The following is a 72,089-nucleotide window of genomic DNA, read 5'->3' on the forward strand; positions in this document are numbered from 1 at the left end:
TCGTCTCTCTGTTGACCTTGCCACCCATTTTCGAGGAGAAATTATCAACTCGGATAAAATGCAACTTTACAAGGTACTTGAAATTGTTACAAACAAGATCACACACACTGAGAAACACGGTGTACTACACTATTTGTTAGGTATATATGTTTATTCTCATGAAAACTTATATCAAATGACTACCTAGATAATTTTATTGTAGTAATTATAGATTCTAGTGAAAAATATACTTTACTATTAAAAAATTATTTCTGTCAATTTTTAGAAAGTTAATTTGATCACATTTTCATAGGTGAAATTGAACCAGATTCAGACTTAAAATCTGAAGATTTTTGTTTGCAAGATGTCGTCTGTATAGAAAAAATATTGAAGACTCAACGTGTTCCAATTATTGTTGGAGGGTAAAATTCGTATACTGAAAAACTTGTGGAAGATCATGTGTTCATTTCCAAATATAAGTAGAAAGTTGCTTTATTTGGATTGATGTTGAGCAATCAGTCTTGAACCATAGAGTTGACATGAGGGTTGATCAACTGGTCAAAGCAGGTAATTTTTGTAATTATTTTATGTATCTATCAAGATATACTATCATGCAGCTAGCTAAAAACTTTTCTTATATAATCTTATTAATAATACTTTATGTTTTCAAATATAGGTTCTACTAAATAAAACTCTTCGTGAAGTTTGTGTTGCACACAGGGCTAGTGGATGAGGTGCGATAGATTTTCATTCCAGATGCAGATTACACCAAAGGAATCTAATGGTCCATCAGTGTCGTTTAAATGGACAAATATTTAAGGGAAGAAACAAATATAGAAAGAGATGATGAATCAAAGCAGATGATTCTTCAAGCTTCAATTTCAAGTATCAAGCGTAATACTCTTATGTAATTTGTAACCAACTTGAAAAGATTCAACGATTAATAAGCGAGAAAATGTGGTCAGTGCATCATATTAGTTCTTTGGACGTTTTCAAAGAATATAGAGAAGAAGATCTTAACGAAGCATGGGCGAATACTGTTCTGCAACCATCCTAGATATTGTGAAGAGATTTTTCAAAAACGATCATCACAATATTATAATTGAGTGTAGATAAACTTTCATTATCACCATCTTTTGTTTTGGTCTCTTTAATTTTTGAGTTATTTTGTATAGGTTTTATCGCATTATAAATGTATATGTATGATATGACCCTTATTTCTATATATGTTACACTTGTCTTTAATAAAATTCTTATCTATAGATGAAATATTTATTTTAAGTTTCGATCCTAGACCAAGCCCCAAGTCCAACTCCAAGTCTTCTATATTTAATATAAATTAATACAAATACATACGCACACAATTGCATGAGATCACTCATAATGTCAAACTAATAGAGTGATAAAATAATAAATCACCATAAATGTTCGGGAAGATTCCACCCTAAAAGGATTTTAAAGAATAGAATTCTTAACTAAATACTAAAAAATGTTACATAGATAAAGAAGATAAAATAGTAAATTTGTAATCCATCGGTAGTGAATATATTCTACCTAATTCTATCACGGTGATTCAAGCTTGATTCAATAAAGTCCTTAACTATTATTATATGATGCACAAGTTAATATAAATACTCGTAATTGAAATAGTTATCGATAATGTTCACTTCCTCTTATGCAATTAGACTTAACACTTGTGATGTGTCGTTAAATAGTGTAAGATTTGACACATTATCACTTGAATATTTTCCGTCAGAAATATTATTGAGTTCTTTGTACAATCCTTTTGTAACTACTTGTGATCTCATAACAATATACGTCTAGAAACGTCATCCTAAAATAATTTAAGCTTAATCGCCAAAATTTACAGTGACATATCTCAAATTTTTTTAATGAACTATTTTTATTCTAAATTATAAGATTTATATATATTTAATTTGGTATACAAACTAATAAGTCTACAAAAAATCACATTTTTACTATAAAAGCCCAGCTCTATGTGATCTCCTAATAACGTACACTAATAACTTTATCCTAAAATATATTTAATAATAATTACCAAAATTCAAGTTGACATATCTATAAACTTTTTAAGACATTTTTATCCTAAAATATATCAGTAATTATGAAATTGGTATGTCAATTAATAAGTCCACAAAAAGATTTTACTATAAAAGCATAATGTAATTTTTTTTTCACATCCACCATCAAGAAAATTTTATATTTTTAGATAGTTTATTCCAAGTCAAGCAAGGTTTCTATTTACTAGCTTTATATTTACAAGATTTTTTAATTTCTTACTTTATGAATTCACTATTATAAACTATTTATTATTATTTTTTTGTGTAGATAAAATGAATACTTTCATCAACAATGAAGAGTTCAACAAGAAGAAAGTGATCTTCATAATGAGGGCCACAAGAACGGGAAAATCTCGTCTCTCTGTTGACCTTGCCACCAATTTTCGAGGAGAAATAATAAACTTGGATAAAACGCAAGTTTACAAGGGACTTGAAATTGTTAGAGAACATAATAATAAAATTATAAAATTATTAGCTGAACAAGAAGAAACTCAAAATAGATAAAAACAGTTTTTTAATAAGATAGAAGACAATTTAAATCATATTAAGGAACAAGGAATTGAATTAAATAAAAAACTAAGCGAACTAAAAAACAAATAAAAACAAGAAGTTAATAATACATTAATTATAAGAATACAAGAGATAAAAAAAGAATTAGCATTATTAAAAGAAATAATTCTTTCATGATAGACTTAGTAGAAACTGAGACACACAAAGAAGCTATTACGTTAATAGAAAAAAGAATAGCTCTTCCAACAAATTACAAAGATTTTAATTTATCTTCTAAATCATATCAAGTTATCATAAAACAAAATAATATAATAATAAAATTACTATTACAACTAAATTACAAGATAGATAAAAATTTTAAAGAAAAAAGAGAAAGTAGAAATATAATAGGGGTAGAGGAATTAATAGAAAAATTAGTTAAAATAGAAATCACTCCACAAAAAGAAAAAATAATTAAAAAACAGAAGAAGTGGACATTTTTCATCTAGATCAAGAAATGAAGAAGGACAAGAAAGACCTAGACCAAGCTACTCCCGAAATAGTATAGGCAACAATTTCATATCAATAATATTAAATAAAACGACTAAAGAAGATAACAACCAACAGTTAGATGAAATAATTGATGTAGATAAGGATATACAAATCTTTCAATAAAACCAATTAAGATCATTAAACCCTAAAGTCTTATACAATACAAATTACCTTTACAAATCTCACTTATACAGGCACTATAGAGAAGAACAATTATCAGTAATAGGAAAAAATTCAGTAGCCCTAAATCTTATAAACTCAGATTCTCTAATAGAATTAAAAATGTAAGAAAAGACTTAATGTATATGGGACTAATAATAATAGGTATTAAAGGATTAACTAGAAAAAAATTAGGAACAAAGATATTAATTGTAATATATGATAACGGATGGTCAAACCTAAAAAAATTAATTATAGGATTAACTGAGGTAGAGATGACTAATAATGGAGGAATATTTTATATAAGCCCAGACTTTATGATGAATTTAAAAGAATTTGAAAAACATATTAAAATAGGAATACAAACTAAAGGATATGAAGAAATGCAAAGTGGAAAAAACCTACTAATGCGTATAGGATTTCTAGGAAAAATAACAGACAATAGTAATACTAGATTTAAATTACAGATAAGTGATGTGGTAGAAGAAATGGGTAATAAAGGAATACAACTAATAAAACCTATAAAGATAAACTCTGAAGAATACGCGGGATTAGATTGGAAATTAGATGATTTTAAGAAAAAAGAAAGTCTAACTCCTGATGCTCATCTAATGTACATAAATTCTAAAGCAGAGCCCTCGATTAGATTTACAGATTATAACTATGTAACTCAAAGAGATATAGATGAAGAAAGCGTCATGAAAGACATACCGTTAGAAGGAATGAACATGGAGGTAATATTAGAAGAAGAATTTGCAGTAGACTTAGCTATATAAAATGCAAAGGAGATAAGTTACAATACCATAAATAAATTGTTTTAAAAGTAAAGGATGTATACTAGGAAATCTAGACTTAGACAAGGTAACATCTCATTTTATAATATGTGAATTCGATCAGAACAGATAATAGAGGCTATAGATTAGAAAAAATATTACAAAAAAAAAATTAGAAAAATCTAATAACATAATAAGAGAACTACAAGAAAGTGATAGCGAGACAACTGAGTTAGAATCTATAATTAGCCAGAAAGAATTAATGGAGCATTAAGCTCAAGTAGCCCATTCCAAAGAACAACAGAACAAGGATATACTGCAGACAATAGTACTATAAATATACCACGTAGAAGAGTGTATAGACAGGGTGATGTTCCCCCGACAAATCTAAAATCAATAGGAAAAAGAATGCCTATAGAAGAACCAATAATCCTACAAGAAGGAGGAAGTAAAGGAAAAATATTAAACGTAGCAGCACATGATCCACAAAGATGGAATTCAGTAATAGACTTATGGAAAGGAATCGTAGTAGCAGATCTCATAAAAAATTATACTGAAACAGATGCAGAAACCATGTATAAGTACTTAGAAACCTTTTTAGGAGAATCTACTAAAGTATTATAGGAAGCCTATAAAATAGAGTTCTCACAAGAGTTCCAATATTTGGTATCATTAGGACCAAATCCAGACAATTTTACAAATAAAATTCATACACTAATAACAGGAGAAGACCCTAACAGTGGATTAGTAACATTACAAAGAAACGCGGTAATAAAATTAGATTAGTTAAGTAAAAGTAACCGATACCATATAAAGAAATTCTTAAATCATTATTTTTTACAATTGTACAATTAGTGGTAATGCTTTCGACCAAGATCTAGTTATTTAATAAATTGACTAGAGCTTTAGGAAGAGAAATAGAAAACAAATGGAGTAAACGAGAAGGAGTATTACAAAATCCTCAGGGTAAATGGTCAATAGGACATAGAATACAACATATAATGGAAATACTACAAGAAAAGTGTACGCACCTACAAATACAAAAATAATTAAAACAAAATGAGATGAATTTCTGCAAAGATATAATATACACTGCTCATAGCTATGATAAAGAACAATCTAAAAGAAAAAAGTATAAAAAGTATAAACCACACAATATAATAAAAGATATAGTAAGAAAGGATACTTTCTTAGAAAATCTTCGGCTAGAAAATCATATCTAAATATAGATAGACATGTTAGAAAATACAGAACAGATAGAAACTATAAAAATAAGCTAGAATATTTCACATGTGGAAGTATAGAACATTTAGCAAATACTTGTCCTAAAAGGTATAACACAAAAACTAGAAATGCTCAATTAGTAGAAGATTTTAATGAAACATTATTAAATGTAGACGAATATATGTCAGATAATGAGAGTATTTACTCTATAGTAAGTATTGATGTAGAAGAACAGACTAAAGAGGAAAGCTCCTCCAATTCAAAAGGAGAAGAACTAATTAATGAAATAGGACTAGAAGACCTGAATTTAGAAGATTTACAAGTTAACTTTATGAACATAGTAGAATGCGAACATATTTTGAAAAGGATACAGGTCTAGATAGCAATCCATGTTGCTGGTGCAAATGGTATCCTGGCAAAAATAAAAGAGCTAAATGTAATAAATGTTTTAAAGAAGGATGCATAACTTGCATAGAAAGCCAACTAGGACTAATAATCTAAAATAAAAAAGAAATATATATATATATAAATGAACCCTTAAAAAACCTTAAAGTATTAGTTTTAGAAACAAAGGTAAAAGAATTAAAGGAAAGAATAATAAGATAAGAAACATGGAAACATATTGAATCACTGCCATCAATAGACAATCAAGAATTAATGAATGAAGAATTTAATACCTTAATATGTGATAAAGATAAAAAAAATAATGTTAAAGTATTAACAAGACTTCAATGAGGAGAATACAAAATAGAAACCTTAGCATTAGTAGATTTAGGATGTACTAACAACATCCTTAACAAGAAATTAGTACCTCCAGAACTAATAAAACCCTAGCTAAGCCGCTAGCAGCCATGTAAATGAACGGAACACATAATATATACAGACACTATATAGATAAAGCACATGTTAGTTTTTTAAACACATGTTCAAAATTCTATAAACCTACTTATAAAATGGATAAAATATGGGTAAGAGACTTGAATATAAGGGTAGATTTTGTATTTAGGATTAGATTTTATATTATATAATAAAGGAGGCACTATAATAACAAGTAATGGAGTAATTTTTCTAAAAAGCATCACTCATACATCGTTTTTAACTAGTAAACCTAATACTAAAATAAGACACAAATTAAAAGAAAAATATTGCGATAATTGTGAAAATAATTCAATATGCAGTAAAATAGGTTGTAATGTAATATCTGAAAATTTATCAGAAATAGAAGAGTTAGAAGATTTAGATGATTTAGATAAAAATTATGTCTTAATAGAAATGGCGACAGAATTACATAATTTCAAAATAGAAATTTAGAAAATAGGACAAATAAAAAACCAACAAAACTTAGATAGATCAAATAGAAATAATAGCTGAAAAGCCTTTAAAATATTGAAAAAATAACAAAATTGTGTGTAAACTAGACATTATAAATCCAGAATATATAATAAAAACTGCTACGATAGAAGCAACTAATCAAGATTTAGAGGATTTTAGTATACAAATTAATGAATTGTTATAGTTAGGAGTAATAAAAAGATCAACCTCAAAACACAGATCGACAGCATTTATGGTAAGAAACTATAAGGAAATAGTTAGAGGAAAAACTAGAATGGTAATAAATTATAAAAGATTAAACAATAACATTAGAATAGACGGATATAAATTACCAGATAAAATAGAACTAATAAATATAATACAAGGCAAAAGAATATTTAGTAAGTTTGATTGTAAATCATGATACAGGTAGATAAAAATACACTCCGATAGTATTGAATGGACAACTTTTACATGTCCAAAAGGACATTTTGAATGGTTAGTTATGTCATTCGGTCTAAAAATTGCGCCTCCAATTTTTCAAAGAAAAATGGATGAAATATTTAGAGAATACAAAAGATTTGTTCTAGTATATGTAGATGATATATTAGTATCCAGTAAAGATATAAAAGAACACTTAGGACATTGACAGACGGTGTTTAGTTTATTTGTTAATAATGGAATAATAATTAGTAAAAAGAAAATGAAACTATGTAAGAATTACATAATTTTTTTAGAAACTACATTAGGAGAAGGACAAATTAAATATAACCTCATATAGCCAAAAAAGCCTTAGATATGCCAGATAAATTAAACAGTTTAAAAGACCTACAAAAACTTTTAAGAGTAATAAACAACGCTAGACCATTTATTAAAGATTTAGGAAAACTTGCAGGACCGTTATATTCTAAGACATGAAGCAAATGACGGAGAAATTTTAATAAAGAAGATATAAAATTAGTACAAAAAATAAAGGATAAAATAAAAAATATTCCTGATTTTAATATGCCTTTAGAATCGGATTATTTAATTATTGAAACAGATGGTAGTATAGAAGGATGGGGAGCAGTATTAAAAGTTAGACCTCATAAATATAGTCCTGACAAAGAAAAAGAATATGCGCTTATCAAAGCGGAAAATATAAAGAAAAAGGAAATAAAGCTAGTATAGACATTGAAATCTTAGCTGTAATATATGGCCTGAATAGTTTTAGAATATATATTTTAAACAAATCAAAAATATTAGTAAGGACAGACTGTGAGGCCATAGTAAAATTTCATCTGAAAATTAATGATAAAAATAGTAGTAGAAGATGATGGTTAAGTTTTTTAGATACTATATCTATTTATCAATCTATAGTATTTGAGCATATAAAAGGAAATAATAAATATATAGCTGATCAATTAAGTAGATTACTGATAAAAGTTAAATTTTACAGAATGAGGCCATTACTATCAGACAAGGGTAAAAAGTTCAACCTTCAACCCTAGACTATGCAGACTCTTACAAAAAGATAATGTTATCAAATTTACATTTTAGACCTCTATACAAAATTGATAATGTCAAAATAGAAATACTACAGTTTGGACAACAAAATTTAATAGCATATGAACAATTTAACTGAACATTCAGACATTTGCCTAATTGCCAACTAGACAAACAGCAAACATGCCTCATAGATAATATATGGATAGCACATAATAAAAAAGACACTAAATATGTAATTGTTGTTTTAAATGCGTTAGGATATTATTTTAATAACAAAACTAAAGAAAATAAATTTAAATATTATGTGGTAATTTATGGTAATAGAAATGATGTTTTTCAAACATGGATAGAAGTTTTAGACTCTATAAAAGGTTTTCAAAAACCTCTTTTTAAAGATTTTAATGATTTTACAAAAGCTTTAGACTATGCTAGAGGGATATTAGGACCAAATTACTATATTTCTCCAGCCCTAGAACAAAACCCAGACAAAATTTCACAATACAACATCCAAAAAGACACAGACAAAGTAATATTCTGCGACCATTGCCCATCTATGATCGAAACATTCAAAGGCTAAACCTCAAAAATGAAATTCTAATGCAAGAAAATGTCAAGCACAGGAAAAAACTCCAGAAAATGGAAAGCAAATGTCAGACTAAACAAGATGTACAAACTCAGATAGAAATACAGAGTTTTCCATCCCGAAAAAAAATGGATGAGATGGGTGTGCATTTCCCAGTAAATGTTAAGAAATTCACTATATCGGATGAAGATACAGCTAGTCCGGTTTAAACGGTAGCCACTTAAGACTTATCAAATCTGTTTATGGATGTCACTTTGCCAAAAAATGAAAATGAAGAAAGTCCATCTTCTTCCCAGAATAGACAAAGACTACCACTATCTTTTATCCAAAAGCTAAAACAGAAAACTAAAAAAGCCTAGAAAACTAAAGACATAGAATTTCTCATTACCTAGACAGTAGAAAAATTACTCAAACAAAAATAGGAACAAGATAAACATATCATTAAAGACCCAAGCCCAATTCCAAGCCAGAAAAGTAGTCAAGAAAACTCAGAAGATTACCTAGAGACAATGCAATTTTCCCAAAATCCTAATGATGACGATTCTGAGATGAGTTTTGATTCTATAGCATTGCATAATTTAGGCACTTGAAAAAAAAATAATAGTAGAAATACATAAAAGTATTTTGTAGAAAATAATGTAATCAAGAGTGAAGCCTCTTTAGTCAAACTGTGAGCCCCACTTTACTCACTACAACACATATGTGGAAAAACTGTTGGGACGTGTCTAGATAAAATAAAGGGATAAGATAGATACCGGACCACAGGACAATAATGCAAAAGAAGGAGCATCATTTCACGTGATGATGGCCCAGAAGCGTACCCGACTGAGATGATATGATTCTCTTTCCCTTTGAAATCCGAAGTTTGATGTCCGAAGATCTCTATAAAAGCAAACATTATCAGTTGAGGAAGAAGCAAGAAAGAAAAAGAGCAAAGAAAGAAGACTCAAATAAGAAAATATTCATGCGAGAAATTCCTCCTCAACAAAAATCCCTAGCATAAATAAAAAGTCCTCTGTAAAAAATAAATTTTTTACTAAGTTTGAAGAAGTTATATTTCTATGAGTTTTCAGATTTTCTGAAAGGAAACTTCGCTCTGTTAATTATGTAAGTTTTCATATTTAAGATCTAGTAACTTCTCATATATGTAAATTATGTTTAAAATTTTGTTATTAATATTTTGATATGTAAAAACTGTTTGATATTTTTCTTTACCATGAATATATGTTACTTAGTATATGTGTCACGACCCAAAATGGGACCGCGACTGGTACCCACACTTACCCTCCTATGTGAGAGAACCAACCAATCTAAACCTTAACATTTCAATGTAATATCAACATAAAGTAATGCGGAAGACTTAAAACTCATTAACAAAATCAATAATCAACTTCTATAACTAAAAACTTATCATTATCCCCAAAATCTGGAAGTCATCACCATAAGAACATCTATGATCAAATTACTAAACTAAGAGTATTCTAAGAAGCTAAAAAAAATACATAAAAGCTAGTCCATGCCGGAACTTCAAGGCATCAAGACATGAAGAGGAAGATCCAGTCCAAGCTAGAAACATTAGCTAACCCTGAAGATCCGATGTGACGAAGACTGGCTAGAGTTACTGTTGAGTCGAAGATGACGGCACGTTTGCTGCACTCCACAATAAACAAGAAGAAAACATAAAAGTAGGGGTCAGTACAAAACACGGGTACTGAGTAGATATCATCGACCAACTCAAAATAGAAAACAGTATATACCAAGTAATATCATAAAATCAACTATGATACTCAACATGTAGCAACAACAAGCACTATATCATTAACAATTACCGTCAAGTTCACACATGAGGACTCAAGCCCCAATACCATACTCATTTTGGAATCATGTTCATTAGATTGAGTATATTAACATCTTTAAAGATTCATTATCTTTATTTCTCTTGTGTCGGTACGTGACACTCCGCTCCCTCATATTCATTATTCCTCTTGTGTCGGTACGTAACACTCCGATCCCCTAAATCTACGTGTCGGTTCATGACACCCGATCCCCTAAATCTACGTGTCAGTTCGTGACACCCGATCCCTTAATTCTACGTGTCGGTTTGTGACACCCGATCCCTTAATTCTACGTGTCGGTTCGTGACACCCGATTTCCTAATTCTACGTGTCGGTTCGTGACACCCGATCCCCTAATTCTACGTGTCAGTTCATGACACCCGATCCCCTAATTCTACGTGTCGGTTCGTGACACCCGATCCCCTAATCTCATTCTATCAACTCATCAAGCCTTCTCCCTTACCAAGGCATCATCAATCTCATTACTTTAGTTCATCAAGCCTTCTCCCTTACCAAGGCATCATCATCAAAAAGAGATTAGGTTTTTATCAAGATTTGGGATTCAATAACTTCATCATGCTTAATATAATCATAATTATATAATCACGTTCATGCATGCATACAATTAAGCATATAGCAGGGTTTACAATACTATTAATACATATCATTCTCTATTAAGAGTTTACTACGAAAGCATGAAAACCATAACCTACCTCCACCGAAGACTAGTGATCAAGCAAGCAAATTCCCAAAGCTTTGTTCTTCTTTCTTCCTCGTTCGACTCTCCCTCTCTCTCTTGTTCTTTCTATTTTCTTTATTCAAACCCTCTTTCTTTTACCCTAATTAGTATATAATTAAGAATAAAAGGTGACAATAATAACCCACTAATTAACTTAAGGTTACCTCTTTTAACCCCCAAGTAATTAGACTTATTAACATTAACCCTCTAACTTTATAATTAAAGTAGAAATAGTCCAAAACGTCCCTTAAAATGTGTAAAGAAATTCGACCCAGACTGGGATTTCGCAGTCTGTGACGGCCCGTCGCGCCTGCGACGGTCCGTCCTGTTGCCCGTCACAGAGTTCAGAGACTCAATTTCTCTGAAGAGTATGTGACGGTCCGTCACACCTGTGATGGTCCGTCCTGCCATTCTGTCACGAAGTTCAGAGAGTCAATTTTTTGTACCCAATTTTAGATTTTCTAAGTGTTTTGAAACGAGACCCTGCGACGGTCTGTCGTGCCCATGACGGTCCGTCGTGGGGTCCGTCGCCTCAGCCTGTTCTTCTAGAAATAAAATCTGCTGCTCAAAACGACTAAACAGGTCGTTACAATAGATACCAATTTACCCATCGTTCGTCCCCGAACGATCACAAGAAGGAAAACAAGGGAGAAAAGGAGTACCTGAATCTGTAAATAGATGTGGGTATCTTTCTCGCATATCTGCCTCCTTCTCCCAAGTTGCTTCTTCAACCGGCCGATTCTTCCATTGCACCTTGATGGATGCAATCTCCCTTGATCTCAACTTGCGAATTTCCCTATCTAGAATTGCAACAGGTTCCTCCTCATAAGACAAATTCTCGTCAAGCAGAACTGAATCCCAACGGATAATATAGTTTCCATCCCTATGGTATCTTTTCAACATAGACACATGGAATACCGGATGCACTCCGGACAGCCCTGGAGTCAAGGCTAACTCATAAGACACCTCCCCTATGCGCTTCAGAACCTCGAAGGGACCAATATACCTTGGGCTTAGTTTACCCCTTTTTCCAAACCGCATCACCCCTTTCATTGGCGAAACCTTCAACAAGACTTGTTCACCCTCCATAAACTCCAAGTCTCTAACCTTCCGATCTGCATACTCCTTCTGTCTACTTTGCACCGCTAGAAGCTTTTCTTGAATAGATTTCACTTTCTCTATTGAATCCCGCAAAAGATTAGTACCCCAAGGTCTAACCTCGAATGCATCAAACCAACCAATGGGGGACCTACATCTCCTACCATACAATGCTTCAAATGGAGCCATATCAATGCTTGAGTGATAGCTATTATTGTATGAAAACTCCGCTAAGGGTAAGAAGCTATCTCAATGGCCACCAAACTTTATCACACATGCGCGAAGCATATCCTCCAACACTTGAATCGTTCTCTCAGACTGACCATCGGTCTGAGGATGGAACGCAGTACTAAGGTCCAACCTAGTACCCAATTCCTCATGCAATGTCTTCCAAAATTTAGAAGTAAACTGCGTACCTCTATCTGATATGATGGATAGTGGAACCCCATGCAATCGAACGATTTCTGAGATATAGATCTTGGCTAACTTCTCGGCATTGTAAGTCACCTTAACCGGAATAAAATGAGCAGACTTAGTTAACCTATCAACAATCACCCAAATGGAATCAAACTTTCCCAATGTCTTTGGAAGACCAACCACGAAGTCCATTGCAATCCTTTCCCACTTCCATTCAGGAATGGGCATTCTCTGAAGTGTTCCTCCGGGCCTCTGGTGTTCATACTTTACTTGCTGACAGTTTGGACATTTGGCAATAAAATCCACAATATCACGCTTCATTCTACTCCACCAAAAGTGTTGCTTTAGGTCACGGTACATCTTGGTTGCACCCGGATGTATCAAATACTTTGAACTATGAGCCTCTGTAAGAATGGTGTTGATCAAATCATCAACAAAGGGTACACACACCCTTCCCTTAATCCTCAAAACACCTTCCTCATCGATCGTCACTTCTTTAGCCTCTCCTTGCAACACTTTATCTCGGATCCAGATCAATTTCTCATCATTAAACTGCTTTCCCTTAATCTTGTCAAGGAAGGAAGATCTTGCCTCCACACAAGCTAAAAATCCTCCCTTCTCATTTACTTCTAATCTCATAAGGTCGTTAGCCAGAATCTGAACTTCTCTAGCCAATGGGCGTCTAGAAGCTTGCAAGTGAGCTAGACTTCCCATGCTTCCCGCCTTTCTACTTAAAGCATCCGCTACAACATTCGCCTTCCCCGGATGATACAAAATAGTGATGTCGTAGTCCTTCAGTAGTTCCATCCATCTCCTCTGTCTCAAGTTCAAGTCTTTCTGAGTAAAGACATACTATAGGCTACGATGATCTGTATAGACCTCACACTTAACCCCATATAAATAGTGTCTCCATTGCTTTAATGCAAAGACTACCGCAGCCAATTCCAAATCATGAGTTGGATAGTTACGTTCATGCACTTTTAATTGTCTTGAAGCATAAGCAATCACACTCTTCTCTTGCATTAGCACTGCACCCAAACCCGAATAGAATGCATCACAATAGACAATGAAATTCTTACCTTCCATGGCAAGGTGAGAATTGGTGCAGTAGTCAATAGAGTCTTGAGCTTCTGAAAGCTTTCCTCACACTCATCCGACCATACAAATGGAACATTTTGCTTAGTCAAGTTCGTCAGTTGGGAAGCAATAGAAGAGAATCCCTTGACAAATCTGCGGTAGTAGCTAGCTAACCCAACAAAGCTCCTTATTTCTGACACATTAGTAGGTCTTACCCAATTCTTCACTGTCTCAATCTTAGAAGGATCCACCATCACTCCATCCTTAGAAATCACGTGCCCCAAGAAGGACACTGCATCTAGCCAAAACTCACACTTAGAGAACTTGGCATAAAGCTTTTTCTCCCTCAACATTTCCAATACCATTCTCAAATGCTCCTCATGTTCCTCCTTACTTTTAGAGTATATCAGTATATCATCAATAAATACGATCACAAAGAGATCCAAATATGGCTTAAAAATCCCGTTCATCAAACACATGAACGCAGCAGGGGCATTCGTAAGACCAAAAGACATCACTACAAATTCGTAATGCCCATACCTGGTTCTAAAAGCAGTCTTTGGCACATCTGTTGCCCGTATTTTCAATTGATGATAACCGGATCTCAAGTCAATCTTAGAGAAGACACAAGCACCTTGTAACTGATCGAACAAGTCATTAATGCGAGGAAGAGGATACTTGTTCTTTATGGTTACCTTGTTCAACTGCCGGTAGTCTATGCACATCCGAAAACTCTCATCCTTCTTCTTTACAAACAAAACCGGAGCACCCCAAGGAGATGCACTTGGTCTAATGAAGCCTTTGTTCAATAACTCTTGAAGTTGTGCCTTTAACTCTCTTAACTCCGCGGGAGCCATTCTATAAGGGGGTATAGAAATGGGGCGAGTACCCGGTTCAAGATCAATACAGAAGTCAATATCCCTATCTGGTGGCATACCAGGAAGATCTGCAGGGAACACATCCAGAAACTCACGGACCACTGAAACCGACTCAATCGAAGGTACTTGGGTAGTGTCATCCTTGAGATGTGCCAAGAAAGCTAAACACCCTTTACTAACCATTTTCTTAGCACGAAGAAAGGAGATGATACGCACCGGATTGGAAGTGTAGTCACCCTCCCACACTAAAGGATCTGTCCCAGGCTTGGCTAACGTCACAGTTTTAGCATTACAATCCAAGATCGCAAATTGCGGAGAAAGCCAAGTCATACCTAGAATTACATCAAAATCAACCATTTCTAAGATAACCAAATCTACATAAGTGTTGATCCCCACAAAGTTCACCAAACAAGACCTATATACCTTTTCAACTACCACAGACTTACCCACCGAAGTAGAAACACGAATAGGCATATCAAGTAATTCACAATGTAAATTTAGACCATTAGCAAATGAGGAAGATACATAAGAAAATGTGGATCCAGGATCAAACAATACAGAAGCCATGCAATCACAAACCAGAAGATTACCTGTGATGACAGCATCTGAGGTCTCCGCTTCCGACCGCCCAGGGAAAGCATAACAATGGGCCCTTTCGTTTGTTTGTCCGTTGCCCCTACCATGTTGTGATGTAGTGGCTCCAGTTTGCCCATCACCCCGACCGCTTTGGTGACCACCATTACCTCGACCACCGCGTCCTCCAGAATAATGGTCTCTACCATGACCACCTCTACCTCTAGCTATTGGGGGTCTATAACTCTGTTTGGGACAATTCCTCCTAATATGTCCAGTCTCTCCACATCCATAACACTCTATAGAGTCAAGCATGGGTCTCTCAGAGAAGTGTTGACCGGTCTGAGGTGGACCCCCAACTACAGTCTGTAGTGAAGACTGAATAGGTCGAACTGAGTAACCTCCGGAACCCTGTCCTCTAGAGTAAGAACCATTAAATTCTCCTCCCTTTCGTAACCTCTTTGATGTCGATGCCATGGTGAATTCATCTGGCTTCACTTCTTCCACCTCTACCACGAAATCTACCACTTCTTGGAAGGATTTTTCCGTAGCCGCTACCTGTAAGGCTGAAATCCGCAACTCTGACCTCAACCCCTTCACAAAACGACGAATCCGCTCTTGTGGACTGAAACAAAGTTGGGTGGCATATCTGGATAGTGCACGAAACTTAGCCTCATATGCATTGGCTGACATCCTACCTTTCTCTAGGCTCAAGAACTCATCCCTTTTCCTATCCCTCAAAGTCCGGGGGATATACTTCTCCATAAACAAGCTAGAGAATGAGGCCCAAGTCATAGGTGGTGCCTCCGTTGGTTGACACTCAACATGTGACCGCCACCATATTTTGGCGTTCCCTTGAAACTGATAACTCACGAACTCAACACCAAACCGTTCTACTATACCCATCTTGTGTAGTAGCTCATGACAGTCAACCAGGAAACCGTAAGCATCCTTAGATTCAGCACCCTTGAAGACTGGAGGTTTCAATTTCAAGAACTTACTGAAAAGTTCATGCTGATCATTTGTCATTATAGGCCCAGTAGTCAGACGTGGAAACGTGCCTATGTCCAATGAGGCATCCATACGAGGAGTCATAGTGGCTGCATGTTGTACCTCTGAAACCGGAGGTGCTGGTGCAGAAAACACTGGAGGTGCCTGACCTTGATCAGACAACCCACTGAGATAGGCGAGAACCTGATTGATCATCTCTGGGGTAGGTTGGGGTGGCAATCCCTCATTCTGCACTTGTTCATTTTCCCCATCCTCCCCTTCTCTTATTACTTCCTCAGTCGGTGGAGGAGTCACTGCCCTAGTATCAGATGGCTAGGTGCTCGTCCTCTTCCCCTAGAGGACGTCCTCCCACGACCTCTACCACGGCCTCTTGCCGCTGCTCTTCCTCGAGCTACAGCCCCAGTGGCTGGCTCAGACGCACCCTGTCCCGCTGGTGCTGGTGTTGGTGTTGGCGTACTCGTTGCTCTAGTTCTAACCATCTGCGAAATAGAGTGAAGATGATCAGATACCAATTTGTATCACCTAGATACCAATTGGACCCAAGTAATAGCACGAAAGAAAGAAAGAAGAATGGAATTTTCCTAAAGTCTTATAGCCTCTCAAAGAAAAGTAAAGGCGTCTCCTTACCGTTCCTTAAGACTCTACCAGACTCGTTCTTGTGTGATGAGACCAACGAACCTAATGTTCTGATACCAAGTTTATCACGACCCAAAATCGGACCGCGACTAGCACCCACACTTACCCTCCTATGTGAGCGAACCAACCAATCTAAACCTTAACATTTCAATGTAATATCAACATAAAGTAATGCGGAAGACTTAAAACTCATTAACAAAATCAATAATCAACTTCTATAACTCAAAACTTATCATTATCCCCAAAATCTGGAAGTCATCACCACAAGAACATCTATGATCAAATTACTAAACTAAGAGTATTCTAAGAAGCTAAAAAAAATACATAAAAGCTAGTCCATGCCGGGACTTCAAGGCATCAAGACATGAAGAGGAAGATCCAGTCCAAGCTAGAAGCATTAGCTAACCCTGAAGATCCGATGTGACGAAGACTGACTAGAGTTACTGTTGAGTCGAAGATGACGGCACGTTTGCTGCACTCCACAATAAACAAGAAGAAAACATAAAAGTAGGGGTCAGTACAAAACAGGGGTACTGAGTAGATATCATTGGCCAACTCAAAATAGAAAACAGTATATACCAAGTAATATCATAAAATCAACTATGATACTCAACATGTAGCAACAACAAGCACTATATCATTAACAATTACCGTCAAGTTCACACATGAGGACTCAAGCCCCAATACCCTACTCATTTGGGAATCATGTTCATTAGATTGAGTATATTAACATATTTAAAGATTCATTATCTTTATTTCTCTTGTGTCGGTACGTGACACTCCGCTCCCTCATATTCATTATTCCTCTTGTGTCGGTACGTGACACTCCGATCCCCTAAATCTACGTGTCGGTTTGTGACACCCGATCCCCTAAATCTACGTGTCGATTTGTGACACCCGATCCCCTAATTCTACGTGTCGGTTCGTGACACTCGATCCCCTAATTCTACGTGTCAGTTCGTGACACCCGATCCCCTAATTCTACGTGTCGGTTCGTGACACCCGATCCCCTAATCTCATTCTATCAACTCATCAAGCCTTCTCCCTTACCAAGGCATCATCAATCTCATTACTTTAGTTCATCAAGCCTTCTCCCTTACCAAGGCATCATCATCAAAAAGAGATTAGGTTTTTATCAAGATTTGGGATTCAATAACTTCATCATGCTTAATATAATCACAATTATATAATCACGTTCATGCATGCATACAATTAAGCACATAGCAGGGTTTACAATACTATCAATACATATCATTCTCTATTAAGAGTTTACTACGAAAGCATGAAAACCATAACCTACCTCCACCGAAGACTAGTGATCAAGCAAGCAAATTCCCAAAGCTTTGTTCTTCTTTCTTCCTCGTTCGACTCTCCCTCTCTCTCTTGTTCTTTCTATTTTCTTTATTCAAACCCTCTTTATTTTACCCTAATTAGTATATAATTAAGAATAAAAGGTGACAATAATAACCCACTAATTAACTTAAGGTTACCTCTTTTAACCCCCAAGTAATTAGACTTATTAACATTAACCCTCTAACTTTAGAATTAAAGTAGAAATAGTCCAAAACGTCCCTTAAAACGTGTAAAGAAATCCGACCCAGACTGGGATTTCGCAGTCTGTGACGGCCCGTCGCGCCTGCGACGGTCCGTCCTGCTGCCCGTCACAGAGTTCAGAGACTCAATTTCTCTGAAGAGTATGTGACGGTCCGTCACACCTGTGACGGTCCGTCCTGCCATTCCGTCACGAAGTTCAGAGAGTCGATTTTCAGTACCCAATTTCAGATTTTCTAAGTGTTTTGAAACGAGACCCTGCGACGGTCCGTCGTGCCCATGACGGTCCGTCGTGGGGTCCGTCGCCTCAGCCTGTTTTTCTAGAAATAAAATCTGCTGCTCAAAACGACTAAACAGGTCGTTACAATATGGTTAGTCTCTTAGCCTCTTAAAAGCATCGATAGATTAATGTGTAAATTTCTAAGAAACTGACAGGTCATGTTGAATGTTCTTAAGATAAAACTATGAATGACCATATCCAGGGTGTGGTTAAAGAAGACTGCAATTAGAAACAAAAGCAAAGAGAAAGAGACGAACAATAATAATAGATTCATGAATGGACATAGCTCATAAAAAAATAATTAAAAATATATATAAAAAAGAAAAAGAAAAAAGGGAAGACTACTAGAAACTTATACTGATAACTACATAAAGAACAAGGGAGTGAAGAAGTAATGAGTAGGACTTCACAACAAAAAGTTTTATCGAATATTAACAAATCTGAAATAACCCCAACAACTATATTGGTGTCACTACTAGAAACTTATACTGATAACTACATAAAGAACAAGGGAGTGAAGGATTACTGAGTAGGACTTTACAACAAAAAGTTTTATCAAATATTTAACAAATCTGAAATATATATATATATATATATATATATATATATATATATATATATATATATATATATATATATATATATATATATATATATATATATAGGGAGTGCATACATAATGTGTAGTTATTAAATTAAATACGGAAAAGGATCATATTTGTCCTTGAACTCTCAGGAAATGATCATATTTATTCTTTGTTATACTTTATATATATATATATATATATATATATATATATATATATATATATATGTCTATCCTTACCATCCAACTTTAAGCATATATTTGTACAATTAAGTATCGTGTCATCATTTTTATTAATCTACGTGGCGTCTACATGACATCTACGTTGTTCCATGTGTATGTATTTTTATTATAAAATTTGATTTTCTATTTCGATTCTATCCGACCCTTTAATAAAATTCGCCTATTAACCCGATTTCAGTTCCCATCAATTCACATTAATTTAGCCATCAGAACATGATAATACAGAGACAACAACCTTCAACTTTCTTTCAGTAGCTTTACAAGATCTCAGAAAAAACAAAATTTTACCAAAGCATCCACAAAAAGATTGTTTTGACAAGATCTTGTAGGTTGTTGATTTTCATAATTTTTTCAACTGCTAACTCTTCACAACAAATATGTTGTTGTCCAAGAGCATCGGTCCTGGAATGAATTCAGAGAGTAATTCATGGGACAATTTTCTTAAATACCTCATTCATATGGATCCAAAACATTTAGATAACATAAATTAAATTAGTGCACGAAAAAAATAATAGAATGACTTTTCTCTATTATATGAAGTGTCACAAGAATGACGAGTACAGAAATTAGAATTAATGGATATTGAAATCTGGTTAATGAGTCTATATTTTAGTTGGATCGAATTTTACTAAATGGATAGTATTGAGTACTAAATATATGATAAAATTTTATAATAAAATAATAACATGAAGCCACATAGGTGCTATGTAGGCGCCACATAGACTAATGAAAATGATGGTACAATACTTAATTGTACAAGATTAAATATATGCCTAAAATTGAATGATAAGAATAAATATATTTTTAAAAAAATGACGGTACAATACTTAATTGACTCTTTTTCCGAATTAAACAGGGTAGAATTGTATTTTCGGAGCTGGATAAGTCTTATCATTAGACTGCTCCTCTCTGTTGCCAAACATTCCGATTAGATGACAATTACCGTGTACACCCCTGCGCATGTTACCACCAGCGTCTTAAATTCCCGGCTCCTCCGCTCTCCGCCACGACGGACATTGTCGACGGCGAGATATCACCGCAATTTTTGCTTAACTTGCGTGTTAATACCGGAGACAAGGCGGGAAAGCAGACGATTGGTCAACATAGCCCTTGGGGTCTTGCTTCAATGGCTAGCTCTACCTAACGGTGATTCCCTTCATTCTAGCAATGCTAACCTGCGCCACTGTTTAATGCAGTGCGCCTTACTAATTACATTTGTAATCATCTGCTCATGTCTAAAGCGACTTTTGGCTGCCATAGGTTATCATACAAGTGAGATAGTGATCGAAATTGGTATTATATATGCAAAAATGAAATTGTAGTTATATTCATTGCTCTCTGTGTGTCTAATTTTCTTGTCCTTCTGAAAATTTGTTTTGGATTAATGGAAAATTTTACAAGCGACTTAAGAAAGTTGTGTTGGAACTTTTTCATTTGCAGATGCAGTAGGAGCTAGCCCTTTTGACAAGTATGTGAAAAGGTGAGCACAAAAGTTGTGGGTATTTGTAATAGGTTACCTATATAGTTTTTATATAGTTGATGCTCTAATCCCATCTTGATGTCTATTGCTAAAAGTGAAGTGTCCAGTTCTGTATTCAGTAGCCAAAGCATTGTTAAAGTCCCTACATAGATGAGCTGCTTGGATAGAAAGAAACCTCAGGTGCCATCAGAACAAGAGCAACAATATCCAGAAGATGAAGATGAAGTGCTTAGTTCTGTTTCATTTTTGGTGTAAACAGGAGTATAGGGAAGATCTAGAATCAATTATGGATGTCTTAAGATCTTTGTAAGTTTTTGTTAAAATGGTTGAAGATCTTCTGGATACTCCTCCTCAATTGTAATTAGGAAACCTGTAACTTGTTGTGGTAGGATTCTGTTCTTTTAGAAACAGAATACAAGTTGTTACCTTCTTAAAAAAAAAAAAGGTCCTCACATACCAAGCCTTCTAGACATCACTCCCAATTTGAATTATGTCCCTCCACAACTCCTCTCTATTCTGACTTCCTTTCTTGGCATAGAAAATAGTTAGGTAGATTGAAAAAGTATCATTTGCAACAGACACTAGAATGAGTAAAGAAGAGACATTTGGTTTCTAGGTGTTTTCTCTGTATGGTGACTGAGGAGACAAACAAGCAGCTTTTTTTGCACTGCAAGTACACTGCTCAGTTGTGGAATTTGTTTCTCAACATACTGGCTATAGCTAGGCCATTCCTGAGCATACACCAGACCTTCTTAGTTGCTGGATCAGAAGAGGGGGAAGTAAGAGTCAAAGAGATGGTGGAGATTGATTCCCTCATGTATATGGTGGTCAGTATGGAGGGTGAGAAATGCCAGATGTTTCAAAGATAGGTCCAATCCCATTCATAAAGTCAAATGGAATTGTGTTGTATCTTTACTCTTTTGGTGTAAACAATTATGTATAGAGGATACTGATCAGATTATAGATCTGATAGGGAGTCTGTAATTTAACTTTTTGGTGGTGGCCAGCATATCCTTAATGCTGAAGAATACAAACTTACCTATTTCGAAAAAAGAAAAGAAAAAAGAAGAGTATATTGTTGATGAACCACCAGTACCTACACTTGTATATGAGCCCTCCATAGTAGTCATACCCTACCATGAAAAGCCATAGGGTAGTTGAGACAATGTTTGCAGTCAGTATATTCCCAGACTTTTGCATTTTAGTTCTACTTTCAATAACTCCCATAATTTCTATCTTTTATCTTTTCTTCTGCAGAAAGAGCTTCAACTCTTCTCTTTCAAAGGTTGGCTAAGCTTTCTTATGTTCCATATGGAGATAATCACTGAGGGAGATGGGTATCCCTCGGGTCTCCAGTGTGAGTGATCCTCACATCTTGAAGAGCTTCATAGCCATTTGCAACCTTCACATTTCACATGCTCCTCTATTTGTAGAACTTTAGGAGGCTACACCTTTTTTTTCCAGTTATATCTAGGTTGTTTAGGTTTTCGGTTCCTGGGCCTCTTCTTGTTGACTTCCTGGGACTTAGGCTCTTCCTGTGCTTCCACTTCAGAATCCATCATGCTTCAACTTTTTGGACAAATGTCATACACTTTGAACAAAGTTTTGGATGCCAATTATACTCAATTATGAAAAGATCCAGTTGGTATCATTACTTCAATAGACTCCAAGAGTGGCCATGATCAGCTTCAACTAGTACTCTAGCGTATGATTTTCGTGCCATTGAAGCAGTGAACCTGTCAGTGAGAGGGGTTTCCCAGTGTCACTCGCAACCTTACTCAATACTTCATCAGACCAATAGGCCACCGGAATTCATGGTAGCGTGATCCAAAGGGGGATTTTTCTTTGAACATGTAACATGTTTGTGTATTAATAACAAACTACACAAATGGTGTGTAATCACCCATATTTACATCTAGATGAGCAAAAAAATAAGCTCCCTAATCTTCTCATTAGGAATCTAGTACATCATATATTGATTCTAACTCTTCCACTAAGCTATGTTTACACCAAAAAAAGAAAAGCCCTTAACATTTTATCTTTAGTATCTGAATCCTAATGGCTGTCTTCAAAACACACTTGGTTTCTTTCTTTCCACTCAGTCCACCAAATGCAAGCTGGGAAATTTTCCATCTCTCTTTCTAGTTGGAGGGATTGGTATCACTAACTCAACATTTCAGTACCTCAGATACTCTTCCCAGCATAGTCCAGCTAATGCCTCTCAAGTTAATAAAAATCTTCCACAACTGATCAGTCCAGCTGCAATGAAGAAAGAGATATGAGAGATTGTCTCTGCTTCCTTACCGCATAGGAAACACCTTGAGCAAAAATTGGAACCTATCCTCATGAGTTTATGTTGTGTGAGTACAACTTCTCTTGCTAGTAACCAAGAGAAGCATGCAACTTTGTGGGGGATCTCAACCCTCCAGATGATCTTCCCAGTCCAAGTCCCACTCTAATTGTTTGAGGTTGTGAATACTCTGTATGCTGCTTTCACTGTAAATTTGTTCTGCTTATTTCTTAGCCATATCAAGCAATCTACCTCAGTTGATGTTCTTTTGAGCTGTTCAAAAGTTCTGAAAAAGCTTGCTAGCCTATCGATTTCCCAATCATTTAAAGTCTTCTGAAACTCAACTGCCACTCCTCTTCACCCCTATACAACACACCTTACCATCCTTAGAGCTAGGAGGAACATAGGATAGTGTCTTATCTTCCTTCACACTCCTATGCCCTAATCTTTTTTCTCCGCCAGATGAAGTACCAGCTTCAGAGAATTGTAGCTAGCAGGCTGCCAGTTGAGTACCGTTTGTTCACCCCCATATGGCTCCAGATGGATAGAGGATGAAGAGTTGGAGTCCTCTCCTTTATCCTGAACAATTAATGAAATCATACTGGGATTAAGCTTCCAAACTTTATTGATTGCATTCTACAACTCATTCCATCCTCCGATGTGACCAATTTCTCTCTGATTGTGCATCTTTACCAGAATGTAACTGTCTTTGTTCCCTTCGTCTCTTTGTCCACGTCATCGGGGTTGGTCCTTTACCTTGTCTTCAGCATGGTCCTTCTCTCTTTTCTGAGGATACCTCTCCGGCGGGTTGATCTTCACAAAACTTACTTTTTAATTGTACCCTGTCGCATAGTGTCCATTCCTCACCATGCCATGTGCGTTAGTCAGTTCCAGCCCAATAGAGTTATATGGTTTTATTTAATAATAATAAATTTGATATGGTTTTATTTAATAATAATAAATTTGATGATGTATTTAATGACTTGAGTTTGCACTTGGGTCTTTTTTTTATTGGAGTAGTTTGCACTAGGAATATTTTAGTGAAAATAATAAAAAAGAAGGTATCTTTTTAGTATGATAATGAAAGAGGCGAAGCATCGATAGTGATTTTATTTAGTTCAAGCAAGTTTTCCCTGGTTTAATTTAGCCCGCAATTTAAATGAAGTTAATTTATTTTTTTTCTTCTGTGCCCCTCTCAATTCTCAAGTCAAATTTATCTTGGGCAATCTGTTCTGTGAAGTAAACTAATTTCCCAAGTGGCGTTGACTATTTAAAATGTGCTAAGCTTTGGGTTCAAAGCATTGTTGCCTGCTAGCAAAGATGAAACTTGTATGTGGCAAAATTTTGTCCCCACATCAGAAAAAAAACAGTTTTTGTTTTTTCCTCAAGTGAATTACAGGATTGCCAACTTTTGTATTTTCACAACTATTGGTATTCATGTCAGAACATAGGCTCAAATAGCTTGTATAACTTAGTGATGTCAGGTGACTCTGTGCCATAATGTTCCGCAATCTTCATTAATTTCCATCACCCTGCCATCCTAACTTCACATCTGCCAATCTGCTTTACTTAGCTACCGTGATTGGTAAAATTATCTTTTGCTCAAGTCATTGTCATATGTGTTCTCACTTTAGTTTATAAGCCTGCGATACATTGCGATTTTGTTTAGTCTTTAAATTGAGTTGTCGTGTTCATTTTATTATTTTAATTTTTTGTTTTGATAACTAGGAAACAGCTTGATCCACTGGAGGCTTATGTACCAGCTGTGCTGCTAGCTGGGGTGCAGATTAAGGAATTAGGTGACATTCGTTTCCCACTTTCACTTTTTTCATTTCCTAGTGTGAAAAACTTTTAGAAAATATCCTCCAATCATATGTTATCGCTCCTTAGTTATCCAATAGTTACAACAGTAATTCTTTCTTTTCAGTAGTAGTTAATTTTCTGTAATAGTACTGTTATTTTCATGTAATAGTGCAGTTTTTTATTTCAGTTAAGTTAGGAAGTCATGTCCTAGTTTGTAGAGGTAGTTATTTTGTAAGTGTTGTACTTAAACTATTGTGTGTCTGAGGAAATGAAAAAACAGAAATTTACTAAGTCTTTGAGTACTTCAAACTCAAGAGATTGCAGGTTCTCTCTAACGAACCAACGCCATAGGTCGTAGGAAGAAAACATTCGGTTTCATACTACAGTGCCCCATAACCAGATCCATATCAGGGGACCATAACATCATGCTGCAATCAGTGTGTCTATTTAGATCGAGTATTTCAATGATCTTTAAAGCAATACAGAGATATACTAGATTTAAAGGAGTAACAATGGATAGACACCCGAAGTTGGCACCACGGTCAGATAGACACTTTAAATGTGCCAGTGATCATTAGACACCTTTTCTTGATAGAAATTTGTATCATGAACATCTATCTGCGAGATCACCCGCTTGAGACTCACTCTTTGCTGATATCAGATGGTCAAATGAAATAATGACATCTGTAATCTATTTTTTTTAATAAAAATAGAATTAGAATAACTTATAAAATACAAATTTTATTTATTTACCTATACCATAAGATGGTAGATTTCCTAGGATCAATGTAATTATGGTTTTAGCTTGTAACTTTTTGGAGGTAGCCAGCATACCCTTAATGCTGAAGAATACAACTTTAACTTTATCAAAAAAAAAAAAACTATACTATAAGATGGAGTTTACATGCCAAAGCAGGCAGTGGGTCAACATGTCTACTTTGGCATGTAAGGTAGTTAGGTGATTTTAAATAAAATTAAATAACATGATTGGCTTAAAAACAAGTTAGAAACTTAAATGATAATGTCACTAAAACACAGGTGGTTAGAGAATCTTGAAAAAGGTAACGTTTGGCAGCTACTGAGATGCATTTGGCGGAGCTCAAATTCATTTAGGTGATTTCAAAAAAATTCTTGAGTTATTTGTTTGTATTTTTTTTAATTTGTTATATATTTGAAAATTGTGTATTATAAGAGGGAGTTTGCATGCCAAAGCAGGCAGCAGGTCAACATGTCTTCTTTGACATGTAAAGTTAGCTGGGTTATTTTAAATAAGATTTAATAACATGACTGGCTATAAAACAAGGTAGAAACTTAAATTACAATGACACTAAAACACATGTGGTTACATAATATTGAAAGGGGTAACTTTTGGCAGGTACTGAGACGCATTTGGTGGAGCTTAAATCCATTCAGGTGTTCTTAAAAGAATTCTTGACTTATTTGTTTGTATTTTTTTAATTAGCTAAATATTTAAAAATTTTCATAAAAAATATCATTAATCAGAATAATTAGCAACTTATAATATTTAAAAGACAAAAAATCGAATTGACTCTCGAATTCTATTAGTGCCACATAAATTGGAGAAGAGGAAGTAACATGTATTATCTGAAAATTAAGCTAAAAGTACTATCAATCTCAATAATTAATAATTCAAAATATTTAAAAATCATATAACAATTTAGTTGACTCTCCTAATTCCATCCATGCAGTATAAAATTGAGATAAATAGAGTAACACATATTGAGCATGTGTTTGCACGGGCTCTCCAGTAAATATGAGAAAAGCACTCTGTTCCTCTAATTTCTTTCATCAAATGTTTCAGAACTGAACCTCCGATCCCCCCCCCCCCCCCCCTTTTTTTTTTTTAAGTTGTATTCTTCAGCATTAAGGTATGCTGGCTACCTCCAAAAAATTACAAGCTAAAACCATAATTACATTGATCCTAGGAAATCTACCAACTGTTCTGCTACTTCTATACCTTCTTCTTTACACCAAAAAATCAACATGTTAATGCGATTTTCTTTAACTTTCTGCATAGTGTTAGTAATATTCTCATGACACCTAAGATCTCTTTCTCTCCAAATAGTCCACCAGACACAAGCTGGTACTATAGACCACCATTTGTTTTATGTCTTGCTCCCCCCCCCCCCCCCTCATCCAGCAGCTCAAAAGATCAGCAGTATGTTCTGGCATCACCCAAGGCTCTTGAGAAATGCTGTAGACCATGCGCCACACCTGAACAGTAACCCTACAGTGTAGAAATAAGTGGTTGTTCGTTTCTTCCTTCTCATGACAAAAAAAACATTTGGAGACAATCTGGAAGCCTCTTTTTCTGAGTTTCTCCTGAGTGAGACATGCCCTTCTGGTGACCAACCAGGTGAAACATTTTACCCTGGTTGGAGTGTTGCCCTCCCATATTTGTTTCCATGGACCATGAATTCCCCCAGAGTGAGTCATGACCTCTCTCCTATACAGTCTACGTACAGAGAACTTGCCATCAGAGTCATGTTTCCATCTTATACCATCTGCTTCCGTAGTAAGGCCCGTGAATTCACCCAATTTGAGTAGCAGTTCAGCAATTCTATCCACTTCCCAATCGTTTAGATTTCTCCTGAAGGTGAGGTTCCATCCCTGACGGGACCAAATCTCAGAAATTTTAGCCTCAGGATTGGTGCAGAACGAGAAGAGATCAGGGAAAACCGTGTTTAGACAGTCTTGTCCAATCCACTTGTCCCTCCCAAAAAATACTTTGTTGCCCTCTCCCACCTTGACCACCAAATTCTTCTTTAGACTATCCCATAAATTTCTGATTGATCTCCAAACTGATACCCCATATGTGCTATCTACTACATTAGACATCCACTCCTCGGTCTGCCCATACTTGTTGAGAATTGCTCTTCTCCATAATGCCTGATCTTCAACCACAAATCTCCAAAGCCATTTAGAAAGTAGACTTTTGTTCTGGACCCTCAGATTTTTTATGCCAAGACCCCCTGTCTTCTTGCTTAGTAAGGCTGTCTGCCATTTAACTGAAGTGTATTTTTTCTTCTTCTTTGTTCCCCGACCATAGGAAATCCCGCCTCAATTTATCCAACCTCTCTTCTACCTTTGCTGGTAGAGGGAAAGGAGACATAACATATGTAGGCAACACATCTAGGACCGAATAGATCAGAGTGACTCTTCCTCCCAGAGATAGATAGTTTGTCTTCCAATTAGCCAACCTCTTCTCTGTCTTCTCAATGATTCAATCCCAAATCACCAGCTCCTTATGATTATTCCCCAAAGGCATTCCCAACATCTGAATATTTGCCACTTCCTTGACTTGGAAGATGCTGCTTTTCGCCCAGTTCACAGCCAGTCCGGAGACGGCCTCAAAAATCACCAAAACAACTTTAATGTAACTAACTTGTTCAGCCTTTGCATCGCAAAATATTAGTGTGTCATCTGCATATAAAAGGTGACTTATCTGCAAATTGAGTCCTGACTGATTACTAATGTTGAAACCCTTTATCCAGTCCTTCTGATTGGCCGCTCTAATCATACTGTTAAGACCCTCCATAGCTAAAATAAAAAGGAATAGGGAGAGAGGGTCTCCCTGTCGTAAACCTCTCTCAGAAGGAAAAAAACCAGCAGGTTCTCCATTAACAAGTATGGAGAACCTGACAGTTTTGATGCAAAATCCTATCCATTTAAGCCATTTGTCTCAAACCCCATCTGCCTCAGTATATTAAGTAGAAACTCCCAATTGACATGATCATATGCCTTTTCTACATCAAGCTTGCACATGATTCCTGGGATCTCTCCTTTAATCCTCGAGTCTACACATTCACTTGCTATTAACGCGGCATCCATAATTTGTCTTCCTTGAATGAAGGCCATTTGGTGATTATTCACTAATTTGCTTATCACTTTCTTTAATCTCTCTGCCAACAGCTTGCCAAAAACCTTGTAAACTCCACTAATGAGACTGATGGGTCTGAAATCCCTAAGTTCCAAAGCTCCTGTCTTTTTTGGGATTAGAGCCACATAGGTGACGTTGAGACTCTTCTCTATTTCATGTCTTTCATCAAATTGTGTCACTGCATTCATGAAGTCTGCCTTCAGTATCTCCCAGAAGTTTTGGAAAAAACTCATCGGAAAGCCATCTGGTCCGGGGGCCTTATCACTAGTACATGCTTTTATGCAATTTAAAACTTCCTCTTCCTCAAATTGCCTCTGCAGCCATACATTTTCCTCTTGTGTAATGCTTTCTGCTCCCTGTACTTTAATTTCTGGCCTCCATTGTTCTGTTTCTCTGTAAAGATTTTGATAGTAACTGATTATGGTTCCTATAATTTCTTCTGAATCTGTTACTGTAACCCCTTCAACCATCAGCTTATCTTATCAATGGTGTTGAATCTTTTATGAGCTGTAGCCATCCTGTGAAAATACTTGGTATTTCTGTCTCCGTGTTTGAGCCAGTGTATTCTTTCGATCCCTCTCCCCTTTTTCTTTCTACACCTGTCGTTATCCTCTCCCTCTTTTTCTTTGAACACCCCCCCCCCCTCTTCCTCTTCTTCTTCCCCACCCTTCCTCCTCTACACCTTCCACCTTTCCCTTCCCCGCTCCTCCTTCAACAAATCTGTCAAAACTGTTGCGGGTCAGAATCTCTCTCAAAATTCTGAAATGTTGTTTTTTTAAAAAAATTGTAGAATTATCAAATGTTCTCAGAGTTAATTGAGCATTCATGTTTTTTCTTAAATTTTGATATCGGAAACATTATGCACTCTTCAAATAAATTATAGATTTTAAGTTGTACTTCATGTGAAATTAGTTGGTTTTTGAGTCATTATGATTGAAGTCCATCCTGTGCACTGCTTCAGTATGTTGTAATGTTAAAGCAATTCACTCTTATTATACAAGATGTTGTCGTATCAGTTCATATTTTTTCAGTTGGTTGTGGTGGTATATGGTGGAGGTGGGCAGAGGGTGGTGGAAAAAGTTGGAGTTAGAATAGGTCACTTCCATAATGTGTTGCCTCTTCTTTTTTTTTTTTGAGAAGGTAACGATTTGTATTATAAACCAATACTTATGTAGTACTGAAAGCCCCTTTACAAAAACGTATGAAATTCTAGGAACAAAAACAGCAAGCCTAGCATGATTCTAATACTTTTCTTTTTTTTGAAATAGATGATTCTAGTACTTCAAGGATTGCTTCTGCATCTACAGGGGAACTCTTTGTACACCAAAAACATAACAAAATACAATCTGTTTTGATCATCTGTAGGGATCTATCCTCAAAGCTTCTAGCATTCCTTTCTCTCCAAATGGTCCACCAGATGCATGCTGGAATTGTCCTCCAATAATTTCTGTTCTTTGCCTCAATTCCTGCATCCTCCCATCTTGAGAGAGTGTCAACAATCGTGCTAGGCATTGGTTATCCAGATTTGTCTCCAGGCCAATTGAGGGTTAGAGGAGTCCTGATCATGACCTTGTAACCTGAGCTCACTTTGAATCTTCCTTTGTTGTGCTCTGTCCACCGTAGGCAGTCCTCCCCTTCCTTCAAACCTTGAAATGATTCCAACCTTTTAAAGAATTCAACTAATCTACAAACTTCCCATTCATTTAAATTCCTTCTGATAGTTAGATCCCAACCTTGGGGAGACCACATTTCAGCCACTGTTCTGTCTTTATGCAGTGCTAAGTCAAAGATGTTGGGGAAGATCTCTGACAAATTTTGATTACCAAGCCATCTATCTTTCCAGAATTGTGTCCTGACACCATTGTGTACTGTTATAGTAGTATGATTCCTTAGGAAAGGCCACCAGTTCCTAATTGATCTCCAAACAGTAACACCATAGGGATTGGTTGCTTCCTTGGTGACCCATGAATCCATCTCTCCGTACTTCACTTTAATCACCTTGTTCCACATTGAGTGTGGTTCATGAGCATATCTCCACAACCATTTCAGCTTTAGAGCCTTCCTTTGGTTCTTCAATTTTTTTATGCCTAATCCTCGTTTTTTTCCTGTGATCATAAATCTCCATTTTACCAGATGGTATCCCTTTCTTTTCTTGTTTCCTTGCCAGAAAAAATCCTTTCTTAGTTTATCCAATCTCTATACTACTCCTACTCCTGCAGGTATTGGAAACAAAGTTAGCATGTACGTAGGAAGGGCATCCAAGACTGCATTTATCAGAGTGAGCCTGCCCCTTTTGATAAATATTGTGCTTTCAATCTGACTAACTTCTTCTCACATCTCTCCAAGACAGAATTTTTTAATTTCTTTGTACTGTGATTTTGCTCCCAATGGCATCCCAGGTAGATAGCAGGTAGTGCTCCCACCTCGCCTTCTAGCACTGAGGCCAAGAGCTCCATATTGGAGACCATGTTTATGGGATATAAATGGATCTTTCCCCATTGATGTGAAGACCTGACATACCTTCAAAAAGCACCAGAATTACCCTAGGGTATCTTAGTTGTTCCTCATCTGCATCACAAAAAATCAAAGTGTCATCTGCATATTTGTGTAACCTCCAAACTCTTCTCATTGTTTGTGGACACTTCAAATCCCGCGATCCACCTATTTGTTTTAGCTGTCTTGATCATGTTATTAAGTCCCTCCATGGCACGAATAAAGAGGAATGAAGATAAAGGATCCCCTTGTCTGATTCCTCTTTGGGCTTCAAAAAGACCTTCGGGAGCACCGTTAATGAGGACAGAAAACTTTACTGTTGAGATGCAAAACCGTATCCATCTAATCCACTTTTCTCCAAATCCCATTTTCCTGAGTATATTGAGAAGGAACCCCCAGTTAACATGATCATAAGCTTTCTCAGTGTCCAGTTTGCATAGGATGCCTGGTTTCTTTTGACCCACTCTAGAGTCTATTGCTTCATTTGCTATTAAGACCGCATCCATGATTTTTCTTCCTTTGATGAAAGCCATCTGTTGGGAGTCTACCAGCTTGTACATCGCCCTTTTGATTCTCTCTGTTAAAACTTTAGACAAGTTGTCATAGAAACTGCCTATCAAGCTTATTGGTCTGAAGTCTTTAAGTTCCTTTGCTCCTTTCTTCTTTGGGGTCAAGGCAATATAGGTAGCATTGAAACTCTTCTCAAACATTTCCTGCTCATAGAAATAATGGAAGGCCGCCATGATGTCATGCTTAAGAATTTCCCAACATTTGATGAAAAAACCCATAGTGTAACTATCAGGTCCTGGGGCTTTATCAATTACACATAACTTCAAGCATTTATAAACTTCCTGCTCCTCAAATTTGGCCTGTAGTTGTGATCTTTCTTCCTCTGATATTGAAGGACAATTCACTAAATTTCCGTCAGGTCTCCATCTTTATGTTTCAGTATACATTTTCTCATAAAACTTGATAATTTCCTCATTACTCTGTTTGGTTCTGTGATGGTCTTTCCCTCTACTTCCAATTGGTCAATATGGTTGCTTCTTTTATGGGAATTTGCAGAATTATGGAAGAATTTTGTATTGTTATCTCCTTCCTTCAACCACAAAATTCTAGAACTTTGTCTCCAAGCACATTCCTCATTTTTTATCAGTTCTTCGTACTCCATAAAGATCTCTGCCTTCAAAGTAGCCTCTTCCTCTGTCAATGCTCTTTTGTTCAGCAAAGAGGGATTTTTTAGCCTTTGAAGCTGTCACAGGGCTGGAAGCTTACCTTGCGAGGAGTCACCTGTTTAGTGTTGATATTGATGGTAATATTGAAGAGTTGGCTGAAATTGTGATGTAACGTTTCTTGTTGTATATTTGGGACTTCCTCTGAGTGTAAAAAACAATGATCAAATGATGGTCAATGAGTTCTAGACATGTGCAAAGAAACTGATCCCCCGGGAAAATAGTATTTATCTTTAAGTGGAAGGCGCACTCTAATCAACATAAGAAAGAGGGGATTGATCAAAAATCTCATCCTTTTCCTTGAAGGCTGATGTGATTTGTTTCCAAGATTCTAAAATGGAGGGGGATATGAAGGAAATAGTAAGAGAGTTATGGGGGGTCAGATGGATCAGTTATACTCAACTGGAGGCAAGTGATATTAGGGGAGGGATTATCCTAAAGTGGGACAACAGAATTTGGGAAGGGGAGATCAGCAGTATAGGCTCTTACTCTGTAACCTGTTATCTACAGTGATTACAGGTAATAATCAGGATTTCTCTTGGTATCTTACTGGAGTATATGCATTAAATGACATAATGGAAAGGGAAGAGGCATGGTGGGAAATTGCATCAGTTAGGGTCTCTGATTTCAGGTCCATGGGTTGTCTCTAGAGATTTCAACACGGTTAGACATCCATCAGAAAAGAAGAATTGCAACAGAATTAAAAAATCAATGACAGACTTCTCCGAATTCATTGAAGACATGGAGTTGATAGACTTCGATTTAACATGTGGTCAATTTTCCTGGAAACAGGGGGATAGACAGGCAACTGCTGCTAGACTAGATAGATTCCTAGTTTCAGAAGGATGGAACACACATTTAGGACTATAAGACAACTTGTTATTCTTAGATTGACCTCAGATCACACAACGCAGATGCTACAATGTGGTGAGTATGAACTCGATAAATCTTATTTCAAGTTTGAGAATTGGTAGCTTTAAACTGAAGATTTTGGTGACATTGGTGACAGAGTGAAGAACCGGTGGGAGTCTTTCCACTGCACAGGAAGGCCCGACTATATCTTGGCTTTCAAACTGAAAGTTATGAAAGGAGAAATTGAAGGAATGGAGTAAAATAGTCAAGGGTAATATGGAATTATAGAAACAGAACATACCAAACCATTTAACATAATTAAAGGAGCCAAGAACAGAGGATTTTGACAGAAGAAGAAATAACCAAGAGGCTAACTTTATCACTGGAATTTGAAGATATCGATAGGCATGAGGAGACTGCTTGGAGGCAAAGATCCTGGGTACTATGGGGCTAAATTAAGGAGATAGAAATACCAATTTTTTCACAGGACAACTAATGCACACAGGAGAATAAATACCATCGGTAAACTAGTAGGAAGAGGAGAAACTTTGACAGACCCAATCAACATCAAGAAAGAAATAATCTCTTTCTTGAGTTCTCTACTCAGAGACAGAGGAATGGATACCACACTCTGCTAGGAGCCTGCAGGAACTGTCCCATGGTCAGTGCAAAAGACAAACTAATGTTGATGGCCCCCTTTGAACCACAACAGATTCTGGACTGCTCTAGGACCAGATGGTTATACTCTGGCTTCTTCCACCAATGTTGGGCAGTGATTAGTTCAGATGTAGTAGCTGTAGTACAAAACTTTTTATAATGTAGGTTTCTTTCAGAAGAGATATAGTGCTATATTTGTAGCTCAACTCCAAAGAAAGTGGGTGCTATTGAATTAACTGATTCCAGCCAATCAACTTGATTGGGAGTGTCTACAAGATCTTTTCCATACTCTCAGCAGAAAGCTTGAAAAAAGTAACCCACAACTTGGTGCCAACAGATGGCCTTCATCAAAGGAAGACAAATCATGGATGCTAGCTACTATGATGGCAATTGAATGTGTTGAAGGAATGCAGAGGAGCAATTTGCCAGATATCTTATGCACACTAGATATCCAAGAAAACTTTTGGCCATCTTAACTGGAACTACCGTCTTGAACTATTACAGAAGATGGGATTTGGATCCAAGTGGATAAGGTGGATCAAACATTAAACCGGCAGAGTCAAATTCTCAGTATTGGTCAACAGAGCCCCCTACTGGTTTTTTCTCTTCCTACATAGGCTTGAGACAAGGAGCTATAGAAGGCATAAGCAATATGATATAGACTGCAAAATTAAATGGATGGGTCAAAGGTTCCCAAGCAATTCCCAGTACAGTGAACGACTTACAAATATCCACCTGCGGTATACTGTTGACACCCTGGTTTTCTGTGAGGCTTCCAAAGAACAAATTCTATTATTGAGAGTGATTGTCATCCTTTCTGAATCCATATATGCTTACACATTATTTGGATAAAGAGCTACATTTATCGTGTCAATGAAATGGCTGATATTCAATCCTTGGCTGATGTTTTAGGAGAGACATGAACACTTCCTACTAAATACTGGGGTATGCCTCTTGGTGCAAAGAGAAAATATGTGAGATATGGAATGAGGTGTAGAAAAATGTGAAAGAAGACTAACCAACTGGAGAAGTCAATATATCTTTATGGGAGGAAGATTGACTTTGAACAACAACATGCTTGATGCTTTACCCACATATATGATGTCTATCTTTCCTGCCCCTATATATGTGATAGAAAAGATAGACGCCTTAAGGAGGAATTTCTTCTGGCTAGACAATGATGACAAGAAAAAATTCATCTTGGGTAACTTTGACAAAAAAACAAGAAGAAAGGGGGAATGGGAGTCAGGAACATGTTGATGCACAATAGACGTCTGATTATGATGTGGTTGTGGAGATTTGATATAGATGACAACCAGCTTTGGAAACAAGTTGCTAAAGCTAAATATGGAAAAGAGGGGTTATGGACAACAAAGGTAGTGACTACTTTCTATGGATGCAACATCTGGAAATCTAGGGATAATGCCCAAGTACCCCCTCAACCTATGCCCGAAATCTCAGAGACACACTTATACTATACTGAGGTCCTATTACCCCCCTGAACTTATTTTATTAATAATTTTTTACCCCTTTTTAGCCTACGTGGCACTATCTTGTGGGCCCAATGATGGTTGACTTTTTTTTCAAACTAGTGTCACGTAAGCTATAAAGGGGTAGAAAATTACTTATAAAATAAGTTCAGGGGGGTAAAAGGACCTTAGTATAGTATAAGTGTGTCTCTGGGATTTCGGGCATAGGTTGAGGGGGTACTTGTGCATTTTTCCGGAAATCTATCCGAAACCTTTGGCCGATTTTCCAACAAAGAATAGGCTTCAAAATTGGGAATGGAATGAAAAATTTCCTGTTGGAATGACGTTTGGATTAGAGAAAACACACCCAATCATCTCTTTCCAAAATTATACAGCTTTTGTCAACAAGCATCAATAGCTGACATGTGGACAGACATGGATTAAAGACTTATTGACCCTGGGAATATAAGAAATCAATGTATTTAGGGAACCGAAACTTATCATCTGCCAAACTCAAAAGAAATGAAAAACGGGCAAGTATTGAGTCTCAGATTTAGAAGAATTTTTGAATAATTGAGAGATGGAAAAAATTGCAGATTTCCTCCACATTCTCAGTTAAATGGTTTTTTAGAAGAGGTGGATAGCTTAGTTTGACATTGTCACAGCAAAAGGGAAGTTTTTGTAAAGTCTATATCTCACTAGCTCCAACAATCAAGTGGGTTGTTCACTATGGAAGATGAGCTGGTGGTGAAAATTCCTTACAATGTAAGCTTGTTTCACATGGCTTTTTACTACAAAAAAGGTTCTGACAAATGAAATACTTGAGCAAGAGAGGAATGCAACTATACTCAGATGTTATCTCTTTGTAATGAACAAGTAGATATAGTTAACCACCATTTTTTTTGCACTGTAAATGGACATATCGACTATGGAAACTTTTGATCAACTTGAGGAAAATTTAGTGGGTGATGCCAAGAAGAATAAAGGGAGTGCTAAACTTAAGGAACAGTGATGGCAATGCAACTAGCAGGGAGGAGATATAGAAAGATCGTCTCAGCTTTATTTGGTGGTCAGTTTTGACTAAGAGAAATCAGAGATGTTTTGAGGGAAAACATTGTGACATCCAGAAGATCGTGATAAATTGCCTACCCCTCTATTATTTTTGGTGTAAACAGAAGTTGTTCATACAAACTGAAGATATTTTGTATGTTCACAGTTTATAATAGTTAAGTTTTAACAGATAAGACCCTTATGTAATCAGCCTACTTTTTTGTCGGACTAACAATTTCGTGATGTAGTATTCCTGTTGATATTAATTTTTACTTTTATGAAAAATTTACCAACTCAAAAATATCATTTGAATGATCATGATGCAATACGAAGAGCATATATTCAAAAGTCTTTTCCAATTTCAAAATTACAAGTTTCTTCAATGATGAGCTTTTGAGTAACTATTTGGTATTTATAGAAAAAAGAACATTTTTAATATTTCCAGTGAGTTTATGATGGACACGTCTTAGAAAATGAGAACTCTGAGGAGAGGTGCAACAAACAACAACATACCCAGTGAAACTCCACAAGGTTTAAGGAGGGTAGAATGTATGCAAACCTTACCACTATCTCGTGGAGGTAACGATATTGTTTTCTGAGAGACCCTCGGCTCAAGTGCAACAAATCCCGGTATAAAGGAGACAATGAAGATCGAGGAGAATTTGGCTAATAATGAGGAAATGATGCAAAAGTTTACCAGAGAGATTAATCATGTGATAATCCAAACTCCATAAACAACACACTAGGGTAGACTATTAAGAAAAAAACAAACAATTATAAAAATAAAAATAAAACAAAAGAAGTACAATAATGCAACTAGTACCATTGCAAACACCAGCCACCCTATGCACGACAACATTACACTACCTACTAATTTTCTACCCTAATACGTATCCTCCACACCCTCTTATCTAGGATCATATGGTCGGTAGCTTGAAACTGCATTATATCATGTCTTTCATATCTCCCTAATACTTCTTCGGCCTACCTCTGCCTCTCTTCATTCCTTCTATAAACAACCTCTTGTACCTCCCCATTGGTGCATCTATGCATTTCCTCTTCACATGTCCAAACCATCTGAGTCTCGCTTCTCTCATTTATCTACCACTGAGGCCCATCCCACCTTATTTTGAATATCCTCATTTCTAACTTTATCACTACCTAGTATTATGGGTGGGCGTTCAGTTCTTTGGTTCGGTTTTATCAAATTTCACTTCGGTTTTTCGATTTTCTGTTTTAGAAAAGTGTGCACCATATACCAAACCAAAGTAATTTGGTTCCATTCGGTTTAGTTAGGTGTTTTTAAATTGGTTTTTCGGTTCGAATGAAAAATAAAATGAGGACAAAGTCAAAGTGTAAGATAATTAAAATTTAAAAATATGTTGAGGGATCATGTGTCTCTCATGGAACGCTTGTTGTGCTAACTAAAAGACTAATCATCTTTGTCAAGAACATTGTGCCTTCAACTATTTCTCTAGAAAAACAAGGACGAAGACGGGTTCCTTAACATAACATACATTGATAAAAATATGTTTTGGTTATTCTTGAAAACTAATATTTGAAGTTAACTATTAATTATACATTTGTTTTGTTTTTTTTAATTTGTTCATGAATGATTTAATTGTTAGTTGAATTTTTATTATTAATTTGTATTTTTTTCAATAAAAGTTCGGTTCTTCGGTGCACTGAAGTTCTAAGACCCTTACACCGAACTAAGGAACCGAACTTTTGAAAAAATAACACCGACACCGAATCGAAAATTGAAGAACTGAATTAGTTCGGTTCGATTTTTCAGTTTCCCGGTATTTATGCCCACCTGTACCTAGTATGGCCACACATCCACGGACCAAACATCCATCGCAACATTCTCATCTCTGCAACTTGCATCTCTTGGACATGGGAGTTCTTAAGTAGCCAACATTCAGTTCCATACAAAAATGTTGGTCGAACCACCTTGCTACACTACTTACCTTTGAGTTCCAGTGGTACCCTTTTATCACACAAGACTCTAGAGGCAAGCCTTCACTTCATCCATGTCACACCGATACGATGTGTGATATCATCGTCGATGTCCTTGCTCCCTTGACGTATAGATCCAAGATACTTGAATATATCTCACTTGGGGATATTTTGTGTGTCAAGCCTCACTTCCATGCTTACCTCATGCATCACATCATTGAATTTGCACTCCACATATTCTGTCTTGGTCCAGCTCAACCTCAGCCCTTTAGCCTCCAAAGTATGTCTCCACATCTCTAACTTAACATTAACTCCAAAGGTGTAGTAGTGTGCTTGAATTTATTTTTCTAATATATGGCATTGTTATATTAATTTATTCACTTCTTTAAATGTCGACGGTGCTTATGGAAAATCATGTGTAAGTCACTGGAAGATAACTCTAGGTTCTTACAAGTTGTCACATTTTACTGAGTGCTATATATTTGGAGTGTATTGTTAAGCTTAAAAAGTTCTATTGTAAGATTTCACAGCATGATATTAACATTATCTTTTGGCATTTTATAGAGAAATCCTTAGAGATTGATCAACCTAAATATGGAGATTGCCGGAATATATTGCGTTCTGGTCCTGCATCATCTCTTCGTGTCAATATTCGAGCAGTAAGTTAAAGTTCTCCCACATCTCACTCTCAACTCTATGAATGACATTTTCTGACGGTTGATAATTATCCATCTGTACAGCTTTTCTCAAAATTAGGAATGTATGAAGCTGATTTGCTTGGTTTAGACTTGTGAATGTTCCATTCTGGTCTTGGAGCACGCTATACATCCTAAGGATGAGTGATAAATTAGGGATGTTAAATGATTTTAAACATTTTGAGACAATTTTTTATCTCGTAGGCAGTAGGAGGAACTTGAAAAAGATTCGAAGAGAAAAAAGCAAGAATTTCTTCATTTATCTGCAAATGCTCTGCTATGCCATATCTGCTGCATGGTGCTAATATGAACATTTGTCATTTAGAAGTCCAAGCGAAGTATTCGAATTAGAGAGTCAGTTAAACAAAATACCATTGCAAGTAGCATTTTTGACAGTTTATCATATGTCTATCAAATCAAGGAGAAAATATCCCGAATGCTCAAATTTTAGTTACCAAGAAAAGAAAAAAAATCTGGGTACATAAAAAAGAAAAAGCTCCAAATTTTTTAATATATCTTGTTGCTTGGTTTGAAAATGGTGTTGCACTGATGTTTTATATTCCTTCACATGTTCGACTAATTCTAGGCAGTTCTTTTTTCTTTTCATTTAGTTATGTAGTTTGTAATTTCTTTTTCTTAACTAGTCTATTGATTGTTGTACAGAGAGATACTTAGGCTTCTTCCTACTACAAAATAGATGATCAACTGCTGAAAAAATTCTCTTATTTTATCATTCAATTTCAGGTAGCACAATACGCAGCTGATGGTGGCAATGGTAAATTAGCTTTCAGTGATGTTGATGAGTGTCTGAGGTACTACGTCGTACATTCACCTGTCAACCTGAACAATGTTGTTTAACTATAACGTAACACGGTAACATTATAGCTACGCAGTTAAGGCTGTATATTAAAATTTGTTGTACCTGCACAGGATGATCAGTCTATTGGGTAGATGTAAGAAAATTTTAGAATGTCCTTGGAACACTGATGATTTCTCTAGGTCAGAGAGAGTTCCATAATTGATTTTGTTCCTGTAAGCTTCCTGATTTATTTTCTTGAACAAGGTTGGCTGCAAAAGATCATGTCACGAATATGATATTATTATTCTACACTGCCAGATGGAACACCTTCAAATTGATGACAAGAGGAGCATGCTTAGTATGTACATCAGTAAATAAAAGGACCAATTTTAACCAAAATGCAAATTGGACCATCATTGCATGTCAACTTTGTTTTTTTAGTCACACATGATGCTATTTGTGTTTTTAATCTTTCACGCAGTGCATTGGAAGGACTTGACTCGTTGCTTTTGCGTGCATCAAGAAAGGATCCAGGGGCCTCAATTGACTCAATGAAGGCACAAATTGCTACTGCCTTAAATGCATTGGACAGGTCATACTTCCATCATTCTGCCTCAGTTATAATTCCTATATGAATTCCCTACATCCTTTCTTCTCTATCCAAATAATAAATAGCGTCTTTCAACCTCAGTGATTCTTTATATCTCAATTATCCCTGCAATAGTTATCTAGTTTAATCTGAACGAGTGGCGGCTTTTGCCTAGTAGTTATTTTTTACCTTTTCTTTCTTCAGTCTTCTTAAAACTGTCCCAACTGATGTGCTTGAAAAGGGAAAGTCTGTAGCTGATTCATATTTTTTTGCTGGTGAGGAAGAAGTAGCACCTGAGAGACTGGACCCTGAGCTGAAGCAACTGGAATCTATACTGTAAAAAATTACAAAAGCCTCTTTCTTGATCAGGTCAATGTTTTTGCATTGCTCATTAGTTGATGGGCAGAGAGAGTGTTACTCTTTACTCTCTTCATTGATGCAGGTCATTCAAAGTATTTAAGTAATTAGTGTTGTTTTATCTCTCTACTGAATCGTTTCATATATGCATATTTACTAATGTAAAAATCACACCATATGTACATTTAAGGCTATATATATCGAGTTATAAACATACTTTTAAAATATTCTTACTTATAGCATATCAATTAAAATTATATTTATTTAAAAATCAATTATAATATAATTTAAATACTAATTAATCTGTTTAAATTTTTATTTTTATTTTTATTTTTTTATGTAAAGAAAGTTAATAGAAATACTTACAAATCATCAAATAATAGAATATTAAAAAAACTCTTTAATAAGACTTATTGATTTGTGGGGAAAATTGAATTAAGGTTTGCTTAGAAGATTAATTTTTCTCTTTGTAATATTAATTTTATGATTACAATAATGCAACAGTATATTCAAAGAAATAGGTCATCCTATTTCTAGACTGCATAATTACAACTATCCTAATAATCATATCAATTTTAACTAGTTGATGGCTAACCAAACATCCTTTGAGATTTTCAGTAAGTTGAAATAGGTAATGGGGTGGAGATTAAATCACGAGCACTGATCTACAAAATGAACAAGTGAGATACAAGTATGCAACATTTGATTTAAGATGGCTAAAATTGGAATAAATTTGAATATGAAATAGCTAGAATTTAATTAATTTGAAGCAAAATGTATGGATTGCAATCTGAATATTACATATATTTAAATAGAAAATAGATGAATATTTATGAAGTAAAATTGTAACTTTCCATATAAGGGAAATACACACTTCATTAAATTATATTTACAAATTAGATACTAAACAAACTTGAATAATATCCAAAAATCATTATTTCAAATTAATAAATAATAATAGTACATAGCTACATGTAGCCTACAAGAATAAAAATAATAGTTCTTTTGGAAAATATGATTAATAAGATAAAATTAAATATGTATATCAAATAACAAACGCCAAATGAAAAATAAAAATTGAGCATCAATAACATTGTAATGGCATCAAACAAACTCAAGGCAAATTGAGCCTAGTCTAGATAAAAAGGAAGCAGAGAAATTTCTTTGGGCAGACGAGACAAAATTAATTTGCTTTTTGCATCCCAAAGAGATGAGCCAACTATTTTTTGTAACCTTGTTTTTAGGGGCAACCAAAATTTACGCATTCATTTACTGAGAAGGGCAAGAAGGCTCTAGTTTTATTTTCTTCATCCATGACATCTGAATAAAGTTGCATTAAGTAGTGCACTAACCGAATCATAAAATGTAAAAGCCAACACCAAAATATTAAGGTGTACGCTCGCTGTATGTTTCACCAATCACAACATAAATAGTTAAAATATTAAGTTTAAGGTGTTACATGTATGAAGCTCGCTGTATGTTTTCACCAATCACAGCAACATAACTAGCTAAACTATACATAAAATATGAACCTCTCTAGTCAAATATGTCCGTCCCTAGCCAGCCTACACAAACCTATCAAATATTTCATTTTGCCTCACGATGGGACTAGGCTGCTGAAGATGCGTTTCAAACTGGGACATGCAACCCGCAACCTCGTCATGTTCAATGGACAAATCTGTTAAGTGGAAAAAAGGATTATCAGCAAATTCAGATGAGCTCTTGTATCAATACAAAAATCAATACAGGGCATTTTCTTAACATCAAAAGTACTCCTGACCTTGGGACAAAAGCGAACGTCAAGCGTCTCAAGCATCATACATCGTGACACAGCAGCTTCAACTGATTCCTCATCAACGTTGCAGGACTGTAGGACAACAAAAGCAAGAGTATGGGAATAACTCCACATCACAATTGTGTCGCAAGTATTTCAATTGCACAAGCACCTTATGGGTGTGCCAACAATTTTTTAAGGGAGTTCATCAAAGTAGTTTTTAACGAGACAAGAAAAAGAAAGGCAATCGATTTCACAAGCTCTACACTAGAAAGTAATATGCCTTTAAGGTAAGCCTGAGACGTGTAATGATAGAAGCAATAACGGAAATACAGCCCAGAGAAAGCAAAAACTTCTAAAGAAAAAAAAATAAAAGCTCAGTTATCGCAATATTCAGCAAATAAGCACCAGTTAAGAATTCAAATTCTCCTTTCAGTAATTTTAGCCCAAGCACATCATGCTCCAAAATACAGGTACGATGCCCCCAAACTACATTGCATCCCTAAGGACTTCTAACACTTCCAAATTTGGAAAATGTTTATTATCTGTCCACATGAATGCCTAGGAAGACCATGAAGAGTATTAGGATTTTAGTAGACCACTGTGTTAATTTGAGTACTCCTAAGACAATATGCAGCTAGCTATTAGATCTTACAATACAATCCCATTAGTGACTTGATTAGTCATGTTCTCTCTACAGAATATCAAGCTTAAGGGTATGCATGTTCTCCATACCAACCTACTGAACCAGAGGCAGGCGAGAATGTCTTGTAAAACAGACCAACGAGCATCCTCCTATCCTGAATGGAGGAGTCTTTTGTGTAAAAAGGTAATTGAAAATGAAGTTGAATCATTTATAGAACTCATAAAGTCCCTACAAGGTGGGAAGGGGACTGACATTTGTAATGGTTGTACAGTTTGCATATCCTTCGTGCCAAGTTAAAAAACTATTACTACCTCAACAGGGGAAAATAAGCACAAGCGAAATGATAAAAAACAACTAGAAAGAACACTTTTGCAGCAAAGCTGCCACTACAAGAATTAAAAAGCGGGCAAAGAAAGTGCCTTGAAGATACAAGAATACCTGAAGAAAGAGGCTACTTAATCTTGGACATTCCAGTTGCAATGATTCCAATGAACAGCAATTGCTGAACAAGAGAATATAATTAATTAACAACTATGATCATGAAAACAAAGTCATTGATACAACATTAACCTACGAAATCATATTGCTAAAGAACATACCTCAAATTGAGAACGCACAAGTTGTAACAAGCTATATCAACCTCCTTCAAATTCCCAGACAGGGAAAGGTTTAATGATGACAAAAGGAAACCTTGTGCCATTGGAATAAGCACCTTTTTTATATTTGGGCAGCCTACACAGTTAAGGTTCTCTAGCAAACGCTTTGGTTGTTCATTTGACAACTGCTGTTCTCCCAGGGAAGATACATGAGGTATACTAACACTGGGTATTTGTGACAGTTGATCTCCAGAAAATCCCCAATTTAAATCATGCATATTAATACATCCATTCAAGCTGACATGACTCAAATGTGTGCAGCAAGCAAGCAATTCCTCAATGGCTGATTGGCATAAGGTCCCATACGACAGATCCAACTCACAAAGGGCTGGAAGAGCATTTTCTTTATAGAGGGGTTCCAAAGATGTATCAGTGAGATACTTGCATGCTTGCAACTTTAGGACCTACAACATAACATATATATAGATATATATATAAAAAACCTTAGAGAGGGGTTAAAAAAGGAAGGTGGGGGTGGGGGTGAGGGGCAGTAAGCCAAAAAAGCCCAACAATGTATCATGCAGATCCAAAAAGTTTTTCCCAAAAGCAATAAGGATGTGCCTAGTGCAGCAAAAAAGAGAAACACACTTGCGTTGCTAAACTAGAGTCGCATCAGAAAATTTCAGATATAGCATTAGAAAATCTGCATACAGGGAAGAACTCAAGCCCTTGCACTGAAACAAATTGGGTACAAGACAATGGCAAACATTGGATATGGAAAAGTTAAAGCATCTGTTGGAAAGTAGAAATATTCAGATGTTACACTCCAAAATAAAAAAGAACAATAGAATGCCTACAGTAACTGGATCCCACATTTAACTTCCACAATTCCAGGCCGTCCATCTTCAAGGGTCTAAAAAGGAGGGCCGATAATGAAACAGTTAAGGTGGAAATTCTAGTCTAGAGTTTCGTAATATTTAACAAGTGCATTTATAAACAATCCAGCCAAGTGACACAACTATTTGAGAACAGAGACAACATCATCAGTCCTGGAATAGCATTACAATATCCTACTCCATCAACAGCTAATATAACTGTAGATTTTAGAAGTCCAACAATCTACAATCTTATTCTATACTTTGTTGACTCTCTTTCCCTTGCCCTCCAACTAGAGTTCTTTTCAATGCAAAATGGAAACCTCTTACAAGTTTTCTGATTGCTCTTTACAGTTTCTGTTGTTCCAGCTCCACCAGAGCAGGTAAAAGCTAAAGCCTAAGGCTGTCTATAATAGACCCTAGTGATCCGGCCGTTCTCCGGACCCAGAGCATAATGCACCGGGCTTTCCTCTTTAAATTAATACAGTTGGCACCCGTCAGTACTGTGGTATAACTTGGTAAGAAAATTATAATGGTATTTTGTATTGAAAATTTGAAATTTTGTGGTTCTGCATCTTCTTCTGCTTAATGAAAAGCTTCAAAGTTGACTTCTTAGCCACAACAGAGAAACAGCTTATGGTACTAAAGATCACATTTCTTTTCCAAGAAGAATGGTCAAACACCTTAACTAACAAAAAACTAAAGGAAAAAAAACCACTTCTAGTTCCCGAAAAATATGGCCACAAACAATGATTATTAAATTTGCAATAGTCAAAATAAAATCAGTTCTACTGAAATAAACTTTCAATCAGTCAGAACTGATTCACAAATTGTTACTTACATCCATGTGTTTTAGCTTATACTGCAAGAGGGAAAAAAGGAGAACAGAAAAAGGAAAAGGAGAGATTAAAGTAATTGGCTTATGACCGTGTGTTCATCCCATCTTAACATGAGTAAATTTTGTAGTTAGGTATTTTAATCAGCACAAACTTAAGCCAGCGCATCCCATTGATACCAATAGAAAAAAAGATAGGAAAGGGCCCATAGATCTAGAAGAGTCTACACTAGATAAATAGGCATACTTTTTCCACAAAATAGAGTGTTAAATTAAGTTCATCTAGCTTCCCACTGTAATGGAGAAAGTGATAATATGCTTAGGTGATAGAAGTTACCTTTAACTGCAAGCATGATTCATAAACAGGTTGCAAGGTAACCAAAAACGTATAGGATAGATCAAGGTAGGTCAAGTTTGGGAGGGACTGCAAAGAGAGGAGTCCATCACAGCCAACAGATGGACATGACATTAATACTAATGACTCGATGAGGGGGCACGACGAAGTCGTGGCAGATAAACAATCATCCTTGAGTTGGCTGCATATATGGAAAGAAATTAATGAGATGTGACAGAACTAAAAAAAATATGCACGTGTGACAGCCGAGAGAAAGTAAGCAACCTGCAGAATGAAGCATCAAAAGAGGTTAACAGGGGGCAATTAATAGATGCTTCAGAGAGCACACCACAGCCCTTCAGCTCAAGTGAAGCCATTTGTGGAGCTTCAATATGAAGCATATTCATTTTGGGGCATATACCAAGATTAAGTGACCTAAGACCAACCTGGAATAAGAGCACACATTTATCAAACCACTTGGATATAAATAAAGAAAAAAATGCATGTGTAACAAATTAACAATCATAAAATCAGCAGGTGAACATACAACTCAGTCTCAAACCCAGAGATGATGTATAGAAAAGAGGAAGGAGTTGATGATCACTTACGGGGCAAAATGATGCTACTTCAAGATGATCACAACCATCTAAAGATACTTGTTCAAGATATGGGCACCTAAGCGCAAGAGAAATTAAAGCACGGCAACCACCAAGTGAAAGAGAAACCAAAGAAGTGCTGCAGAAAGCCACAAGTGTCAAGCTCTGAAAAAAAAAGACCGCAATTAGATTTGGACCATAACAACACATACAAATATTACATAGATACAGCAGGATCTTTCAAGTTGAATAGGCAGAAATATATCATTATTCACTTTCAATATAAAAAAAAAATCTTTTCTGAATAGGTGTTAGCCTAAACAGATCTGGAAGAAAAAAGAACACAGAAGGCGAACGCTAATCAGGACCCACTCTAAAACAGTAGAAACCTTTCCCTCTCTCAGCCCCCTTTTCCCCAGGAGGGTGCAACATGAATATATTACTCTCTCTCACCAGGTGGGGCCCCCTTATTCCCAGGAGGGGGGAGGGGACATGGGGGAGGGAGAGACGATAACCGAAATATAATACTTATCTTTTGTTAATTTCTTCAATAATCTACCAGAATATTGACAAATGTAGTTCATTATTTTGAACATCTCTAAGAAACTGCAATGTCAAACCCAAACCTAATTCAGCCTTGCTTTTCTTGATCACCAAAAATCAAATAAAAGGGAATCTTGATTGGAAGAGTAGTACATATTTTCATCAAGCTTCAAAAGAAAATTCCGCTTTGACATTTTCTTTAAATGGTGTGACATCAGCTCTAATTGAATCAGGAAAAAAAAAGGTGAACTATTTTCTTCTTCCATCTGGGTAATAGTTCTCATGTTATAGTTCAGCTTAAACCGTTCCCTTAAGAACTCCCATGTATCTAATCAAAATGTTGAAAGAAACAAAGAGCTTATGATACCAAGAAAGACGTTAACCCTAATAGTTATATTTTGACAAGATAAAAATACTTCAAGCCAATTTAAAAATGTGAGCATAAAATAAACACTACTGGTAAATATAGGAATACATAATCACTATCCTTAATCCCAAAACAAAGGAATTAGAACTTTTCATCTTTCCCGCTTCACCTCTTGAACAATTTCAATATTTTTTAACTTCTCTGAGTTACTGAAGGAGAGTCTCGCAACAAGTTGTCCAGGGTTCTTATCCCATCCTCAATGTGGGATAAGAATGACACTACAATACCGGGATAAGTTATCCCTCGATTTTATCCCAACCAAACATGGGATAAACTCATCCTAAAACTAATCCTGGAATCAGTAATCTCTTATCCCTCATATCAAACGAGCCCTTAGCACACCCAGTAGAACGCCTTCCCAGGCTGACGCCTTCCCAGGCTTACAGCAAATAAAAAAGCACAACCAGATGACACAACGGTCAGTACACTTGGATCATACTTTTTTCCTTTCATCATCTTTCATGATTACTAATTAAAATACCTGATTATTGATTGTCATAATTCAGTACTATATTTATTTACTAGGAAACATGCATAAAAAAGAATCACCAGTATCTGTTACAAGAAAAGCAAAAATGGCACTATGATCATAGGTCCATAACCACATTGATATACATGAGTACAAAAACAAACTCTTACAAATGTACTCGGCTTAAGTGAACCACCTTCCGTTGACAAGCAAAACTAAGAAGAGATCATATATATCGATAGGTTTAGAAAAATAACAACCAAGAATGCACAAGTTAGCAATGAGGAACTAAAATTGCCAACCTCACAGTTATCCAGAACTAAGGATTTAAGCACAGGACAGCCACCACCATCACTGAAAACTTCACAAACAGAATTGGTGAGCGATTCACACTCAGTAAGGTCTACTTCTAGCAAATTCGGACACTGTAATGCAATTGTTGTCAAGCTTTCCTGCTTCTGCAAAACTAATTTCTGTGGAATGATGAAGGAGAGAAATATTATTCAATGAATAGAATAATTCTAGTCAATAAAATAAGATGACAATATATAACATCTAGGAATACACTTACTTTGAGAGCACTTGAAGTTATATTGATTCTTTGAAGCAATGGGCAATTAGAAACAGTAATTGATGATAACATTCCACAATGCAAGTTAAGGTCAATAAACCTGTTTCAATATAAACAGTAGGTTACTGCACAAAAGAGTGACGGCAATCAAGGGACGGAAAGAAGTTCCCTTGAGACTGGATATGGAGACTGTAAAGCCTGTATCATACTTGCGACAATGTACTAGTCTAATGCTCTGAAGGCGAGGAAGATCCAAGGACACTGATGTCAATAAACTGCAATTATCAAGCTCCAGAACCTGAAAAAAAAAGTGAAATTCACTGTTCAATATGAATGTAAGGACTCCTGGTTACAGCACGGCTACCAGTATGAAAAGGGTGAGGAAAGAGACAAACCTCTAACATATAGCTATGGGCTATGGCAGCCATGGAAGCTGATGTTATGCCCTCACAACTATGAAGCTTGAGAACAGTCAGCATAACCAGCCTCACAGACTTCAACAAGTAACAAGTGTTAGTATAAACCAACTATGTCAATTTCAGGTACTACGTAATTTTAATGAATATACTTATGAATATACCTCAAGAGAAATGTTTGGGCAGTATGAAGCATCCAAAACTCGAAGATGTCCACAAGTTTGAGCTATATCACGCAGTGTTTCATCACTGACACATGAACAATTTGACATATCCAAAGATTCTAAAAGAGGGCATGCGGTGGCAGCCGAACGAATAGCAGCGTCGGAAAGTTTGTGACAGGAAGCTATATCAAGGTCATGTAAAAGAGGGCAATTAAGCACTGCATGTGGCATGCTACTGCGCTTCAGTGACAATGTTTCAAGTTGCGGACATCTGTAAGAATAACAACAATTGAGCACAATTGGATGCTAACTACTTTAACAAATTAAAATTGTTGACTAACATTACACAACCTGATAGAAACTCGAAGCACACGACACTTCACTAGCTGCAGAAGACGCAAGCTATCATGAGAAATTGGTATCTCTTGAATGCCATTTCCAAGAGTGGCATCATTAATGGTCAAACTCCTCAACACATGGCAATCTGTCAAGGCTTGAAAAAATGTTTCCCCCAATTGACCTCTGCCCAATGACAGAGTCTCAAGATTCCTGGAAACAATGAAATGTATCAAATTAGTCACTTATAATGATTCCAAGAGTAGTGACAACAACATAAAAAAAATTATTACCTTAAAGAAGAAACGGCTTTCATTGCTAGTGGGTGAATATTAGGAGTTCCATATAAGTTGATTGTTGTTGCATTTGGGTATCGCCGACACATGTCCTCAACTACATCATACATGAACAAAAAGTTGCAATCAATTGAAACATGAATTTTATGTGAAGTGATCATAGTAGTGTGGAAGGAACAGATATGAGGAAAAGATACTCACACTGATTTGAGGATATCTGTTTGTTCTCAAAATTCAGATATCGCCAAAAGTCTTCATGAGAGCTAGCTGCTCTCCACTGGCTACATACACTTGCAGCTCGACAAAGATCAATATGGTCCAAAAAGGAGAACACCTGGCAACAGATGAGGCATATATTCCATTAATCAGAAACTTGGTATAAACACTTATTGATTAAGCAACTCAGAAGGAGTGGATGTGGCAACTAGTAAATACCATATGCAACAAGTCATCAGTAAGATCCATCCGCACATCTAAATCCTCCATTTTAGAATCTTTCCCCTCATCATCTGTTGCACCAAGTAAGTTAGATAAACTCACATCTCCACCACCCTCGTTCATTGGACATAGGTAACTGGTTTCCTGCAACAAGTGGTTGTCCCAATCCCTGCAAGAATATTAATCAACCAGTCTTCATTTTTGAGTTGTTGGCCTACATTTAGGGCTTACTTCAAAACTCAAAAGACAATTTGTTTATATCAAATTAAAGAGTAACATATATTAGGCTATGCTTTTGAAATTCCAAATATAACTAGCTTTAGAAATAATTCTACTCCATGCTAATATTACTATTTTCTTTTCTCTAAAAGAATTATGTAAGAATGTACTTTCTCCAAAACTCAGTGAATTGTGCAACACTCTTGACCACATGTAAAACTGTACTACACGAGAAATAATTACAGGACTCTTGAAAGTCTTTAAGTAGTGATAACAACAACTGATCCTTGTAATTAGGCTTGGGTTGCTTAAATGAATTCTGTGTTAGTTCTCTACTATGGCCAATTTCATTCTAATATTCAATAGAATTTGACTAATTTAAAAAAAAAATTGTAAATGAAGGTGTAATATTGTAAATGAAGGTGCAATATTGTAAATGAAGGTGCAGTAGCAGGTCTTACAGCGAAAAGGAGTTAACTTTGGGCCTTTTACTACAGGTAAAAGGATCAGAATCCTCTTTCAGCACTGTTGAGGATGAAGCCTCTCCACTCAAACCCAAATTCAAATTAACATCCAACATTTTCTCACCACTATAACTTTCATTCTTCACCTCCACTGTACTGGATGTCCAGTTACTATCAAAATCAATCTCCTCATTCTTGGGAACACCAAGATCACCTACAGCGCCCGCTTGTGGACTCACCACTGCTGCAACATTGACACCTTCAAAAACATTCCTCCAGTCAAATGCCGAATTCTCATCTGGAGATTCGTCACCGTTATTCCCCAAAATCGGGTCCCTCATACTCTTGTAGCCCTTCTTATTATCTTCTTCTTCTCCAAAACATAAACAACACCAAATCCTCATACACTCACTCACACCACACTAAGAAAGCAAGAAAAATAAAGAATAGACCCAATTTTTTTTATCAATTTCTGATCTTCAGAAACCCTAGGTCACGATCTAAAACTTTCCCCCCAAAAAACCTAACTTTTCAACAAATTACACCAAACGACTCCTTTTTCACGACAAAGCACACAAATTACACAGTTCACAGAGTCTAACAAATTCTTGTTCAAGAATTTTCGACAAACCGGAGAATGGAGTAGCAGAAAACAATCGATACAGGTGTATGCATAGAGAGAGAAAGAAAACTGTATGAGAAGTGCAGTGAGAGAGATCTGATCGGATCTTTCGAAGGATCGAAGGCTGGCAGTGGTGACGCTTTTCTGGGATTGAGCTTTGGAAAGATCGGCAAACGGAGATTTGTGGGAAAAATAATATAGACAATAGAGCTACTTCATTTTGCCTTGTATATATGTCTGTATCTCACCACTTTATCTCTCAAAAATCAATTTATACTTCTTTTTTTCTTTACGCAGCTCGTTTAGATTAGCTTAAAAGTTGATTAAAATTATTTTTAAATTAATTTTTTATTTTTAAAAATATTTGATAAATATAACATTAAATAAGTTATAAAGTGTTTGAAAAATTAAAAATGACATAAATAAGTTAGAAATTGAAAATATGTCTTCCTTACTTTTCATTTTTTAACTTAAACATCATTTTAATTTGTTTTTTTTATTTTTGATCTAAAGCCATCAATTTAAACGGGCTCTAAAACTTTCAACATGGAAATTATAAAATTTGAAAAATAAAGTACTATTTAAAGTTGAAATTGTGTTTGTATATATTTTTAAATTATTTTTGTAAATGAAATATAGCGAATTTTATTTTATTTTATTTTAAATTAAAGTGAGACCTTGAGATCTCTTTTCATTAAAATAAATAAAATGGAAAACAAAAGATTTAATGTGCCAAGTTTGATTCAAAATAAGATTTAGCCCAACTCAAAAAGAAAATAAAGATAAAAATGAGTATAGACAAAAATAAATAGGATTTAGATCCTCGAATGTTTCAAGGGTAACAACATATGAATTATTTGTATTCTTCGACAACGTCTTGACAAAGGGGTTTAGAGCGTTGGTTACGCACTGTCTAAGCAAAGATCTCATTTTTAGAGAATTTATTAAAAAGCGACAAAGTTGTGGTAAGATTCTTTGTTTTTCAACCATTTTGGTTTGAATACACATTGAATTCTGAAAATTTATAAGCTCTAACTTCCCATATGTTATTTGTGCTGGAGATACTCGAAATGCTAATTAAACTTATGTAACGACTCAAAGGTTCCACATTCAGATCAAAAGTTGCACAATTAAAAAAAAATATAGACTTGCAGAATTTTGAGTTCTATGGACAGATTTTACGAGTCGTGAAAGGTAGTATGATTCGTAGGAACCATCCATGTATGATACTTCGAAAATCATAAAAGTTGGGTCAGAATTTACGATCAAGTTTATGAGTCGTGAAAAATTGTATGGATCATGAACATGAATCATAATTGAAACTACATAAAGTTGGAAAGTTGGATTGGAAACGGACGAGTGGTTTTCGAGTCATAATATTCGTGTCATGGCAAGACCTCGTGAACCAAAGTTCTAAAACCTTAGGATATTTTCCAGACTTACTTTTACAACTTGATAGTATGAATCGTGTAATGGACTACGACTCATGATTTAGGTCTCGTAGATACTTCCTGAAAAACTAAGCATTTCAATACATATTTTCTACTAACGACCAGGATAGGTCATAAGACATACTACGGATCGTGAAGGGCTTCATAGGTCAAAGTTCAGAAATTTGGAATATTTTCCTTTGAGCTCTATGGAAAGGGTTTTATGGCCCGTAGAGGATATCATGGCCCATGAATACTCCCGTAGAAGCTCCCCACAGTTTTTTAACTAGGGTCTTTTAGTCTTTTTCCACTCTTTTCATTTCTAAATTATGTATTTTGCATGTTCCAAGTGGGAATAAAGGATTCCTAACAACCATAATTCCTCATTATCTCTTGCTTCTCCCAAAATCAAGTTTCTTTATTCTTATGTTTTTCTTTTTAAGGCAAGAAAAAGTAATTCAAACTTCAAGTCCTTCTTCCAAGATTCAAGTTATATAAGATTTCATTCAAGGTATGTGAGAACACCATAAATGGGTTGTTCTTTATCCATTGAGTCTCAAAAAATTCTCTATTTAAATTGTAGATTTTCCAGAACTAGGAGTTCTTGTGATCTTGGGTTCTTAATGAATTTCAATTTCTTCTTCATGATTAATATTAAATTGTATGATTATGATGCTTTTAGTTAGAGGTTTCTTCGAATTATGTTTAGTTAGTTTATGAGCTAATATTATCAATACGATTAGCTAGTATGTCACGACCCAATACGAGTCGTGAGTGGCACCCACACTTATCCCCCTAGGTGCGCGAACCAACAAGTCTGAACCCCAACATATACCAATAGTTCAACTATAAATAACAAAAATAATGCGGAAGCTCCAAAAGTTATTAAGTAACCAATTTAAATAAATTTCTAAAGTTTAATACTTATTATCTCAAAATCTGATAGTCATCACATCAAGAACATCTATTTTCAAATTACCAAGTCTAAGAGTGTTTCAGAAACCAAAATAAGCAAAAAGATGGTCCATGTACGAAATTCAAAGACATCAAGACGTGAATGAGAGAAACCAGCACGAGCTAGAATTAATAACTCACCCTGAACTCTGATGTGCTGGAGACTAGCTAGAGCTGAGGGCGAGTCGAAGTCGATGGTACACTTGTTGCACTTCACAAAAGAATAAAGAAGAAAATACAAGTAGGGTTCAGTACAATGAACCCGTACTAAATAGGTATCATCGTCCAATAATATCGTGTCGGAACGTGACACTCCGATCCCATAATACCGTGTCGGAACGTGACACTCCGATCCAATTATCTCATTATTTTATTTCATCAAGTCTTCTTTATTCAAGGCGTCATTTTAATAGAGAGGGTTCAAGATTAGAAATTCAACAGTCTTATAATTTTAGGCCAACCACAAACCACACAATCAAAACCTATAACCAATCAATCAAGTACACAAGAGACTTTACAATATCACTCAATACGTATCGATCGCTATTTAGAGTTTATCTATCATATAGAAATAAACCATAACCAACCTCCACCGAAGAATCGAAGTTAAGTAATTACTTCTCCAACACTTTTTCTTTCCTTATTGCTTCCGAACCCTTCCAATCTATCAAGTATATATATATATATATAAGGTGTAAGTTGACAATCCCATAAACACTTAGATTATTGTATGTCTAACCTATATCCATCAATTCACCTAATTCTATAATCATTTTCTTAAAGTTCAAACCTAAGGGTAAGTATTAATTCCTCCATTTAGCCCAACTTTAATGAAATTTATGTAATTCACTACACTTAATGTTTAATTGCCTATATCAATATATCTAACTATTGTCTATAATATGAGAAAAAAAATATTTTAACATATAAATATGGAAGCCACTAGTTACAAAACTAGTGGCAGACTAACAACAACGTCTAAAACTCAACTTTGGCAAATAGTCATCGTGTCACCTCATAATTGTTTGATCTCCACTTTCCAATCAAATACACCTTTAACTATTTTATTCATCCTTATATAGGCAAATAAATATAGAACATAGAAAGATTTATGTAAGTAATACTAACAGTTTTCCCCAACTACGAAGAAAGAATTAAAATTGTGAAATCATTTACAATAGTTCTGTGAGGCCGTGACCAATCCAAATTTTAATATGTAAATATTGATGTGTGCTACCTATTCTGTTTTTTTTTCTAATTTCTCCCTGCACATGAGCACTATTACTACACCTATGCCCATTTAATACTCCATTTTATAACATAATAATAATAAATAGTTGACCAATCATCATGCTGCCACTTAACAATTTCCCAACCATCTTTTGTATATATATAATATATGATAATAAATTTAATTCACAATTTAATGCACCTTATGTAAACAAAATGCAAAGAATCACTTAACAAATTTTACTTGTCGTATTAACTTCGATATGCGGCGGAACTTCTCTTTTCGATTCCCCTCTTTTTCTTTTCTAACTCCGCACAAGAAATGACAAACCCTATTACTTCTATGATTTATTACAAATATAACAATGAAAGTGACTCACCATTAATTTTAATGTTATTATCTTTAACCATCCACTAAATAACTATTAAAAACTATCCCACTAATTTCATAATTATAATTCGGAATAGTCCAAAACGCCCATTAAAAATCTATCAAAAAAATATTTATGAAATAAAAAAACTCTAGTATTCAAAACGACCAAAAGAGTCGTAACATAGTACTTATTTTTTTTCTAGATTTATGCATTAAAAATAGAGCTTTTGAACATTTAAATTCAAAATAAATACTCAACCCAAATTGTCTGTAAATATTCAATCACACAAGTATAATAGTTTGCAAAAACATCTCAAGGAAAAGTATATGCTGAAAGATTCTTCAACTATATCTATCTATGAAGCCTCTAATGTTTAACATATGTGTCGAGACAAGACCCATGGTGCCTTGAAAACTAAATCAAAGAAAAATGTGAAGTCCTCCGCAATGCAAAGAGGCTCACCAAAACTATTTAGAGTGTAGAATGATCTCAAAAGAACACTTAATTGATGATGCTAAACACATGTATCGACATCATAAAATGATACAAGTTGAATGACATCCGTACATTTGAATGTACAAGTATGTAATATGGTGGTATAAACAATTAACTAAACTGAAGGACTAAAACTTAAAAGCAACTCAAATGAATCAATACATGAATATGAAGTGAAAAACCATTTAAGCTTTACAATAAAATATGCAATAAAAGTAATATGAAAATAATATAGTTTACTTTGTGGGAAGTTTCTCTAACTAACAATCATTACTATGAGCCTAGCAATGATACAATGTTTCACCCCGTTGGAAGGGTCATGCCTTCTCGCGAGATAGCATGATAAGTAACCATCGATCCATCTAATAGGCCTTCTAAGGCACATTGAGGAGTCGCACGAAGAATAGTGTTTGCTTATTCTGCGTTGGCTACGTAGTTTTATGGGACTTTTGAGTCATCAAAACTCTTATCCAATTCCATGCTCGATACAACTCCCAAAATATTCAATAAAATTAATGCTCAATTACCATTTACAAGGAAAGGGACTATTACTTATTTTACTTTACTTTTCACTTTGCTCAATCACCCTTTACAAAGAAAGGAACTATTACAGTATTTAATCTCTCACTTTGCTCAATCACTCTTTATAAAGAAAGGGACAATTACATTACTAAAGTATTTTTCGGAAACATCAACCATACTTTTTTTTTTCCTGAATTGTCTTTATAAATTCATTTGATTCCTTCTTTAAAGACTTTGTTAATAACTTTGCATATAAAACGTACACTTATATACTTATATTTTAAGTCCAAAATCGATATATGAAAATTTAAAACTCTTATATTTTTCTGAAAATGGTCTTTTTTTTTTTATATAAAACTTGACACATTCAAAACCCTTTAAATTTCCTTAAACTTTCTTTAAGAAAATAATGTTTTTCAACTGTTCTCTCAACTCACTTTAGTTTCCCAAATCAATGTAAGGAAAACTACCAACTCAAATTACCTTCAGAAAAACTCAATGTATATAGGGTTCATGAGGAACTACAAGTATGAAAAAAATTATAAGATATACAGGAGAAAATATGAATCAAGACCTCAATTGTTAAGGAATTGAATTCAAATACCAAAAACCATGAATCCTTTATATATAACAATTTCTGACTAAATTGAGGTTGAGGGAATGAGGACGAAGTAGTCCAATACTATAAATAGTATTACATACCTAATTATGAAGGTTTTAGAATGAAAACGTTAGTGGATACTTGATTTATCCTGAGCTTGAGGTGAAACATTAGCTCTTTGGAAAAACCTTCAATATTGGAATATTGAAGCTTTATCTTGATAAAAAAAAACTCTTTTATGAAGTTCTTAGAGTGGAAGAACTTGGGAAAACCTTGGGTGGAAGACATCTTTTTGTATCTTGAATTTTTGGCATGAAAGTTTTAGGGTTCTTGATGGAGAAGAGGAACCCTAGGTGAATCTTAGGAGAATTTCTATGAAAACTAGTTAGTTAAATGATATACTTAGTTAAAACACTCAAAAATGGCTTAGCACAAGGTCTAAAATGACAAAGGAGAAAGACCAAAACGACCCCAACTTTAAAACTTTCAAGGGGTCTAAAATGGGTTGTTTCATAGACCGTAAAGGCTTCACAGTCCCTAAAACTCTTCACGGGCTATCTATTCAGCCGTGAAGCTTCACTAGCCCGATAGTGCTTCACTAGAACGGCTATAACCTTTTACTTTAAGCTTGAAATGAAGAAAACTTGGTGGCATTGAAAAAAAGACTCAATGAACATTGAATTGATAGGTTATAGGTTTCCATCTAATTCATATTGTACCGAGAGATATCATTTGAAGTTGAGAAAAAACTTCAAAACTGATGGGTGACTTGTACGGACCCCTAAACAGAGCGTACAAGTCGCTACACACTGTCTAAGGTCTTGTCTAGGTGACTACCACCTTAGCAGCCTTGGACGATCGTCCACCCTGCTCTAAACAGGTCGTGGACCCCTAAACGGAGCGTCTAGGATGTCGTGAAAGGTCCATGGTCCATTTTGAGTTTGTAGACTTGCTTGTTACCCTCTTTATTCCTTTTCGAAGTCCGAGGTGTTATACAAACGATTTAAATTTTAAGAGTAGAGTTGTGAGGTGTTATAGAATAATTTTGGTCTTGTTTTAGAAATTTCTGGGGTATTACAATATCTCCTTTTCGGGAACATTCATTCTCGAATGATAGCAATTGAGAACGGAAAGGAAAGGAGTTACTCTTAGTATCTTTTTGACTTTTGAACCTGCCTACTAACATAGGCATAATTGATTCATACTAAGAGTTTGGGAGTGTCCAAAGCACCTAAGTCAAGAACAATACCTTTTTGAACATAGTTGGACTCCATCTGAAGTAATCTTACATGAAATAAAGGATGTGACATAAAGTAAGAATAGGAATACTACTCCTTGAGTGATTTGATTAGTAGTTTTTAAGCTTAGAAACACTTCTCAACTATGCTCTTTTTTTTATTACTACACTTCATTAGCTGCAACACCTAGCTCCCACTAGTGTATACAACTACTCTTACAAATATCTAATTCAAATCACTTGTTCTTACAGTGTTCGAGCCAAATCTCTAATTCACAAGGTGCTAAAAATGAGATAGTTATACTTATCTAAACCACAAGATTTAGGTTTTATGCCTTTATAAGAAATCTGATCCCAATATTACTACTCCTTACCATTACATTTAACAAAACTTTGAGTCCTAGTCAAGAAACATCTAATGCATCATGTACTCATCCACATATAACAATGTCGCATTCAATTTAGTACTGTAGTCAATCATGGACTCCTACTAATCAATCCTCCTAAGAACTTCTCTTCCTCTTATTATCTATATCAATTAAAATTTAACACATTACTATCAATAAGCGAACTAATTACTCTCACCTAACTATTACTCATAGTAAAACTTTATTCATCCTTCCTCCACTTTTCTAACCTTAGATGGAATAAGCACACAATTGCTACCAACATAAGAAACAACAACGTTATCCTTCGATCATCACTCAACTACCATCATCATTAATTAAAAAGGATCAATAAATGAGCTTTAGGGCGAAAGATCATAAGCACGATTCATTCAAGAATTATAATATAAGAATATGCATGGCATAACATTATTTTGCTAGCCATTGATATCAAATCATGAATTTATGAAAATGAGCATACTATGAGACGTGAGTGCTTATATAAATATGATCATATCATGAGGTTGATATCCATAACTTTATGAAGTAAGATAGAGATCAAAGGGCTAAAGTCTTTACCTCTCATTCTGGGAATTGAGCATATATGTGAATCTACATGATGTGTATTAATATAGGTCATAGACACAATATTGATATTAGAAACATCAATAATATGTTGTAACAATTGAACTTTGAGGAATACGTTAGAGTATGAATGATCAATATATCACTTTCTCAACACTTGACTTTGTTTATTATTTTATCATCCCCTTCTTAGGTTGAAGTTGATGCTATAAAGTTGTTCCATCTTTTATAAACTAGTATATATTCATTTTTATTTGAATACTCGGGAAAGTCTTATCTCATGTCTACTGAACTCTCCATGTACAAATATTAAGATTCTTCCTAGGTATTCTTTTTAAGCTGCATCTCTTACTGTTTTCATGCTTTTATAGAAGTGTCTATGATCATTACCCATATGGACTATATTGGATCCCTTGACTGAAATCTTAAGGGTAACAAATAATACTTACATTAGTCTACCGATAAATAATGCTTACATTAGTCTACCGCACATTGACAACACAATTATACTATCTAGGCACACATGAAAAATATCATAAACTTAGTTAGAACCTCATCTAACTACATACCATCTGGAGTATACCCTCTTGATACTTTTGTTAATCTAGTGACTTAGCCATACTTCATTTCTCTCACCTTAGGGTAAGAGCATCACACTTGAATCATTCACATACATTGCAACTAACATCTTAATTCGTACGTACTCTTTATCAAAACTACCAGATTCGATCTTAAAACTAACATCAGGTCACCTTTATATTGCCATTTTTTATCACAACACTCATCTCAAATTCAAGCTCAGTGTTTAGTAACAAACACAAATATCAATATAATTTCTCGCTTTTGTTCTAACTTACAACTAATAGATAATATTAAGAAATATTCACCCACTAAGACCTCATGACAAGTAGTCAATCTTTATCTCTCAGTCTACAAACTTACAAATTATTCTCACATTCCATCTCACAACTTAAATACTTACTCATTTATTATACATTATTGCCTAATTAATTCTATAACCCTCTGAATATCATGGTTCTCTCCCTCAAAAATTATAATCAAGATTAGAGCTATCACCTTATGACTACTTTATTCTTTTATTCAACACATGTACTTGACCTTAACTACCACAATGTTACATTAACATAAGCTCTATTTGGGTTAAAGTATATTGTAACTCATCTTGTCTAGTAACTATTATTCCACCTTCTATCATTAGATATAAACAAACTCATCACTTACTTTTCTACCCATAAGGAAAACTCCTCATTAATAAATTACATGGTGCATGAGTGCAACAACATAATTTGCCTCGTCACTATCTCCTTTCTTAGATTACTACACCTCTAGATGCATTCTTCTAACTCTATGCACTTTTACTACTACTGATTATAACATCATAACTCATACTATCTTTTAAGGTGAAAATACTATCCAAGCTCTAAAACATATTTTCTCATAAAAGTCTTAACTGAAACAAGGTTTAGAGAAGACAGTTTGGGAGTACATCTTGCTTTTAGCTTGAACACACGATTCATATGAATAAGAGTTCATTCTTTCAAATTTAAGCACACATGAGGTTCTCTCAATTCCTTCTGTAGTCTCATGACTTTTACTTAAAGTAACTCATTGATAATGATCAAGTCTTCTTTTTTTAATCACCTTGAGTATGAGACGTAGTTGAATGGATTTGAGAAATGCATGAGTTTGAATAAGTTCCTTATGACACAATTTTATTGCACGATTTAGAGTATGAAACAAGGAAACTTTTCTTAAATATATGTAGTCCCTCATTTATAAAAGTAGGGCCCTCAAAACCATAAATAAGATCCTACTTAACACGACTTGATAGACACCAAAGAACACTTGAGCTTTGTGCTCTACTGCCAAGTCTGTCATGCTTCGAGCCTACACCTGGACGTGGTCGGAACTCCAGAACCATTATTGGTTCCCAAGAGAACCCTTCACCTAGCAGACTACTTAAAATAATACTTACTTAAGCGATGAAAGGATTAAGATATATCTTTGAACACTTAAACTCAAAATAAATACTCAACTCAATTTGTTTGTAAAATACACAATAACACAAGTATAATAGTTTGAAAAAACATCTCAAGGAAAAGTATATACTGAAATACTCCTCAAATCTATCTATATATGAAGCCTATAATGTTTAAGATAGGTGATGGTACAAGACCCACGAAGCCTAAAAATGACTAAACTAAAAGAAAATGTAAAGTCCTCTGCAGTGCAAAAAGGCTCACCAAAACTATCTAGAGTATAGAGTGATCTCAATGGAACGTCAGATGATGATCCTAAACACCTATGTCACATAAAAAGATATCGATTGGATGACATCAATACATTTGAATGTACGAGTATGTAATATAGATGAATAAACAATTTATTGAAGTAAAGGACTAAAAGCAACTCAATCAATACATGAACATGAAGTGAAAAACCATTTGAGCTTTACAATAAGATATGCAATAAAAGCAATATGAAAATAAAATACTTTACTTTGTGGGCAGTTTTTCTAAGCGATAATCATTAATATGAGTCTAACAATGATACAATGTTTCGTCCATGTTGCAAGGGGCATCCTATACCTTGCTGGAGTATAGGATGATCCTATAACAATGGATCCATCTAATAGGACTTCTCAGAGGTAGTGAGGAATTGCATGAATAATCGATTGTTATTCTATACTACGCTGGTTGCATGGTTTGTTTGGGACTTTTGAGTCATAAAAGACTCTTACCAATTTGGTGCTTAACACTACTCCCTAAATATTGACCCAATTTGGTGTTAACACTACTCCCTAAATATTCAATATACTTAATGCTCAATCACCCTTTACAAGGAAAAGGACTATTAGTTCACTTTACTTTTCACTTTGCTCAATCAACCTTTTCATAGAAAGGGACTATTACAGTACTTTACCTTTCACTTTGCTTAATCATCCTTCACAAAGAAAGGAATGATTACATTATTGAAATACTTTTAAAAATATCAATCATAATCTTTTTTTTAATTGTCAAATAGTACATATGAAATCATTTAATTTCTTTTTTAAAGACTATGTTTAAAACTTTACATTTTTATGGACATATCTTTAAAATTCAAGATCGATATATAAAAATTGAAAATCTTATACTTTTATGAAAATAGTGTTCTCTTTTTCAATATAATCATGATACATTCGAAACCCTTTAAGCTCCATTAAACTTTTTTTTTCAAAATAATGCTTTTAAACCTGTCTCTTAAACTCATTTTAGTTTCCAAAATCAAAGTGGAAGTACAAGCATGAACAACATTACAAGATGCACATGCAAAAATAAGAATCAAGACCTCAACCGTAAATAATTGAATTCAATTACCAAGAACTATGAATAGATCCTTTTGATGTAACAATTTTTGACTGAATTGAGATGTAGGGCGTGAGGGCGAACTAGTCCAATATTATGAATAACCTTACATACCTGCTTATTGTCACGACCTGAAAGTACCCCCTAGAAGTTAGGGAGAACCCTCGTTTCATGACCAGGCGTAATTGATCCTTTGGAGTCCTGTACAAGCCCTTTAACTATCGTTCATTACATAAGACATGAAATGTAGTGCGGAATATTCAAGAACATATAATAAAAACTAGTATTTCATAAACATTTAGAGAACCTCATCGTCACAAGCCAACTTAAAGACACGACATAATATCTTAGGGATACGACCCTTTAAATTGAAATAAAATACATAATAATTCTTTAAAAAGAAAACTAAGAAAGGACTATGCCCTCGAATATATGAGGACATACTTTTTCTTGAGAGGAACTTTCCCAAGTTTCGCCTTCAAACCTTCAAAAGCTTCCAACCTATACTTATAAATAATGTACTAAGTATGTCATATGCAAAAACATGCGAAAGGGACATTTTAGTAAAATAACAATTCATTCCAAATAAGTAAAACATTCAACAATATAAAAGTAAAACACCATAAGAATCATCATTTAACACTTCGAGGAGGATTTTCTTAATTTTAAACTCAAAAGGGCACTTTTCAGTAAAGCATATCAAACATTACAGTAGTTTCATTTAACACTTACAGTGAACTACTTAGACTCAAAATGGTGAAACTTCCCAAGCATTGCCAATGAGGAATAAGCATCATTTCTGTAGGAGTTTCCCTTCAAAGGTCATCCTAAGACTCACTAAGGTAAGACATGAAGACAGTACACATATACCTCCTTCAATACACAACAAAGCGACCCTCAAGACTTTCTTCCTTTTGGCATACTCACCTCGGGATAACAAGCACCCACTCAATTGCAATACAATAGAAGAACACCCAATAACACATCAAGAATTCCCTTTCGAAATGTCTACTTAGTACAATGAGTAGATGGCGTCCCATACCACCACCTACCCTAAGTAGTACACTCTTTTAGAAGATGTCACCAAGACTCTCCTTTCGGAAGGTCCTACCTAGTGCAATGGATTGATCGTGTCCCATACCACCACCTATCCTAAGTAGTACATTTTTTAGGATATTTAGTTCAATCAATTCATATAAGACTCACCAAGACTCCCCTTTCATATTTCCTACTTAGTGTAATGGATAAATAGCGTCCTATTTCACTACCTACCCTAAGTAGAACACTCCTTTAGAAGACTTAGCACATTCGTTTCTTTTGTGGGAGTTAGCTTAACCGACATAGACCATGACTACTAGACATGGAATCCCGGCATTAACCCCTATCGGATGAGGGATCCTCACTTGCCTAGAGTAAGGTCATTCTTTTTAGCTTTTACATGGCTTTACCAATAGCTACACCTATGCGGGCGTATAGTTAAGGGATAAGGAGATTGCTACTGAGTAACTCATTCTCTACTAACGAGGCGTACACATCTCAAGAGGTACATTGGAATAGAACATCTCAACTCACGAAGTGTAACCACATCTTCTTCATATCCTCTCGGTGCTAGACATAACCCCCACATATTCTAAACATTTTAAACTATAGGTTAAGGATAACTAGTGAATACCACATCTCAACTTGCGAAGGGCGTTCATCCACCGACCTATCTTAGAAAGCCCTTAGGATGTAGTGAGGTTGCTACTGAACACTTCATCTCAACTCACAAAGAGTGTTCACCCCAAAACTCCTTTACTCACTCAATTTAACTTCATATATTCATTTAAGTATGTGTGTGTACTTGTGAGCACATTTTGCATATAAGCATCATTTTATTCACATTAGCTTCTATACATGCTTTAGACCTACATTCATCTATTCACACACTTTACATGCTTCACAAAGTCACATACTTTACTTAGGCATAATCTAAGCCAAACATGCTATTCAACTTCACAAAACACAAGACAAGACTTATCTTTAATATCACCTCATTTCATGTACTAGGCCTTCAAATCCACATTCACAAAACATACTAAGTAATATCAAGTTCATCAAATAAACACCGCCACCAAGAAGGTGGAACATACCACTCAAGAGCAATTTTATGATAAGGATTACACAATATAAGAAACTCAACATATAACCAAACCATCATCACCCATAACCAATTTCTCAATATTTCATCATACTAAGGCCATTATTTTAGTAGCTAAACCAAAATGACAACATAAGAAAACCAAAGTTCATACCTTACCCAAACCATGCTCATTTAACCTATTTCTTACCAAAAGTTTGAAATATGCATATACATGAGTTCATTAGGTTTTTAACATTAAAATCATCAATTCATACTAGAATAAACACATTTAAATCATTAAAACACTTTTACAAGAAGACCCATGCTTAAAATCAAAGATAAAAGGAATTTGAGTTTCAAAACCCTTTTTGAAATCTTTTGGAAACGACTCCTTGAATGGAAGAGGGTTCAAGGATAGATACCATACCTCAAAAAGAAGTAAACCCACTAATTTTTTATGAAGATACACGTCCAAACCATCCCTTCTTTCCCTCCTTGAGTCTTAGCTCCAATGGTGACTTTGAGAGAGATTTCTTTAGAGAGGGAGTTTGAGTATTTGAAGTGAGGGGTCTTGTCTAGGTATAGGATTTAAAACTAACTTAATATAACTTAAAATCACTAAAATTATTGACTTAGGTTTATAAAAGACTTGGGGTGAATTTACACAAAACACCCCAAGTTGGCAGCAAACTTCAACAGCTTTTGAAGGAGTCAATCGACGACCCAAGCTACTGGGCGTCGTTTGGTCGATGGCCCGTCCTGATGGGCGTCGATGGCTTTAGAGTCTGATTCATGGGGGATACACTTCACACTAAGTATGGGAATACGTACCCCAGTTGACGGGGCGTCGATAGGTCTACGGCCAGTAGACTTCCTCCATCGATGGAGCAGTGATTTGGCAGTTTTTGTGCAAAGTCTTGGGTCCTCTTCTAGGCCCCTCGTAGGTCCTAGATGGAGTCGTACCCGGATGTTAAACCCCTATACTAATTCATCTAGGTCTTATGAACATCCAACATCAAATTCAAGCAAAACGAACACGTAAAACTCACTCAAACACCTCAAGACACACAAGTACTTTTCTAAGGCATATCTTCCGAACGTCATGGACGTTCTTGGACGTTTGACCTCCAAACTTAACGAAACTTCACACACTGAATAAGAACACTAAAGTAACTAATTTTAAAACAAAATTTACTCCAGAAACACTCACGATGCTCTAGTTCACCTTAGGTCATTTTGGGGCGTTGCACTTATGAAGAATTTAGAATTATAACGTTGGTGGAAACTTAATTTATCTCGAGCTTTAGGGAGACCATTAGATTTTTGGGGAAAACCTTAAATCTTGGAATTCTGGTGCTTGATACTTATAAAACAAACTCTTTTATGAAGTTCTTAGAGTGGAAGAACTTGAGAAATCGTTGGGTTGAAGGCTCCTCTTAATATCTTGAATTTTTGACATGAAAGTTCTTGATGGAGAGGAAAAAAGGTGAGTTTAAATAGAATTTATAAATACTTGAATGTCTTGATTGTTTAAAACTAGTTAATTGAATGATATATTTCGGTTAAAATACTAAAAAATGGCTTACAATAGGGTCTAAAATGACATAGGGGAAAGACTAAAACGACCCCAACTTTAAAACTGTCAGGAGGCCTAAAACAGGCATTTTCATGGACCATTTAAGGGTTCAGAGCCCATCTAGCCAATTGTGATGTTTCTCCTGTCCGGCTATGCTTCACTAAAACGGGTATAACTTCTTGCTCCGATCTCAAAATGAGGCAAACTTGGTGACGTTGGAAAGAGGTCTCAAAGACCTTTGATTTGATAGGTTAGATTACCTAATTTATTTTATGCTGAGAGATATAATCATTTAAAACTTAGAAAACTTATGGGTGACTTGTACAAACCGCTAAACGGATCGTACAAGTCACTATAGGAAATCTAGAGTCTCGTCTAGGTGACTCCCACCTTGGAAGCCTTGGATGGTCCATGCCCTAAATGGGTAGTGCCCCCTAAATGGATCATCTAGAGTGCCGTGAACATGGTCCATTTTTGGTTTATTGATTTTCCTGTTACCCTTCCTTTAGACCTTTTCGAAGTCTGAGGCATTACACGAACTATTTATAGTTTAATTGTAGACTTGCGCAGTGATATGAAGTGATTCGAGTCTTACATTTAAAAAAATTGGGGTATTACACCCCCCTCCCCCCCCCCCCTCTTTTTATTTTCCCCTCCCTTGCTCTCTCGCTTTATTCCATTCCCTCTCATTGCTTTACAACACCCTTTTTTCATTATGAAGCTATAACAACGAACTTCTCCTTCACTATAATTGTATCTTTAAATTTTTATGGTTTATAAAGGGAAACACATTTTGTGGAATAAAGGGTGAGTATTTGTGTTATGTATGTATTATGTATGTCCTTTGCATATCTTGTATAAATTCTATATTATGTGCATCAATATTATATACATGATATAAAATAGTTATACATTTAATCTACATATGATATACAAGTGATCTATATGACACTATGCATCTTCCACATTATAATTTAATTTAAAATTCATTCCAAAACCTCAACAAATATTTATCAGTTGAGATAAGCTTTCAAATATTCTCAACTTTATGAAATTACACCCAATAAATTTTTTTTTGATTTTGCAAACCTAATACATAAGTTAATTTGAAATTTGGAGTCTACAATGTTTTACCAATATTTTTTTTTCATTTGTTTATTTAATTTTCTTATACAACCTAATATTACTTTCGTATTGATCTTCTCTAAACTTAGATACATTAAATAATTGGTGGTTTTGATCGACTCCTTCCAATAATCAAAATGAGATGATTGTATGTATCTTATTAGATTCGTAAAAATATGAGAGAAAATATAGATAGAAGAAAAAATTATTAGAATTTATAAATTTTATTGTGGTAAACTCTGATTTTGATAATTGATAAATCAAATGACAGGATCCGATACCTCCAACCTTGTCACGCATAGTTAACAACACAGTTATAAAGTATATTATTTTTTCATAGTGCGACGATGTAGCAATAGGACCGCGATGTCATTTTCCTTCTCAACTAATGAGAATAATTCAAAATTTTGTCCTTTATCTCTCTCATAGATAAAAGGACATAACAAAGAGCAAAACCTAGCTTTTGCAAATCTAAAATATTTTCTCTTGTGTCAAAGGTATTATGTTGTCTAAGCTCCCTCTCTTTCTCTCCCCCTTCCCCTTTATCCTAGTTTATTACAACAACTACTTATTCATTATGAAGTTAGAACAAAGTACTCTCCCTTTACTGTGTCTTTATATTCTTTAAATAAATCTCTCTCTAGATTCTATATATAATACATAAATATGTATATATTTATTGTAAGAAGAAATAGGTGAAACTTAAGAAGCACCTAAGCATGAAACAGTAGATGCGAGAAAAGGGTCAGATCCAAATGATTGCGTAGTGCTTTGAGACATCAATCATGTATTATTGTGTTTTTTTAATTGAAATGACTTTTACAGTATTACAGCGAAATGACAAGTTTAATTGGTGAATAATATGTAAAAATAAAGGTAAGAGTTTTGTGTATTAGGATCAGGGCCGACTCGACAATATTGGGGCCTAAAGCGAAATTTAAGAGAGGGGCCTTAATACTTTTTTTTTTTGTAAATCATATATACTTTTATTTGAATGTTCTTCTCTTGCTATTTTAGATGCAAACAACAAAGTTATTAAGTATTGTTTTATAATCAATTTGTTTTAATAATTCTTTTTGAAATGATAATATAGCTAATTTATTCAATCTCTCGTGAGAGTTGAGACATTGTTGATATTAAAGAAGATTGAATCAATTTTAAATTTTAAAAAACTTCTTTCGGATGAGGCAACGGTTACAAAAACTGTTAATATTATTTTATAAGCGATATGTGTATTTTAAAAAGAATCAAGTCTTTTAATTTGATTGAGTATTTTCATTGGATCATTATTTTCTACTTGTATTATTTCTGTTTACACTTTTAATTCTTAATATAAATTTAAACCATCAATTAAATGTTACGTGTTAAAGAAAGTTCAAAGTTAAACACAATATTTTTTAAATTTTCTCATCATCTAGAAATCTCAATATTTTACCACTAAATAAGAAATCATTTTCTTCATATTCTTCAATTGGTTCAAATATATTTTAAAATTAAAAATAGTTTGGTCTTCTCTACATGTATAAAGTAATCAACTCTAAAAGATTCTTCAAGAGACTTTGTGATTTCATTATCCATGTTTTCATTAAATTATTTTTTACGAAATTCAGGTTTATATCATCTTATATGCAATTTCCTTAGTAGAAATTATAGTACTTATGCCCCCCCAAACCCCCCCAAAAAATATGGGGGATGACTTTAGTGGTTCATCATCGTGTGTGTATATGTATATGTATATATATATATATATATATATATATGTTATGTCCATCAATTTATACGTAATATACTAGAGTTATACATTTAATCTACATATGATATGGAAGAAAAATATATGAGACTATTCCTCTTCCACCATAAAGTTTGATTTGAAATTCAACTCCAAAACCTCACCAAAAATTTACAAGTTGAGATAAACTCCCTAATTTCTCATTTTTTTTTAAAAATCACACCCTATAAAAATAATTTCAATTTTGCAAACCTAATACATAATTTAATTTGAAGCTCGGAGTCTACAAAGTTTATCAATGAAGCATTTATTCACTTATTCGTTTAATTTTTCCATTGTTTAGAACCTAATAGGCCTTGTGATCCATTGAGCAACACCTTATTTGCTTTAATATTCAACTTCTCTAAACTTACATACATTTAATTAATGTAGATGGACTTTTTATAGTGATTAGAAAGAGGTGATTGCATATATCTTATTAGATTTCGTGAATGTGAGAGATAAGATAGAAGATAGTAAAGATCATTAGAATTTTGATTTTTATTATTCTTTCCCCCCTCATTGTGTTTTTATATTCTTTAAATCAATCTCTTTCTCTAAATTCTATACATATAATATATAAGTATGTATATATTTATAGAAAGAAGAAAGACACGAAGCTTAAGAAATACTTAAACATGCAACAATATATGCAAAAAATGGATCAGATCTAAACGACAATGTAGTGCTTGTATAACATCAATCATTTTCTTTTTTCACTTTTTTTGTATTGAAATAATTTTTACATTATTACAGTGGAATGACCAGTGGTTAAGTAGTGGATAATATATGAAAATAAGGGGTAACGGGTTTTTGTTGAACAATGGTCAGTTTCATTTATGTATATATTATATATCATGCATAAATCTTAAGTATTTTATGTCTATAAATATTATATACATGATATACAAGAGTTATACATTTAAACTACACATGATATACAAGTGACATATATGGGACTATTGATCTTCCACTTAAAGTTCAGTTTAGAACTCAATTCAAAACCTCACCAAATGTTTTGAGATAAGCTCGCAAATATTTCCACGTTCGTAAAATCACACCCCATAAAAAATAGGCCTAATCCATCGGTGACCCCTTAAACTTGGCACAAAATTTCACTTAGACACATCAACTGGGTGATGTTCATTTTAAGACCCTCATGTAGGATCTCGTTGTGTCATTTTGACACTTTTCGCTGACATGACATGGTGAGTGTAATACACTCAAAGTCAGCGCACGAGGAGCGTTTTTTCAGGCCAAAAAATTATTTTAAAAGCATTGTTCATTTCTTCCCTCAATCTTTCTGATTATCTCATCCACCACACACCATCAACCCATGCTACTGTAACATCGCCATTAATCTTATTAAATTTGAAATAATTTTTAATTTTTCAGATCTAAAATCACCACAACCATTATCTTCTTCTCATTTTATTTCTTTAGATCTAATAATTAAATTTCAGCGCCACAAAATAATTACTCTATTTCGTGTTCACATATTTAAATCCTTTGCACATAAAAGAAAGAAAAAAAAATAAAAAATTCTTCCATTGTTAGTTATAACTGATTTTTTTTAGAAGTAAAGAAAAGGAAAAAGTGTGTTTTCATAAACTAATTTTTTCAATGTAATTAAATTCTTTTGGAAGTGTTTCTTGAAAAGACGATAGTGAAAACAGGTTGAAGTTGGGGTGGGTGGGGTAAAGAGGATGGATGCTCTAATGGGGGTCGAGAAGCGGTTGGGGTTGGGATGTGTGGGGTGGAGAAGACGCCTGGGTTGGTTTGGGGGGGGGGGGGGGTGAAGAAGATAAGGGTGAGTTTTTTGAAAATTAGAAGTGTTGAATTTCTTTTTAAAAAAATTATTATTTGAGTTTTAAATGTCACATGTCATCAAGTGAGTGGTTATTTAGTCATTAGTTTAGAATTATTTTTTATATATATGACATGTGTCTTTGTTTAATTCGTCGCTTTGACACGTCATCGGCAAGTGTATTATAATCACTTTGTATTTTTGGATGATTGTTAAAAAGTGTCGAATGACATAACGAGATCCTATATGAGGGGTTTAAAATGAACATCACCCAATTGAGGTGACAAAACTTTATTGACGGAACATTTGTTCACTTGTTTGTTTAATTTCCTCATTATCTAAAAACTAGTAAATCTTGAGATTCATTAAACAACACCTCATTTTGCTTTGGCATTCATCTTCTTAAATGTTCAAAATGGTCCTCCATGTATAGGGGTTGAATTATTTTGGTCCTTTATATATATCACCTTATTAAAATAAAAGTGAATCATTTTGGTCCTTAGCCCTAAAAACTAACTGAAAAATTAAAAAAATAAAGTGTTAAACTTAAATGTGGGTCCCACATTTGGTGGATCCTTTATTCTTCCCTCTTTCTCCTTTCCCATTTTATTTCTTTCGCCATTTTTTGTCAAATTTGCAATTGATTTATTCTTCTAATTCACTGCCAAAAATCCTCTAAAACAAAGTTCTCTTCAAAAT

General features: G+C 34.9%; 2 protein-coding genes across 4 annotated transcripts; one reads left to right on the forward strand and one right to left on the reverse strand.

The window, feature by feature from the left end:
- The first annotated feature begins 20,392 nt into the window (after positions 1-20,392).
- Positions 20,393-41,414, forward strand: LOC101268490 (uncharacterized). 3 transcript variants are annotated; one of them, XM_069288020.1, is made up of 8 exons: positions 20,490-20,709; positions 21,004-21,043; positions 21,139-21,349; positions 25,062-25,132; positions 39,314-39,408; positions 40,189-40,256; positions 40,725-40,835; positions 41,037-41,414. In XM_069288020.1, the coding sequence occupies exons 3-8, from the start codon at positions 21,258-21,260 to the stop codon at positions 41,170-41,172; spliced, it is 573 nt and encodes a 190-aa protein (XP_069144121.1). In that variant the 5' UTR covers positions 20,490-20,709; positions 21,004-21,043; positions 21,139-21,257; the 3' UTR covers positions 41,173-41,414. The 3 variants fall into 3 exon arrangements, with proteins under 3 accessions (XP_004245049.1, XP_025888452.1, XP_069144121.1); XM_004245001.5 differs by lacking the exon at positions 21,139-21,349 and having other exon boundaries at positions 20,393-20,709; XM_026032667.2 differs by lacking the exon at positions 21,139-21,349 and having other exon boundaries at positions 20,423-20,835.
- A 1,182-nt stretch (positions 41,415-42,596) lies between these two features.
- Positions 42,597-52,083, reverse strand: LOC101243733 (F-box/LRR-repeat protein 15). Its single transcript, XM_004245002.5, has 17 exons — positions 51,186-52,083; positions 50,503-50,674; positions 50,269-50,401; positions 50,065-50,164; positions 49,787-49,984; positions 49,436-49,706; positions 49,251-49,349; positions 49,065-49,153; positions 48,856-48,955; positions 48,587-48,757; positions 46,858-47,010; positions 46,535-46,695; positions 46,253-46,451; positions 44,209-44,669; positions 44,048-44,111; positions 42,970-43,056; positions 42,597-42,867 (listed from the first exon to the last, which is right to left on the reverse strand). Exons 1-17 carry the CDS (start codon positions 51,590-51,592, stop codon positions 42,787-42,789), a joined length of 2,946 nt encoding a protein of 981 aa, XP_004245050.1. The 5' UTR covers positions 51,593-52,083; the 3' UTR covers positions 42,597-42,786.
- Between the last annotated feature and the right edge of the window lie 20,006 nt (positions 52,084-72,089).

The sequence above is a fragment of the Solanum lycopersicum genome, chromosome 8 (genome assembly GCF_036512215.1).
Source record: "Solanum lycopersicum chromosome 8, SLM_r2.1".
NCBI classification, from domain to species: Eukaryota; Viridiplantae; Streptophyta; class Magnoliopsida; order Solanales; family Solanaceae; genus Solanum; species Solanum lycopersicum.

Bases quoted from the DNA above. Each gene is read 5' to 3' on its own strand.
- LOC101268490 (XM_026032667.2), top strand. From the start codon at position 20,496: ATGACAATTACCGTGTACACCCCTGCGCATGTTACCACCAGCGTCTTA. The intron at 21,044-25,061 runs GTGAGCACAAAA...TTTGATAACTAG, and splicing joins TTTGACAAGTATGTGAAAAG to GAAACAGCTTGATCCACTGG. The intron at 40,836-41,036 runs GTCATACTTCCA...TTCTTTCTTCAG, and splicing joins GCCTTAAATGCATTGGACAG to TCTTCTTAAAACTGTCCCAA.
- LOC101243733 (XM_004245002.5), bottom strand. From the start codon at position 51,592: ATGAGGATTTGGTGTTGTTTATGTTTTGGAGAAGAAGAAGATAATAAG. The intron at 49,985-50,064 runs GTAATAATTTTT...CATTGTTTCCAG, and splicing joins AAAGCCGTTTCTTCTTTAAG to GAATCTTGAGACTCTGTCAT. The intron at 48,956-49,064 runs GTATGATACAGG...ATATTGAAACAG, and splicing joins AGACTAGTACATTGTCGCAA to GTTTATTGACCTTAACTTGC.